A 54,869-nucleotide genomic window follows, 5' to 3' on the forward strand; every position below is an offset into this window, starting at 1 on the left:
GTGCCAAAAATCTGTTGTTTGAGTACTGTGCTGATCTGCTGAATTAAAAAATCTTAGAAAAATCAGAGAAAGGTACAGAAATAAGAAGCAAAGCGCAGAGCAGTAAGCTAGAATGGCCAAACGGTACACTGTAAAAAATTGTCCTGTAAATTAACGGTAATATACTGGCAGCAGGGTTTCCAGCAGTGTACCGTAATTTTACAGTTTTATTACCGTTTTCTGAATTACGGCTTTTTTGTAAATTAACGGTAATATACTGGCAGCAGGGTTTCCAGCAGTGTACTGTAATTTTACAGTTTTCTGAATTACAGCTTTTCTGTAAATTAACGGTAATATACTGGCAGCAGGGTTTCCAGCAGTGTACTGTAATTTTACAGTTTTCTGAATTACAGCTTTTCTGTAAATTAACGGTTATATACTGGCAGCAGGGTTTCCAGCAGTGTACCGTAATTTTACAGTTTTCTGAATTACGTTTTTTTTTGTAAATTAACAGTAATATACTGGCAACAGGGTTTCCAGCAGTGTACCGTAATTTTACAGTATCATTACTGTATTCTAGTTTTGTTTTTTTTTACCGTAGAACTGCCATTTTTGCCAATCATTAACTTTATTAAAAATATCTGTATTTTAACAAATTCACAAACTGGCATTTCATTTATACAGAAAAGTGGCAGCAAATACACAGAAAAGAGAAGACCAAGGGGGTATTTCTTATAGCACACTATTTATTTAAGTGCCCAACCAATAATTCAAATGCTTTCTCAAAAAAAAAGCAATCTAAAATGGAAGAATCAGTCTTTGTATGTGTTAGAGAAAGATGAGATGAAGAGAAAAGAAAATTAACCATAGCATTACAAAACAGACAATGTGAAAAATGAACCCTGCTAAAGTCTGTAGACATATTTAAACTAATTTAAGTTCACCATATAAAACACACAACAAGCAGCCATTTAAGGTGTAGCTGTGTGCTATGAGTATGACAATGCATGGGCATGGGCTTGGAGTGTACGTTCCCCTAAAAACAGCCTTTAAGAAATGGCAAACAACTTCTGAACAAGAATCTTATTTTGGTGTAATAAAAGTCAAAACCTGGCAAGGATTTGTAGAACAGTCCAAGAACGTTTCAAAAACATAAAACTGTCACCAACTCTGATGCAAGTGTAGCCAGGGAGGGGTGTAGTCTGAAACATAAACATTGAGAAAAATCATTTTTAAGTCAAAATAACATCAGCAGAATTTCAAAAGAACATGACAAAAAACATATATATATAATAGTACACAAACATTTCAGAAACTTAGGACCCTACGATTTCAACGATGTGAAAAACATGGAGGCAATCACGGAATCCGGTCATGAAAACGGAATTAGGCAAATAATGTGGATTGTCACAGAATTTGTCACATTTTTGATGAATACAATAAAATAGTGTTGTACACTAACTGAAATCGCGATGTGGATTAGTGTATAATTAATAAAAGTTGAAATATTATGTTAGAAGTTGTACTTATAATTTTTTGTAAAGTTATCCAAAGGATTAATTAACTAATTAAAAAAAGGAACACTAGATTAATAAAAAAAAAGAATAAATCAATAATAATCGTTAAAGTAGTCGTCTAATCAAAAAAATAATCACTAGATTAGTCTACAGAAAAGATAATCATTAGTTGCAGCTCTATCTCACATACACAAAAAAAAAAAAAAAAAAATCAAGTGTCTTCACATCAACCCTTCAAAATAAAGGTTTGGTCTAATGTGATGTGATTGTGGCGGAAATATATCACTTTTGTACAGTAGAATGTGTCATTTTCAAAGTAATATATTAATACAAATAAGAATTGTAGTAATAAAAATTATAATCATTAAAAATTGTTTAAGGAATAATTACACAATTGTTCTTCCATGTTTGAATAGAAATGGAATTTGAGAAAAAAACGTATTTCCTAAAAATAAATTGTTAAATTGAATCAGTTTCAGGATTTCAGTTAATTGGACATGCTATTTGATTTCTAAAATGTATTTTAACAATTAAGATGTAATTTGAAAAAATTAAAACAAAACAAAAAAAACATATTTACTTAATTTCTTCATGAGTGTTAAGTTAAATATTAAGTAGATTTAACCTGAGAATGACAGGTGAGTTGTACTGTATATTAGAGCAGTCAAATTTACTTAAAATATATTTGTGCAAATTCTTTACTTTTAGCAAAGTAAATCTTATTACATTTTTTTCTGTGTAGAGCACTCGCATACAATTTTTAATATAAGTGGAAAATGCTTCTTTTCTCTTTTTAATTGTTAATTGTATAATTTCTTCTTATCAGTTCAACATTTATTGTAAATAGGCCTGTCACAATTGCATGTACTCTAAAAAAAAAAATAAAGTTTTTGTGTAACCCAGGACCCGGGACGTGACAGTCGCAACAACATAGGGGTTTTAATGAGTGCGGACTGTTTCCTCTTCAGAGTAGTTCTCAGTGCCGCTGACGACTTGCATTTTATTTTTGGGCAAATATAGGTTTGTGGATATTTTATCTATAAAACCGTTTCTTTGCTGTAAATTATTTCATTTTATGCAATACAAACTACAGGGACGCGACGTTAGTAACCAAAATGAGTCCCATTAGTCTTTTTCGACTGACTACTTTTAAATGTTGATTTTTTTTTTGTTAAACAAGTTTAAATGTAAGAAATATTTTAACGGTGAAATAAGTTGTATTAAGAACTGTATTTAATGAAAATGTATGTGTAACTTCACTTGCCTAGATGAAATCCCATTTGAAGTCCATTAGATTTTTTAGTAGAGAGGCAACCTTTGGATTGACTGTAGTAGATTTCTTATTCACCACCTTCCCCGTCTTCTTGGAGACTACCTTGCCTCTGCAGGTCTTTGAGCCTCTTTCTGGGTTTATTCCATAGAAACATCTAAGGAAAGTTGCATTACACATTACCGAAGTGTATAATAACCATTTTTCAAAATTCTGATTAATTAATTTGGTTTAGAATTTAGATTAATTCGGTAAAATTTTATAATAAGTATAAAGTAATAAAGCACTTATAAATCATTTGCAAACTATCTATATATATATTCTGATTTGTTTGGATTTAATGTGGATCTACATGCCTTTCTCCTATTTTCTCCGTGCCTGGCATGCGAATAAAACCACATTTGACAGTGTATCAGATGATGATATACTGAAAAAACTGAAATGGAAGAACACAAGGAGAACACAGGAGAAAGGTTGAGGTAACTAGTTTGCAAATAATTTATTACTTTACTACTGTATACTTATTATAAAGTGTTACAATAGATTCTAAGAGAGTGTTAAAAACATACGCAAAAAGGAAAAAAAAGCAATTTTAACAATCGTGCACAACAGCAATGTTACAATTTTATATCTTAAACATCAGTAAATGTCTCTTCATCATGTGTAATGACACACTAACCCAGCAAAATCAGATGAGGATTGGCAGGTAGATTGAGTGTCTTCTCAATATCAGATGCAGATGCTGCAACCTGTAGAGAACACACAATACACAAATAAGAATATTACATAATATAATGTGGTGAAGTGGAAAGAAGAAAATTAAATACTTACATCTGCATGTGAAACCAGTCCGTCTTCATGTTCCTGGAAGTGGGACATTAACGTTAGAATCTTGACAAGCAGGTGTATACCAGGTGCACCATATATATGTTCTCAGCCTGGGACATCCTTCAACTTTTCATTCAAAACACTAAAAAATATTCTGTCTACTGCTCTCTCCTCTTCCTCTCTCTCTCTCTCTCTCTCTCTCTCTCTCTCTCACACACACACAAACACACACACACACTCTCTCTCTCTCTCTCTCTCACACACAGACACACACACTCTCTCTCTCTCTCTCTCTCTCTCTCTCTCTCTCTCTCTCACACACACACACACCAGGGTTCCCACTCTTTTTCAGAGATCATTTTCCAGGACTTTTCAAATTTCATGATGATGGGAAAAAAATATAAGGATCACATTCACAGCCTAAAGTAATATATTCCTCTCTCCTCTCTTAAAAAAAGCATACAATTTATGGCTATAACCCAACTATAAAATCAGAAATGCACCAAATACACACACACACACGTCTGGTTCACTATCCTGCTAGAGAATCTCCTTCGACATAATGGTTTTTATACTGTACAAACTGTATATTCTATCCCCCTACACTATCACAGAAAACTTTTGACATTTTCAAAAAAAACATTTAGTATGTTTAATGATCCTGGGTACATTAGGGGACTTCTCTCCATTATTTTCTTGCAAGTCATGGAAAGGAAGGAGACACATTCTTTTTTGAACAGCTGAATTTTTACAGGATGTTCCTTGTGTTAATGTTCCTTATTTAATAAAAAAAACACTAGTAATAATCTAGTGTTTTAATAAAATATCAACGAACAGTATATCACAATTGTATAAATAACGCAACAAATGTAATGTTTTAAAAATAAATACAATTTAGAATAGAAAGAGGAAAGGTAAGATGCTTTTAAAAAACTATTAACACCAGCAGATGGCAGCAAATAACATTCTTAATGAGTGAATCACTGGAGTCACTCTATCAAACGATTCATTCAAAACGCTTATTTAGGAATGAAGAAAATGACGGTCTTCATGAATGGGTCATGAATCGTTTCTCAAAGATTCAGTCGGCAAAGAAACGTCGCTGTACTGTTTGTTGCTAAGAGAAACATCTCGGTTACGTATGTAACCTTGGTTCCCTGAATAGGGAACGAGATGCTGCGGTGACGTCACCACGTATGGGAACACCTTCGGTGTGACGAATGTCTGAAGCCCTATACCATCCCGCCAATCTTATTGGCCAAATAGCGCGTGGCACCGCCCAGCATGCGTAAGCATATATATACCTGGTGCCGCGTGCCATTTACCTCAGATTTCATGACGAAGAAGAAAGCTATCAAGGTACGGCACGGCCAGAACCGCAGCATCTCGTTCCCTATTCAGGGAACCAAGGTTACATACGTAACCGAGATGTTCCCTTTCATAGGTCACTTCGATGCTGCGGTGACGTCACCACGTATGGGAACGCTATACCATCACGCCTGACGTACCTGATAGCTTGGATCCAAGGAAGCATCTGGTCAAGCGGAGAGAACCCGGGAGCCAGGAGCCATCCTCACATCCAGACTGTAAGACCTGATAAAAGTGCTCGGTGAGGACCAGCCTGCCGCAGCACAGATATCATCCATAGAAGATCCACTGAGAAAGGCTTGAGAAGAAGCCACTGCTCTCGTGGAATGACCTTTTACTCCTAAGGGCGAAGCGAGCCCGCGCGCCTCATAGGCCAAGGAAATAGCCTGCACCAGCCAATGGGACATGCGCTGTTTCGTAACTGCATGGCCTTATTCTTATGTCCAAAACAGACAAACAGCTGGTCAGACTCACGCCATGGGGCAGTACGATCCACATAAGTCTTTAACGCTCTCACAGGGCAAAGACTTAGATCCCCAGACTCCGCCGCAGCAGGAGAAAAAGCCTCCAGGACCACCTGCTGAAAGCGAAAAGGGATAGATGCGACCTAGGGACATAATTAGGCCTTGGTCGCAACAACACTTCCACAGAGTCTGTGCTATAAAAGTCAGGATTTATCCGGAACAATTCCAAGGGCTCAAACAGATGCCCTGATAAACCATGCAACACAATGGAAAAACCCATGAAGGGACCCGCACGGGGCGGAAAGGCCTCAGCCGTCGCGCACCCTGTATGAACGAGAAACAGTGGATGACGGCCCACTGAGGCACCATTTATATATTCGTGGTAAGCTGAATGGCTGCCACGTAAACCTTAGGGTAGCTGGTGTCACTCCATCCGAAAAACGTTCCTGAAGGAACTCCAGTACTGACGCCACTGGGCAGTAAACTGGATCCATATTATGAGTTTCACACCAGGCCGTAAACAGTCTCCACTTGAAAGCATATAAGCGTCTCGTAGAAGCTGCTCTAGAATTCAGTATAGTCTCGGTAGTTTCAGCAGAAAGACCGGGACATATGAACTCACTCTGCTCAGAGGCCACGCCCACAGATTCCATAGATCTGGCCTCGGGTGCCAAATCAGTCCCTGTGCTTGTGATAATAAATCCTGTCTGAGGGGAATCTCCCATGGAGAGCCCGCTAACAGATTGATCAGATCCACAAACCACGGCTGTGTGTGTGCCACCGCGGAGCCACCAGCAGCAGCTGTCGCCGAAATCAGACAGATTGGGGGAAAACGCATACAAACTGGTCCTGGGCCAGTTGTGGGCTAATGCATCCAAGCCCAGGGGTGCTGGAGGGCATAGGGAGAAACCAAAGCGGGTAATGCGCAGTCGTGTTTGACGCAAACAATTCCACTTCGCTTCCCCGAAAATCTGCCATAGGAGACTCACCGTTTGGGGGTGCAATCCCCACTCCGCTTGTTCCAGAGTCTGCCTGGATAGCAAATTCGCTCCAAAGTCCAACGTCCGGGGACATGAACAGCTCGGATCGATAGAATTTAGTTCTGAAAACAAAGAACATGTTTCGCCAGCCTGCACAGGGGGCGAGAGAATAATCCTCTCTGATGATTCAGGTATGACACAACCGCTGTGTTGTCTGATCTGAGCAGCACATGACGGCCGATCAGCATCCGGTCAGGAGAATTCAGTCAGGAGAATTCGGTTGACATACATATTTTTAAGCGACATCACACATCGCCGTGTCACCGGAATCGTCCAATGCGGAGACAACGGGGTGAAACATTCCATACGTAAGCCCAGGCTGTTAAATGATTCAGCACAAGATCCCCATGAGAGTGTGCTTGAGTCTGCGATTGCGCTAAACACCAGCTAATCGCCTAAAATAGTTCAAACACGAACGCCCTGGTGCCGCAACGGGGCCAGAGATCCATCCATGCATTTTGAGAAATACTGATACGCTTTGCTCTCTAAAGCGAATCTGAGGAACTTCCTGAATGCAAGATTCAGATGGTGTAAACCCAGAATGGGTCGTAATCCGTCAGTGTTTTTTTTTTTTTTTCACAAAATGACGGCTGTAAAAAACCCCGCCTCCATCTGAGAGGGGTGTACTTCCTCTATAGCCCCTTTGCTCAGCAGAGTTGACATCTCCTGTCGCAGCACCGCTATTTCCATCGGCTTCGCCACCGTGGAAAGAATTCTGCGGAAAGGAGGCGGGCCTTATTGAAACTGAATGGTGTATCCATGACAAATCGTGCGTAACACCCATAGAGAAATGTCGGGCAAGCGTTCACACACGGACGAGACCATACTAGCGGTCTCAAAATTTCCGCTTCCTGCAACGCTGTCATACATGTTAAAATATCCGGGCACGAAAAGCTCGTGGCGTTCGTGCACAGAGAAGTGTATGTATAAGAGCCGTTGCGTCTCGTTGTGTATAATCCTGAAACGTGTCCACGGCAGGAATTAGGCCAACAGATTGAACATCGGGCTTTGCCGCTAGCGAAAAACGGCGGCTGTGCGAGCCGTCATAAATGGGTCGTCTGTGCAGGACCCTTGAATCGCCCCTTGAATTCTGAAAGCTGGATTGCGCAGAGTGTCTGAGGGAACGTTTGGCATTACAGCTCAATCCAATGCTGCTCGAAGCACAGTTTGCTGCGAGGCAAGCAATGTAGAATGTGGGGACTGCAGTGAGAGGGTTAGATGTGCATAGCAATCCAACAGCACTCTCTGGTGGAGGGCACAGTCCCTGGCAAGCATTAAGGAAAACGCATGCGTCAAACTCGCTGCGTTTCGTTGTGTATAATCCTGAAGCGTATCCACGGCAGGATTTAATCCAACAAGATAAACATTGGGCCACGCTGCTAGCGAGAACGCGGCAGCTGTGTGAGCCGTCATACACTGGCCATCTTTGCCAGCCTCCGCGCCGTCCCTCAAACTCTGAAGGCTGGATTGTGCAGAGTGTCTCAGGGGGCGCGCGAATGAGAGCTCAGTTCAATGACGCTCGAGGTGCCCTTGCTGCGAGACAGTCAATGTTAGAGAACATGAAGGAAAACGCATGCATCAAACTCGCTGCGTTTCGTTGTGTATAATCCTGAAGTGTATCCACGGCAGGATTTAATCCAACAAGATAAACATTGGGCCACGCTGCTAGCGAGAACGCGGCAGCTGTGCGAGCCGTCATACACTGGCCATCTTTGCCAGCCTCCGCGCCGTCCCTCAAACTCTGAAGGCTGGATTGTGCAGAGTGTCTGAGGGGGCGCGCGAATGATAGCTCAGTTCAATGACGCTCGAGGTGCCCTTGCTGCGAGACAGTCAAAGTTAGAGTATGGGGACTGCAGTGAGAGGGTAGATGTGCATTAGCAGTCTAACAGCGCTCTCAGTGAAGGGCATAGTCCCTGGCATATTAACATGAAGAAAAGCGTGTGCGTCAAACTCGCTGCGTTTCGTTGTATATAATCCTGAAGCGTATCCACGGCAGGATTCAATCCAACAAGATAACATCGGGCCAAGCCGCTAGCGAAAACGCGGCGGCTGTGTGAGCCGTAATCCACCATTTGAAGAGCAAAACTGTTGATTAACGCGCTCGAGTGGGGGAGAGCGAGCACATGGAACTCCAGTGCATCACTGTATTCATATTCAAGCCGCACATATCGCCCCTAACCAACACCTCGTGCGGGGCCTCGGCGACCGCAGAAGCGAAACGGTTGGGGTTAGACGCAAGGCGACTTAAGAAATACACTCCAGAGCGCGGATACTTCCTAATGCCGTAAGTGCACAGGGGAAGTGTATGCATATTTTACTGTAGCCATAGGCTATCAAGGAGAGAACCTGTAGAGAGGCTGCAACGAACCTCTCATAAGTGCCTCCTCGTGATAACCCATCATACGGCTCCTACCTTTCGTTGACTCATCGCGTCCGCGGAGAGTAGTATACTGCTCATAGATGATCGCTGAGAACGCGAGATAATAGGGCACAGAAGATTCGCTTCGTACTGAAGGAATGAAATCTGAGGTAAATGGCACGCGGCACCAGGTATATATATGCTTACGCATGCTGGGCGGTGCCACGCGCTATTTGGCCAATAAGATTGGCGGGATGGTATAGGGCTTCAGACATTCGTCACACCGAAGGTGTTCCCATACGTGGTGACGTCACCGCAGCATCGAAGTGACCTATGAAAGGGAACGTCTGTTTGGAACTACTAGGTTGGTGAAACAGAGCAAACAGACAATAGTACAATAGCAAACGTGCCTTTATATATACGTTTATATAATTACTATTATATACTACCGGCCTCCGCCTCATGTTCACAAGTCTGTGCTGCACTATGAACATGCAATTATCGCTGTGCATCGCGTCAGCATTTCATTTTCACTTCCTATATCGTTCATAAAACAGGTTTTGGAAATTTGGGTCTGATTTGTCATGGGGATGCAAGACGTTCCAACGATTCTAAATAAAATAGACTTAACAAATCGATAACCTTTTCTTAGGCAAATGCCGTCACTCATGCTGTAATTCGCCGTGCAGATCCCTTGCACATGCGTATCAAAATAATTACTTTATAATAATATTAACATGTAATTAAATATTACCTCCATACCAGTGAACATTTCCTGCAAACATTCGAGCACTTAATTTCTAGCACCTGAAAACCGGCAACACGAGACCGCGTCATACGTCACAGGGAGCTTAAACCATAGACATGTATAAAAAGGCTAGATTCTCTTGGTCGGCGTTACGTCACAAATCATGTGACCTGCATAGCAACTGCATAGTTATCTATTCACAGAAGTTTTGTTGTGAATTATGTCAGTTATGGATACTAACGGACTACTTTTTATTAATGATGAATGATATCTGTGTATGCGAATGTATGTCTGTGGTGAGAAGTGAAGTGAATGTAATAATAAAACACTCATGTAAAGCTCTTTGTGACTAACGTTACATGTATGTGAAAGGCGCTAGCAGCTATACAAATACAGATCTTCTTTCTTCTATTACAGAATGTCTTATCAATATATAGAAAGTCTACTTGCGCCTGCATTGACCAGGTACCACAGAAAGCTGTCGCTTGTAGGTTTAACGTTACAATCTTGTCCCTATCGACATCCAGCTGAGTCCTGGGAGAACAACCCAAAGGCATGGCCCAGGCTCGAGTATCCAGACATATACAATTACCTCATCAAATCCCCTGGTATGAACACCATGTGTACATACCATGTGTCCTACACTTGCAGTCATGTTTAAATACCCATCAAGCATCGATTACATTAACTATGTTCATTTAGAAAAAAAAAGAAAAAAAAGATGTTTATTCAAAAGCACTGTGTTACACAATGGCTGTAATGAGCTCAGTCTGTACAGCTTGTACAGTGTCAGTGAGGGACACAGTTTTTTCAAAAAAGCAAAAATAGACTAACTGCAGAAACGTATCTTATACCCCACACAACTAGTGCATTTCATTGTTGCTTATCAGTCTGGCTCAGTTGCCTTGCTAGGTATCATATAAAATGAGAGGTCACTCCTCTTTACGCTGTTGTTTGTGCAACTAACAACACAACAGTTTTTAGGCATGATTCTCTGCAGTTTTCTCGACAGCTCTGCGCTCGTTTGTCTTCCGCTTCGTGTTGCTTAATGGCGAGCGCTTGTTTGTTTTACCCTTCGCCGCGGTTGCTATGCGCGCGCAGTGCATTATGGGAGTAAAAGTCCCGGATGTCCGACCTCGAGAATGGCTCAAGGCGGAGTCAGCTGTGTCGTCACTTGGCGGCCATCTTAGGTCAGGAGACTGCGCTGCTGTTCCCTGCTGCTGTGGACGCAAGGTGAGTGACATACGCCAACTAAAATGCTCGTAACTTGCTGAATTCTTGACGGATTTACAAACGGTTTGGTTTATTACAAACCTTATTAACGTGGCTATGATTTGTGCTGATGCCGATGTTTAAATTGTAGCTTCACGTTTTGAGAAACGCTTAACATTGCAGCGTAGCTGTGTGTTTCATGGCTGCCTTCTACTCTAAAATGATACCACAGTCGACATTTTCAATTATTAACAGGTTTCCTGAGACCAACAACGTTTCTTGACAACCTAATCTTTTGTCTAAATGTCATTTTGTGGATGTGGTTGTATTTATTTGCTGGCTAGCAGTGAAGAGGTCGTAAGTGAGTCACCAAGCAATTGTAAATTGGTGGGAGAGGCAGGGTTAGTCTTTCGTTTCAACATAGCTTTGAGTTACACATGATTTCCAAGTGGTTTGGTTTCTTAAAAACATCTTTACATTTGGATTACTTTGTTGGTTTTTTGTTTACAGAACTTCTGATTACGCTTGTGGAAAATGAGAGGAGGAGAGGGAGGGAGCTGTATTGATTATATTGTATTGATGGAAAGAGTTTTGTGTCCAATTGTGTCTTAATGTTTTTTTTTTTTTTGTATATTTTGTATATTTTTTTTGTAAGTTTTTTCTAATTGTGTGCCTTTGGACCTAAGTAAAAAAACAAAAAACAAAGACCCATCTCTTTTCTCTTTATTTTACAGAATGGCAACTTGAGACAGATTTATATTATACATAAATTTACACATGTATTTAATAATGTAAATATTAGTAATAAACTAAATTGTACTATTTCATGTTTCATGTACCTTATAAATATTGACATCATTACTGTGTGTGTGTATGGGTATACCTAGTACTTTACCTGTCTAGTCTACTTAATATACTATTTTCTTAAACTCCGTGGCTATAATTTTTCACAAGTATGCAGTTAAATAGCCGCATCCCTGAAGTTTATGACACACCAAGCCGTTTGAAAATCGGTTGAAAATTGAGCAAAATATAGTTATTTCAGCACTACATGCACAATAGACTTTAATGTTATAACTGGACGAGCGGTCCTGTCCTAAGATGGCCGCCGTGTGACGTCGTCGGGTCCCATTGGCTCTCAGCGCCGGTAAGCTATCTAGCCTTTCTATACATGTCTATGGCTTAAACAGCGTGAGCTCACGTGTCAAAACTCAGCATCCCTGAACAGAGCGCTTTCTGTTACGTTAATTGTTTCAACCAGTTGTCGGCCAATTCTTTAATGATCAAGAAATTTTAAAAAATAATAATTTTCCAGGACAATCTATGTTTTCTCTCATTTTCCATGTGTTTTCCAGGACTGGAAAATTGGTCATTAATATTCCAGGTTTTCCAGGACGCGTGGGAACCCTGACACACACACACACACACACACACACACAAAACTGTATTTGAGGCTGAGGAAAAAGTTAGACTGTAAGTTAAGTGAATGAAGTAACGTTTCCTCTGTGATATATAGATTTGTGCCAATAAATCCAGTGCAAAATCTGTGATTAAAATGTGCTCACATACAAAGCCCACTTAATAAACAATAAGTTAGAATATATTTAGATTACACTCTAAATTGATTTAGATACGACTTAAATTGAAATTCGCGCAAATATTCCACTAATCTGTCACTCCCAAAAAACAAACGTCTCTCACCATAACGTTACTCCATCCATCGATCAAGTCAAGTGCTCATGCAAAAGGCGGTGAGTTTATGCTACCTAAGTAAAATTAAGTTTACAGGCCTATTTTCGATTTCCCTATAATGTATATAAGGTTAATATATAAGTTACCAACTTTAAACACACCTAACTTAGCAACAAGAATGCAAATAAAGCAAATCCTCCATTTTAAACCACACTGGGTTGGCGCCAATGCAAAATGTAAATATAATTGTGCAAATAAGTGTTTCAGAAAATCAAGCAAACACACTTACTTCCGATTCTCGTTATTTGCTATCTGTAATCGAGATTAAAATTGAGAGAAAATCCGTTTACTATGTTATATTCACTGAGACTGATGATGCTTTTCTCTGGTATCAGACGCTAACCGTTGCTCCCCTCCCCCACCGATCACGTGCTCATCTTCTACTGTTGCCGAATATATTAAACTCATATTCAATTAAATAGTCAGCGAACGCAAGTATTTTATATTTAACTCTTTACAAGTTTAACATTTACGGGATTTTACACCAGGAAAGAAAAAAAAACGATGCAATTAGCTGCAAGAATCTCTCCTTCACAAACACACACATACACACACTTAACTTTCAGGAGAAATTTGTAAATTATGCTAGTTCACCGTCTTGGCAAGATTTGTCAAATGTAAATTAAAATATTGTGCCCACATTAAAAAACGCTACAATTTAAGATAAACATTTATTCAGACTTTGATCTGCTTACCTGTAAATGAGCGTCAACTTGAGATGAAATCCATAAAACTTTGACTGAAACCATGCTCCTCTATGCGTCAGCTACCCTTTGGTTCCCCCTCTCCCACCGATCACGTGTGCATTTACGGTAAGACACCGTAATTTTAGAAAACAGTTCAGTACTGTATATTTACGCTTTTAATAATTTTTTTACAGTGTAGCGAAGCCGGAAGTGAAGCCAAGCTCTAGAAAGCTGTGCAGGGATGCACTCTCCTCTCACACATAAATCCTTTGATCTGTATCAACATCAGCTATGGTGATGTCACAGTCATGATTTTCGTCATCCTGAGGCACAACCAGAAGAATTCAGAAGAATGTGAACTGATACACATATATATTTACTGATTTTAAATAATACAATTCCTAGTGGGAAAAAGCTCATTAAATATTTCAATGTTATATTTTATTATATTTTATTCAATTTTACAGTACAGAGTTACAGTATATTATATTCAATATCTTTTCTACATGTAATTCTTTTTTTATTATTTCTCAAACTCTTTTTACATTTAAACACAATCTATGGGCTGAAATTTGTGCCACCAGAAACTGAATTTGAATTGCTAAACTTGAATAATTGCATTGAATAACTGAATTTGAATAACCTAATTTGAAAGTGTATTGTTTAATTTGAATCATTGCATTGAAAATCTGAATCTGAATTGTATAATTTCAAATTGTATTTATTCAAAAACTGAATCTGAATTGTAGCCGAATAAAATTTGATCCTCACTTAAAAATAAACTCTCTATATATCTTCACATTCACTTCTCACAATTCAGATTCAGTTCTCAAATTCAATTTCAACTTATTGAGACAGACATCCGGGTAGTTGGAGGATGAAGGAAGAGCAATCGAGCACAGATCGATAGATCGCGTTCATTGGCGCACAGGAGCCAATCAGAACCTACGTTTTGAAGCATAGTACGTACCCACCATGAAACAAGGAAGAAGTGCTTGCCTTGCCGACTGACTTGACCACCATGGATCCGGTGTGATAAGAGATCACGAGGTCATTCCACCAGCTGGGCACAGTCTAGGAAAAGGTCAGTGAGAGTGATTTTGAACTTCTTTGGGATGGCACCACGAGGTGTCGTTCACTTGCAAAGCGCAAACTTCTGGAGGGCACATAAGATTTAACCAGTGAGTTTTGGTATGTTGGTGCCATGCCAGTGGTCGTAATAAGTGTAATAATTAATTACGTTGTTATATATGGTTTTGCTTACAGGCAGTTAATGTACTGTAATTACTGATTGTCTATTATTTAAGAAACTATCATACAGTAATTATCACACTATTTAAATTATGATGACAGAAATTACAATTGTAATTGAGTTTAACACATATAACACAGTACATAAAAAGGACATTATAATAATTCTACTGATTTTTTTTTTTACATATAAATGTTCAAGCAATATGCACACTATCAATGTAAGCCATTTATACAGTTTTCGAAATACATAACATTTCAAAGAATCTTTACAGAAAGACATACTGTTGTGTCTATATGGTCAAAAACACCCTCACTATTTTAATAGTTGGTGCTAAATGCTTTAGTCTTCATACATACAGCAAGCAAGCCATAGGCAACAGTGGTTAATAAAGAAAAATCTGCAAGATGTAGATAATGGAGTAAAAAACCTTTGGAGAAACCAGACTAATCAAAAACACTGGGGACCAGTTCTCCTCTGTATATTCAGTTTGAACATTTGGTACAATGTCAATAGTAGTTAACAGTGTTACTGCATTGATTCAGCTGTAAGGTTAAAGGTTAATTGTGCTATGTACAGGCAGTAACATTGTTTTCTCTGTGGCCCAGGTGATGCAGGCAGTGTTAGTGAAGAGTTCTAAGGTGCAGTCATCCATCAATGAATTCTTGCTGTTTTGCTGAAACTGGAAACAGTTCATCCTATGTGAAGTCCATTGTGGAAGATTGGGGAATCATCAGTCTCAACTAGCTCCAGAGTGTCTCGGGACAGAGCTTCTGTGGTAAAGAAAAATATAAAAATGTAATGTAATATAATAACAATAATTATTTCCTCTCTGCCTGTGTAATATACAGTACAGTATGCTGGAAGACTTTCTTGACATCATGCAGAACGGGGTCAGAAGACATCAGAAGCAGGAATCATCAAAAATCATTGTTAACCGTAGAGCATCGGTTTACAAATCTTTCAAAATCAAGTTATGATTTATGTGTATGTTGTTATAAAAACAATTAAACAGACATAAATGTAATCTGTTCAAGATTCTGTCTCAGAAACTGTGGTGTATGTACGTGAATTATTCTTTCTCTTGTGTGTTAGTATTTGCATATTTTTGCCATTTACTTTTTTGTTGCTTCTGTAGGGTCATCGCTTACAGGTGATCCCTGGATTCTTTGACATGATATGAGGTACTTGGCCCCAAAAGTTTAAGAGTCTTAGGTTATATAAATTTGAAGGAGAATATAGAAGCGTACAAACCTAGAAATGCTCACTTTTGTTTTGAAGTTGAAGGAATGAAGTCAGCTTTGCTGAAATGACAAAACACAAGAATGAAATATAATGTAAAATTAAAATGTAAAAATGTGTACAATAAACTCAGTACAGAAGCCACATATAAAAGTTTAAGTTAAAAGGTGGACTTTTGAGAGAAAGTAATTTTGCTATGGTCAGGACAAACTGATCAATAATAATCATATGGGAACACTGACAACCAAAAAAAAACCTTTGTACTGTTGAAAATAAATGTACATCACACAGCACAGTGAGCCTTTATGGTAACAGCTCAGTCAATTTAAAAAGCATTAAATCTAACTGGTCAATGCATTAATCCACTGGTGGGGAGACGGATGCTTGGAGGGCATAGATCTAACTAAAATGCGACAATATATTGACTTTTTTTATTGACTAAAAAAATATACTAAAGTTTGATGTTGGGCACTGGGCCCAACAGGACCATGGGAAGGTTTTGCATCTGTGAGCAAATATGTTGAATTGACTACTTCTGAGTTGTCTCCTTGTCAAAACATAGTGAGACATACAGGCTTACTACTCTCTCTCTCCCTCTTAGTAAGCAGTACCCTGACAATGACAATCACGAGGAGTAGTTATCGTAAATAATCACGCTGAAGACATGACCAGTCTACTTGGCGGCAACAACATTTTCACCGGAGGAAGAGGCAAATGCTTAGAAATAATAAACGCCAAGCAAAGATGTTGTTACCAGAGCTAGTACATAACCACAAAAACGTGGGATAATAGCTACTGTGTTTGCAACACATCGAGAAAGATGTAATTTCCCCCGTTTCTACAAAACAGCTACACCATTAAACTAAAGATCGTTAGATCGTGAAAAAAAAAATTGTCATTACCATATTTGTCCCAGGCGGATCCATGGTGGTCAAGTCAGTCGGCAAGGCAAGCACTTCTTTCTTGTTTCATGGTGGGTACGTACTTTGCTTCAAAACGTAGGTTCTGATTGGCTCCTGTGCGCCAATGAACGCGATCTATCGATCTGGGCTGGATTGCTCTTCCTTCATCCTCCAACTACCCGGATGTCTGTCTCAGTAACTTGAAATTGAATTTGAGAACTGAATCTGAATTGTGAGAAGTGAATGTGAAGATATATAGAGAGTTTAACTTTAAGTGAGGATCAAATTTTGTTGGACAAATTTTATTCGACCACAATTCAGATTCTGTTTTTGAATAAATACAATTTCAAATTATACAATTCAGATTCAGATTTTCAATGCAATGATTCAAATTAAACAATACACTTTCAAATTATGTTATTCAAATTCAGTTATTCAATGCAATTATTCAAGTTTAGCAATTCAAATTCAGTTTCTAGTGGCACATATTTCAGCCCATAACTATGGAATCACACAACCAAACTGCTCGACCACACTTCCTGTTTCCACATGCATGTCTATTCTCCCTCAACCACACTTCCTGTTCCCACATGCATGTATCTTTACTGTCCCCTGCTGTTTTGTGCTAAACAGAATCCAGAGTAGATCTGTTGTTATTCCTCACCATTACACACACACACACACACACACAGTATATATATATAGATTTTAAATCTAATTTAACTCATTTAAATGCAAATAAATTAAATTACATTTTAACCAAAAATCTATATAGTAAACTTTATGTCCAAATTACTTTGAAAATGAAAATAATTACCAAAGTCAAAAAGTCGAAGATGTGACATTTGCCACGTATGGTAACCCATACTCGCAATTGGTGCTCTGCATTTAACCCATCCAAGTGCACACACACAGCAGTGAGAAGTGAACACACCGTGAACACACACCTGGAGCAGTGAGCAGCTATATATCCAGCACCCGGGGAGCAACTGTCTGGGGGTTCAGTGCCTTGCTCAAGGGCACTTCAGGGTATTGAGGGTGGAAGAGAGCACTGTACATTCACTCTCCCCCACCTACAACTCCTGCCAAGCACCGAGACTCGAACTGGCGACCTTCTGGTAACTAGTCCGGCTCTCTAACCATTAGGCCACATCTGCCCTTATCTACCAATATATGAGGTCAAAATTACCCCACATCCAATATATGAACCAGTTAATTAAATGTACAACACAGTCCCATAATCATCTTCATAAATAATGTAATTATTCGTTTATATGATTAGTTTAATCTCACACACAGTAATAGTTTTGGCACAGTGCTTACTTTATTATTGCATGTTAAAGTTTTAAATATTATTTATATAAAAATCTTTGAAAATATTTTATTTATTATTCCTGTGTACTGTTGTTGTTTTTTCAATGTTTGTGTATCAGTTCCTAATTTTACTTCTAAATGAACACAGTTAAACAATGCTTATGCAGAAAAAGAGAGGAAAGTGAATGAATAGCTGCTGCGCCTTGGTATGCTCAGTTAAAACGGCCAGACTAGCGTTTCTCTCAGAACGGAAGCTCTCAGCAGCGCAGCAATCACTGTGGTGACTCCAGAACAAATAAAACACATTGTCACGGAGAAGCCACATTTCTGAAAGATAAGGAATAAATATAAAATAGTTTTTAGTTTGTGGTTTGAAGAAATTATAAATATTTTAATAATCTAGAAACCATTAAAATAGCTTTGTATTAATAATCATTTTGTAGGACTGTTTCTGAGGAAAACCACAACAGACCCATTTGAACACTTCTGTTTTGTGGTTTAGCTTAAAAGACAGTGCTTACTTTACTTTTAAGATACAGTAATATAACAAATTGTTGACATACAGTTTATCCAGCTTTTCAATGTTTCACACAGTCTGAAAAATAGTTAACAAAATAAGTTTCTTCCCAACAGTATAAATAAATAAATAAATAAATAAATAAATAAAATTAACCTTTTTCTGGTTGGTTTTGTTTCTTTGTTGTGAAAATCTGGGGGGGGAGGATGATATTCATACAGTGGCCGAGAATGCTCAACATGTTGCAACTTAAGAAAACACATGCAAATTGGAAAAACATCAGCAAATGAAGAAAACATCTTCATCAGTTTGACAATACAAGTGTTGCAAATCATCACAACACATGCATATAGCGAAACGCGCTGCAAATACTTCACAACACATGCAATTTAAGAATCAATTAATGAAGCATTGCAAATTTATTTTCATTAACCTTGAAATTATATTTAGCTGAGGATGATATTCATACGGTGGCCGAGAATGCTCAACACGCTGCAACTTAAGAAAACACATGCTAATTGAAAAAAACATCAGCAAATGAAGAAAACATCATCAGTTTGACAATACAAGTGTTGCAAATCATCACAACACATGCATATAACAAAACGCGCTGCAATCGTCACAACACATGTGTTTACGTCCCCAGAGTTCTGGGTTCGTTTTATAATTATTTTGTTCTGGTATTTTGTGGTTTGTGTATTTGTTTTTGTTTTTTTTATCAGGTAAGATGACTTCTGTGATTGTTCCGGCAGCTGATTGGTGGTTCAATGGCTGATTGGGACTTGGAACTCCGCCCACTCATCAGTGGCTGCAGCTGGCTGGGCTCTTTAAAAAGCTCAGTCTTGGATCAGTTTGGTCTCTCTGTTCCTGTTTTAGGTTTGGGTTGTACCCTGTGTGTGTGTGTTTTGGTTTTCTGACTTGATTTTTGATTGAAATATTTGAGAATTTAAACTATTTCTGTGTGTTAGTGAATCTAACTTGTGTTCCTTTATTGGAACTTGTAGTAGCAGGACAGAGCACTTGTGTTCGTGGGTTCTTGTAATTTGTATTAACTTGTTTTTCTTTTCTTTTGTTAATAGGGAGTTTGGGAGTAGATTTAGAGCTACCCTGGGGTATACATGTATCACCCGTAGGAATATTTCTTTGTCTATAAACACCAGCTAGACCTGGGTGGACCACCAGCTGTCAGTTTGGTTAGGGCGCCTTAATCATGTGCCAGATAGGGATTGTATTTGTGTGATTTAGTATAGGTTAGGATTGTGGTACTTTTTATTTCTTTCCTTTGTTCCGTCCAGTCCTCCCCTTTTCCCAGAATATTGTTTATTTACAATATATGGTTTATTTACAATATTACCATGGTTGAATAAAAGCTTTGTTTTTATTCGGTGTTCGTGTCCTTTTCTCACACCGCAACTCCATACCTCCTTTGTTGGCATCGGTGGGCCCGAGCAGTGGGTTGTCAGGCTCCCCTCCCTTTGGGGAGCTAGAACGTAACAACATGCATATAGAGAAACGCGCTACAAATCATCACAACACATGCATATAACGAAACGCGCTGCAAAACATCACAACACCTGCATATAGCGAAACGCGCTGCAAATCATCACAACACATGCAATTTAAGAATCAATTAATGTAGCATTGCGAATTTATTTTCATTAACCCAATTATATTTAGCTGAGGATCTTAAAGCTGAGGAAGTTAGCCATCTTAAGTAAAGTTTTACATTTAATCATATAATTATTCAGCTTATTCTGGCCAATAATATCCAAAAGATAAAGGAATTTAAAAAATGTTTTACAACATGAAAAAAAAACCTCACCTTTCAGTTCACCAACAACTCCACTGACCAGTAGCCACTGCACGATAAGCAAATCCTAGCCGGGTCCGACACTTTTTGAGGTTTCCTCGAAACATTTCCATTGTGGTCAGTGCTATTTGCAGCGCTTTTGTTAATTGTATGTGTTGTGAGGATTTGCAGTGCATTTCGTTATATGCATGTGCTGTGAGGATTTGCAGCAAACTGATGAAGATGTTTTATTTTATTTGCTGGTGTTTTTTCAATTTGCATGTGTTTTCTTGAATTGCAGCGCGTCGAGCCATCTCGGCCACCATATATTCATGAATAGTGAAACTACATATTTAGATTATCTAGTGTGTAGTTTAAAATGTTGCTGTGCCATGATGCTTACAATTTAGTTCCACAAGGATGATGGCTGAGATAAGAATGTTGGCAAACAGTAAATATACATACTACCTTTCACTCTGCTCTGTTAAAAAAAGAGTAATAGAGATTAATACAATACTTTTTATTACAAACTATATACAAGTTAATTCCATTAATTGATTCCATCCATTCTTCTCAATTTGTCATTCTTGAGAGCAGTGTTGTACTGTTTATAGTTGGTTGGACTTTAGGAGGTCTGTACTGAAGACACTGATAAACATTTTCTGTTTGAGAAGCCCCTCTCATCTGCGTTGTCTCACGCTCTTCATATTAATGAAAACATAAGAAAAATCTGCTGCAGCTCCATCACACTCACAAGCACTGAAGTAAGGGCACACATGCACAGAATCACAAATCACATGATCTGTGGCTGGAAAATTAGTTTTGATGCTCAGTAGCTCACTTGTGGTTGTGTTGACTAAAAATAAGTGCCACCACTGCTAAGATATTTTGAGTAGCCTACTAAAACATTGGCTCAGTTCTCATGATCTATACTCTCATTGAAACGGTTTTCTACTCACCACCATCATCAAGTTATTCATATAGTGGCTACAGAAAAAAAACAATATAGGCTATGTTCTTGAAACAGGGATGCAAACTAATCCCATCCCTTGGAAAGATTAAAAGAGGTTATTGCATGTAAACATAATCAGGCCAATAAAGTACTTGGAACTCATAATAGGTTTCTACCAACTTGGCTATGTTTGGGATAAGCTCTTCAGATTGGAACAAAGACATGGTTCTCGTGAATCCTTGCAAACATTGCGCTTTTTTCAATCTTAAACGCCAGATATTTTGGAGAATAAACCCAAAGCATTTGTTCTGTTTCTATTATAGGCTAGCCTACATGTTACTCTCCTGAGCTTTCTATATTATGACCTAAGTGTAGGTCTCTGAAGACTGCTAAGGGGCATTATTGCTGCTCATTTGCATAAAATTGTGTCGCCTATCCACCTTTTTCTTCCCATAGAATTGGGCTTGGCCATTTGTAAATTCTATGGGTCTAAGGTTCAATTCTCATCCCTGCAGGACTATTTTTAGCTGTACAAAACAGTTTGTTTAGCTGCTTGATATTGAAAATTGATGTGTCTTACTATATTATCTTAATTATGAACCCATTGGTTTGTACAGTTTTACGGTTTAATGCACGTTGTTATTCTTCTTGTTATTTCCCTATAGAGGCTAATGAACCAAAAGTCTTGCCCATAGGCTTACAATTATAATTTGTGAATAACCTTAATCATGATGATACACTATCATACAATGATAGTGTATGCATTGATAATCAGTTAAATCCTTCAACTAAATGTAACTGTATACATTTTACAGGCTCCTTTGGTCACGTTAAAGGGATAGTTCAACCAAAAATGAAAATTATGTAATTAATGACTCACCCTCATGTCGTTCCAAAGCCCTAAGACCTCCATTCATCTTCGGAACACAGTTTAAGATATATGTTCGCATCTCCAATAAGCATTAATCCACAAATGACTTAAGCTGTTAACTTTTTTAATGTGGCTGACACTCCCTCTGAGTTAAAATAAACCAATATCCCGGAGTAATTCATTTACTGCTGTGAAGAGAGAACTGAAGATGAACACCGAGCCGAGCCAGATAACGAACGAAAGATTGACTCGTTCTCGAGTCAAGAACCATTTCTGTCGGACGCGTCCGATTCGAGAACCGAGGAGCTGATGTTACTACGCATGTGTGATCTTTTGGTGATTGATTCTGAACTGATTCTGTGCTAATGTTATGAGCGCAGGTAAACCAAAGACTTCAATCAAGGGCAATCATTGCCAATGACGTCATTACGTCGAGTGCAAAAGAACCGGTGAACCGTTTTCTTTAACTGGTTTATTGAATCGAACTTTCCGAAAGAATCGGTTCGTGGAAAAGAACCGAACTTTATATCACTACTGGTGATCCGAAAACCGATGCAACTGGTTCTTGACTCGAGAACGAGTCAATCTTTCGTTCGTTATCTGGCTCGGCTTGGTGTTCATCTTAAAAAAGTCAACAGCTTAAGTCATTTGTTGATTAATGCTTATTGAAGACGAGAACCATTTCAAAGGATTCAGTTCAATTTGGTGAAGTGGTTCAAGAAGATCCGGTTACATCATGTGATTCGTTCGCGAACCGGATATCACTAAACTGCAGTGTTTTGAACTCGCTCACAACAGACACCGAAGAGAAGACAATGCTGCATAAAGTCATAGTTTTTGCTATTTTTGGACCAAAATGTATTTTTGATGCTTCAAAAAAGGGACAGAAAAGGGACAGAGAGCTCTCGGACTAAATCTAAAATAACTTAAACTGTGTTCCGAAGATAAACGGAGGTCTTATGGGTTTGGAACGACATGAGGGTGAGTCATTAATGACATAATTTTCATTTTTGGGTGAACTATCCCTTTAAGTTTACAGATACTCGGCAGATGCTCAGTAGAACCTTTCCCAGGAATCTCAATGGCAAAAGTATCCCAGTTTATATGGATTCACCCTACCTATGTATGAAGCTTTTAGACTGAGTAGATTTATTGTCATTCTCCAGACTGCTTGTTCTATATATTCAGGGTTGTGGGGATGTTGGAGCCTGAAACAATTCAAATTATTATAATTAGAAACTTATCTACACAAAGATTTATATATTCTTAAATGCATCTTTGTAATATAGATCATTGTCATTATCTTCTGTAAAAGAACAGATGGAGGGGTTACTCTCTCTCTTAGACTGTAAATTGGAATACTTTTTTACCATTGATGTGTCTGGAGAAAAAAAATCCCAATTATCTTGAATTAATGCTATAAAAGTTTGTTATTCGACAGTCAAGAAAGATAACTCTTCTCCCAGCTCAGAGGCAGAATTAGGGGAAAAGCAAAAGAAGGAAAACTAAAAGAGTTGGCAGTTTCCACTTCAGTAGAAATTAGCAAATCACCCCCCCCCCCACCGCCCCCCCCACACACACACACACACATACATTCCCCACCGTAAGAAATGGTCATAATAAATGAGCTTAATTTACTTACATTTATTTATTGAATAACCTTAGACATAGCAAAATACCTCCCTGATTCCATTTGCATAGAAAATCATCAAGTGTTTTTAAAACAAGAAAAAGAGAATTATATAAGAGAAAATTAATTTCTTTTTAAAAATGTAATTGAAATCCTTGAAGGAAGACAACCTCTTATCTGGAACTTCTCAAGACAATACAGCTATTCTGTCAAGTGTTTATAGAGAAGAGTTTTAATAAAATAAAAAGATAAATGAAGTACAACACATGCATGCTGTCTGGAAGCTGAACTTTGGGCCAAGGAGCTGTCCAGTATATCCATTACAGCTTCAAAAGAGGTCAAATCTGCACAATTTCTGACTGGGATTCACACTCCTTTCACACACAAATCCTTCTCCATGGTAGGTGTCAACATCTTCGGTCATGATGCCACACTCAAAATTTTCATCATCCTGAGGCACAACCAGAACAGAAAAACATTTTTAAGAAATGTACTAAAATTATGTTCTTAGAATGTGAATTAAAACACCTATAATTCATATTAGATTAATGTAAGACAATTATACCTTTTTGCTTTTAATAAGTCAAAACATTAATTTTTTTTATTATTATTATTCACTTTTCCCCACTGTCTCACACACAAACTATAGATCACACACTTGCTAACACTTTCTCACTGTTCTCACAGTTTTGTGTAAAACGGACATCAGTTGGTACTGTAGTCATTCATATATAAAGTAAAAAAACAACAACAAAAAAACTATGTTTTTCAAGCTGTTTAACAAACTTCCAACAGCTTTGAAAACTTTTTCAATTTTGATAATTGTTCAGAAATTATTTCACAAATATGAAAAATTTCAAATGCATTACCACTGAGGGAGAAGCAGTGTTTCCAGATCCATCTGATGAGGCTCTTGAGACCAAAAATTGCTTTCCATTGGTCCTAGACATCAACCAGACCTGCCCATGTACACACAAACATTCAACAATGTGTTCACATTTAAAAATAAATAAATAAAAGGAGAAAGAGAGGAAAGTGAATGAATAGCTGCTGCACCTTGTTACGCTCAGTTAAAACGGCCAGACTGGCGTTTCTCTCAGAGCAGAAGCGCTCAGCAGCACGACAATCAATTTGGTCACTCCAGAACAAATAAAACACATCGTCACGGAGAAGCCACATTTCTGAAAGATATCAAATAATAGTTTGTATGAAATATAGAATAGATAATTAGTTGAAAGAAATATAAAACACGCATAGACAAACAAGAAACCCATTTTAAATGTTGTACAACACTGCCAAAGTGAAGAACAATGTATGAACATTTAAGATGTAACACACTGGAGTTAATCTAATAATAAAGTATGTGTGAATCAGTTTATATCTAAGTACAATTTTTACACCAGTAAGTGCAAATTAAAATGAACCTTTTTGTCCTTTTATTGGTTGTGTTTCTCTGTTGTGAGAGTCTGGGGGGAAAAATGATATTCAGAAATGTGAAATATTTAACTGTCACATTTTTTTCTAGATTATTATTTAGTGCCTCAATAAATTTCAAATACTGTGTCATGATACTTACAATTTAGACCCACAATGACAAGGATGATGGCTGAGATAAGAATGTTCACAGCAAACAGTAAAAACACACACTTTCTTTCATAGTGTTCTGTTAAACAGAGATTATTAGAGATTAATAAGAGAGCACTAACTGTAAATTACTTTAAAAGTTTGTTCCATCCATGTATCCATCCTCTGTTGGCTTACCTGAGAGCAGTGTTGTGCTGTTTATAGTTCCATGGTGTGCAGTAGGTGAAAGCTGAAGACTTTGATAAATATCTTCTGTTTTAGCATCACAATTTTTATGCATAACCCTCTTCTCTGCATTTCCTTCACTTTCTTCGTAAATATTGACGGACGCAGAAAAACGCTGCTGCAGCTCCATCACACTCGCAAGCACTTTAGTATTTGCACATGCACATAGTTGTCAGAATCATATATCACCCTCTGAGGCTGAAAAAGGCTGGTTTTCTTTTCTCTTCTGTACTTCCTTTTCGGTGAATAGTCAGAGCACGCTTCCCCATGTTCCATGGTGATGGTGTGCTTGGATATAAAAACTGCAGTGCAGTCTCTGACTAACAGGAAGTAGTGGGAAGCATTAACTCAAAAAAGGTAACTATAACTTGATGATCATGATAAAATGAATGTTTCTCAAACTGCAAAAAGTCAGATAAAGCAGAAGCAAAATGTGTCATTGGTTTCTAGAATGTGTTCCTTCTCTTGCTATCTTTCATACCCTTATGAAAAATAAGTTTCTCCAAGTGTGCAATTAGTATACATCTTTTAAAATATAAATAGGAAAGTGCTTTTAGTTTACTTTTTATGTGCTTCTCAGAAATGGGCTTCACTCCTCAGAAAATGACATTTAAGTATACTTGTACTTACAAAAAGTCTAAATATATTTGAGCTATACTCCTAGAATCCGTTTTTTTCATTTCATTTTCATTTCATTAAATTTTTTCAATTTTATTATACGGTAGAGGGCGCTAGTACACATCTCCTGCACAGAATTTCCAAAAACAAAACACAAGTGAAGAAGAAAAAAAGAAACAACAGATACTGACACTATCTTACACAATCGTCTGACATGAAACAGCATTAAAAATGTAACTCTATGGAATAAAATGTTGACTGATAAAGGGGTAATAATATCAGTCAAATGTTGGGGTGTTGATCGACTCCATCTATGTTTTGATTTTCATTCTGAATCCAATTCAGTTTTTTTTTCAGTTTTTTGTTCACAATGTTATTTCTTTATTTTTTATGAAACTTACACACATTAAAGTGTTTAAAAAAATAATGCATGAAGCTAGAATAAAATATTTTGTTTACAAGCACATACCTTGTTGTTTTTTTTATATATTTTGTATGTTCAGATATTCATATAACAAAATATATACAAATTAAAACTTAAAGGGACATAGTAGTATAGTTAAAGTATGATGTAAAGTTCACTTAAATAAAACTTATGTGTATACTTGCAGTATAAAACTACTAAACTAGTTTACTGAGACTATACTTCAAAGTGTACAAAGTATTTATTAGTAAACTATCAGTACAAGTTCATTTTAGTATAATTGCAGTACAAACTACAAACATAGAGGTAAACTAGTTGTGTACTCAAAGTTTGCTACTGTTATACTTAAAGTATACTTAAAAGTATACTTTTTTATACTAGAAATTGGGCCAATTTAGTCCAAAGGAGTATTGAAACAGTACACTTACAAGTATACTACTAGAACACTGATATTTGTATACTTGTTACATAAAGTATACTTAAAAATATACTCTAACATTACTGAAGTATACTTAATAAAATAAACTTGAAGTATACTTCTTTTTGGTAAGGGGACTGTATCAGGCAGATCTCTATCTGCACTCCCATTGGCAGTCCCATGGACATGCGTTTGAGCAAACAGTTTTCAGTCAGTTTTCCTGACAGCGGCTGGTGTGAAAAACAAAACAAATCTAAGTCAACTCATGCAGATTTGCAGTCTACAAGTATAACTATTTAGAAAAGTCAAATCCATCCTATGGGAACATACGGCTTATTTGGCCTCTCACCTAAAATTGATTTCTTAAAATTATTGGTAAATCTTCTTATTTGCAGGAATTGTAGTAAGTCATGTAGAACTGCTTATGAAAGGGAAATGGTTCACAACTGTTGGAAAAATGAATAGAAATAGGAAATCTTACACTTAAAACACTAGCCTAATATATAATGAACTGAATCATGTTCCACACTCCAGCCCTGTAGGTGAAACCTACATACCGCCATAAAACGCCAGAAGAAGAACGTGCGACGTCACGTGACGTCTCGGAAGTAAAACAGGTTTAGATGATGTCATGAACGTTGCGACAATTGTCTGTTCTTTTCGTTTAAAAAAAAGATAATTATTAATTTTATTTATTTAAATTACATTCTTTATACACTGAGTGTAGTGCATGTCATTTGGCCATCAAAAACAACTCTGTTGGTGTTTAGTGTAAGATTTGATTAATATCTATGCGCTTTTGTTAAGTCTGCTTTTGGCGCTCATATTTCAATGTGAAAATGCTTTTAAACCAGCGAATCGTCGGTATATATTAAGACGCGTTAATGAAAATACTGCGGCTTAGGTTTTAAATCTCAATATTGTATCTCAGATCCGGAGTTTTGTGTCGCTGAGTTTGTCAATGGAAAGTGAAAAACACACCGAGTGGAGCTCTGCTTTAGATAAAGACTTCATTCAGTAAGTTAAGCACAAAACGTCTTCAGGTACAATTTTGAATGGTTTCTAACGTCAATTAAAATGACTCCGCAACACGACTGTCCCTTTTCTCTTGACAGGGATCCCGTTTCTGCTGTGATTCCTCCGGGTCGTTCTCTGTGGAGCCTCTCGGCCGGGCCTTGGTCCTCTGAGAGCCAAGGCCCGTCAGGATTACATCAATATGCTGAAGCGCAACATTACAGCAGTTTTATCCCCAGCAATGAAACACAAAGCCAAACCTTACAGGTCTTTAGAACCTCCTAATGACACAAAATTTAACAAGACTCCTAATTTCACAAAAGTGATAATTTAAATGTAGTTTTATGTACTTTGTTGTCTCCAACTTTAGAGGGGGGACTGGACTGAGGAAAGATCTACAAATACAAACGAGAACTGGGAATCAGACATGGTAAGTTTTGGTTTTGTGTGTTTGCAGGTGTGTGCTTGTTCTGTTGATTATCACAGTGTGGGGATAAATAATCTGTTTATGGTTACATCACGGGGACCAAAAATCAGGTCCTCATAAGGGAAAACCATTTAAATGAATAGAAGAGCTATTCTGAAGTTGTTGACGTTTTTTTTTTCTTTTACATTGGTCTATTACACATTTATCAGTATAGGTGTGTGTGTAAGGGGTAATCACTTGCACCCAAAATAATTCTGGCTCATAATGCACTCACTTCTTCACACACACAAATATTCCAAATATGTTTGGGTACAACCCACTTCCTAGTCCTTGTTAGCAAGAATTTCAGTAGAAAAATGAAAATGTAAGTGTTAAATTGACACTACATATGGAGAATAAGGAAGAAGATTATTTGCAGGAGATGCCACAAGAACTTTTGCAGAGGATAAAAAGTGAAACACAAGGTAAGCATATATGTATCCAACAAATGAGGTTAATTAGATATAAATAGGTAGCTAGTTAGCACTAATTAACTGTTGTGAGACATGAAATGTTTCTGTTTTTCCAACTCGCGATCTCAGAATCATAATTTTAATTTAAGATTCTTGTCAAATAACTGAATGGATGCTAATGGAGTGATTCTGTTCATATTAGTCTTTTTGATTCTGTTAATAATAGTTTTTTTTGTCTAGTTAGTGCTGGAAGAGTGTAGAGGTGGGTTATTTTATAAAAATAAATGTTAACATTTAAAATGTTATGTTGTTTAATATAATACATTAAATATAAAAATTACAATGAATTGGTGAGTAGCTTTGAATGTAAAAATGATTAAAGTGGTCATATGATGCGATTTAAAAATTTTTCCATTCTCTTTTGAGTGTTACATGCTCTTGGTGCATAAAGAAGATCTGTAAAGTAGCAAAGACTAAAGTTTCAAATCCAAAGAGATACTCTTTATGAAATTTAAGACTTGTCTACACCCTCCTAAAATGCCTAGTTTATACACGCCCCCATGTTTACGTCACTGTGTTGGAAGATTTGCATAATACTGCCTTGTTTGAAAGGTGGGGCATAGAGTTGCAACAATGATGTACAATATGTGGAAGATAATGTGTTTTTTGAACATCAAAATGCATAAACACATTATGCATTACACCAAATACACAACATAATGTTCTTTTTAGCAATGTCATATGACCCCTTTAAAGTTTTAAAATTATGAATGATTAAATGTTATGACAGTAGTTCAAATAAACATGGGGTTGTGTGGTGAGAATAGATTAGTTGGGATAAGGTTCAAGTCATTAGAGAAATAATTGCCCACGGCTACCTGGGATTATATGAAAATAATGAGTTGTGTTGATGCCTTCAAGGCTAGCATTGTGTCAGATATTTAACTGAACCTTAGTTCTGATTCCTTGTTTCATAAATACATTATGATAACATTGTAATGAATGTTACATAACTATAATACAGGACAGTGTTAAATTACAACAGCATTCTTATCTGCTTATTGAACATTCTAGTTTTATTCTTCATGTCCCCCTATTTTCACAGTATTTCACAGTTTCACACTTTTATTTTCTTTCAGTCATCACAAATCAGCTCCCTTAAGGATGCCATGCATCATATTGTTTCAAAGACTGAAAAAACATTCAAATTAGAGGTGAAGTATATCAATGCAATGAAAGGTAAGGTGGTGTCTGGTGTGATTTATTGGTTAATTACTGTCATATGTGCATTAAATAGGCACCTGGTTGCAACATTTTTTAAATCAGCCACCAACTGTTGATGGTTTTTAGTGTGTGTAATTGGTATACTTTCTCCAAGATGCTTTTTTATTTTATTTTGTAGAATTTATTTTCATAGACTAGTTAATTAAATATATAGGTTTTACACACACACACATGTGTGTATATATCTATATATATATATATATATATATATATATATATACATATATATATATATATGTTTTTGATGTATTTTGCAGGGCGTGGTCTATTTGCAAAGGATTCCATTTGCAAAGGTGAATTTGTTGTTGAATATAGGGGAGATATAATAAATGATGGAGAGTTGCAGGACAGAAGAAAACGTTACCACACATCCAGTGCTGCATTTATGTTTGAGTTTAAGTGGAGAGGGAAAACATGGTGGTAAGAAGTCAAGTTGCACCAAAGCTATATTTTTATGCTGTATTATAGTAAATGAGACACTGACATGTGATGATGTATTATAATACATGTATTTATCCTTTTCTTGTTTTAATATTTTTAAGTATTGATGCCTCTAGAGAAGATGGATCGTTTGGGCGAATAGTTAATGACGACCAAAAACATCCAAACTGTGAGATGAGGAAAATTTATGTGAATGGAAAGATACACCTTTGTTTGTTTGCCCTGAATGACATTAAAGAAGGAGAAGAAATTACATATGATTATGGAGGAGTAGACTACCCATGGAGAACACAAGTATGTTGCACAGCACACACTGTGTTCAGAATAGCTTGTATTGTTGCAACAATTTAGTGGTAGTCTTATATTTAGGGCCAGTTTTATCCTTCACAGGTTTTTTTTTCTTGGTTAATTGTTTCTTTTATAATGGATACTCATGACTTCCCCACAGCACACTTTTTAGTCATTGAGTACAAACTTGTGTTTTGAGTTTGACGAAACTGGTCGCCACAAGGAACTATATCTTTGTGTGTGAAAGGTCCTTGTGAAGCCTGTTTTATTCAACATGTGTGAGTACAGACAGAGATCAACTGGACAGGAACAAATGTTCTAAGATTAAGTTGATTTTATTCAGACGTCATTCAGCATCTACTGTACATCATATTTATCTCCTGTGTTTTCCTATTTTCTTTTACAGACGACCAGCATTGCTGCTAATACCAAGGCAGAATATGACTCTGATCCTTCCCCCAGGTCAGAAACTCCGATGAATGATGCTCCTGGTCAAAATAACTCTCCTCAAGTATGTTCACATTTATCACTAAAGATTCAGAAGTTCACTCTCTCTCATTGTCATGTTTAAGTGGTGTTTTAAGCATATTTAACCTTGTAATGTATATTTTTAAATGTCAAATACTATAATAATGTAAAGGGTTGTTTATACGTTTGCTTTTTGTTTTCAGATTGTGACACCGCTCCGAAATGAAAACGAGATTTTTGTACCAAGACTGAGACGGACTAAAAGTATAAGAGTAAGTTGACATTTTGTATTGAACAGTGTTTTTGCTTAGAGCTGAAATTTCAAATTGATTCTCATCATAAATTACTAAATGATGTATTATCTAATATTATATAATGTAATTATTATTATGTATTCTACTATAAAATATTAATATATTCTTAGGTGATAAATCATTTGGACTACAATAGATCAAAACATTTCAAGAATTTTGAATCGCCTTTATTTTATTTGTTTTTTAATTAATGTTCCCAAACAATTAATTATCACAGCAGTTACCAATTGATGTCTGTTAAATTACTGATCAATTAATTAACTGTGACATATCTAATCATCCTTTTAGATGAAAGACAAAGATCTTGAAGATTCCGATGAACTCTTTGATTCTACACCAGAGAGTTCAGATTATTACTTTACAGATACCACTTCTGAAAGTGACTTTGACAGTGATGCTAATCCTATACCAAACCAGACAAAACTTCAGCTTCTTTATGATCAACTGGATGTTGATGATTCAGGCTCACTGAGCTCCCTTGACTGTGACACAGCAACAACAGAAAAAACGCATCAGCAACAGAAAAAAGCATCTGGAACAGAAGAACCAGGTTCAAGTCAAAAAGCAATAGAAGGCGTAGTTGTTAGTGCGTTCCAAAAAAGAGGTGTTAGTAGAGTGTACAACAAGAGACATTACTGCCTGTATTGCTGTAAGCCTTATGCCAAGGTGGCAAGGCATCTTGAAGGTTCACATGCAAATGAATCTGATGTGGCTAAAGCGCTAAGCTTTCCAAAGAGTTCCAAGGAGAGAAGAAAACAGCTAGATTATATTCGCAAAAGAGGAAACTATGTTCACAATGCTGCTGTAATGGAATCAGGAAAGGGGGAGCTAGTGCCATGTAAACGACCCTCCAAAGAAGCACAGGGAAAAGATTTCATGCATTGTGCATACTGTCAAGGACTTTTTGCAAGAAAGGTCCTGTGGCGACATATGCGCACTTGTATGCTTCAACCTCAATCGGTCCCCCTCAAACCAGGAAAAAAACGTGTTCAGTCGATGTGTATATACACAGGGCCTGTGCCTTCAAACATGACTAAACAACTATGGGAAGTAATTAGTGTCATGAATCTTGACCCAACCACAGATATAATAAAAAAAGACAAACTAATTATTGATGTTGGTCAGCATTTGTTAAACACAGGTGGGCTATCAGCCAAGAATAAACAGTGTGTGCGAGAGAAGATGCGAGAATTGGGAAGGTTAGTTCACAATGCTAGAAGAGTCACCTCCTTAAAAACAATGGAAGATTGTGTAAATCCAAAGAAGTACATGGAGACTGTCAAAGCTGTCAAGTATACATGTGGGTATGAATCTGACAAATTCATGATTCCATCACTTGCAAAGAAGCTTGGGAATTCTCTGCTTCAAGTAAGCAAATTCTTAAAAGCTCAGGGCTTAATGTCAAACAACAAACAACGAGTAAAGAATGCCAGTGAGTTTCAAGACATCCATCAGGAAAAGTGGAACGAAATGATCTTAGACACAGCATTGAGGAATATTAGGGAAGCAAAGTGGAATGTGCCCGCTCTCATACCCTTTTCTGAAGATGTCCAAAAAATGCACACATATCTCAGTCAAGTGCAAGATGAGTGGTACAAATCACTTTCTGAAAGTTCCTCTACTAAAGCCTGGATGGAGCTGGCAAAGGTTTGTCTAGCCCAGATAATTCTCTTTAACCGGCGCAGGGGGGGAGAGGTGGCGAGCATGCCGTTGTCTGCGTTTTTTTCAAGAGACACTTTTGATCCACATGAGGGTGTGGACTGGGCACTGTCCGAAGTAGAAAAACAACTCTGCAGACACATCTCAAGGATTATCACCATGGGAAAGTGTGGTCAACCAGTTCCAATTCTTCTGACTCCAAAGATGCTGTGCTCCTTAGAACTCCTTGTTAAGCAGAGAGAGCCTTGTGGGGTACTAAAAGACAATTGTTACATGTTTGCAAAACCAGAGGCCATGACACATTTCCGAGGGTCAGACTGCCTCCGTGGCTTTGCAAAGGCATGTGGTGCAAAGTTTCCCAAATCACTGACATCTACCAGACTGCGAAAGCATGCTGCAATCCTTTCAACAGTGCTGAACATGACAGAAACTGAGATGGACCAGCTTGCAAACTTTCTTGGACATGATATAAAAATGAATCGTGAACTCCCTGAGAAGACCCTGCAACTCGCCAAGATCTGCAAAGTTCTAATGGCTCTTGAGCAAGGAAGATTAGCTGAGTTCCATGGCAAGAACTTGGATGACATTGTGATAGGTCCTGATGGTGTGTTTTAGTTGATTTTTTTTGTTTGCTTGCTTGTTCTGTGTTTACTATATATATTCCTATCTGCTAAATCACATTAAGTTGTACTTTGTTTGGCCTCAACAGAAAAAGTTCTGGAAAGTGATGAAGACAGGATAATACAAGAGGGACTCTGTTCATCTACTGTTTTTGGTTTGTATTACTATCAAACACTACCTGAGCAGGCTAAACAGTTGAGTAAATTTCATGAACAATATCAGGCAATAGAAAATAAAAATAACATGAGAGATTCCCCATTCCAAAAGATTCATGAGCAATATCAGTCAATAGAAAATAAAAGAACATAAAAAAATTCCCCATTCATTAGTTGAATATTATGTGGTTCAGTTATACTTGCAATAATGAACAGATGCACACTTAATGGTATATTGCATTTTCTGCCTTGTATAGTACATGTAAAGTATATCTTTCTGAAAATATTGAATTGATGATATTTTTTATAATTTTGCATAGAACCAATAGCAGAGAAGGCACTTCCTCCTGCCGAGAGGAATGACATGCCACCACCACCACCCAAAAGACAAAAAATACCATCACCATCTTTAGGAGCCAGTGCTGTGAGGCCTCGTTTCCAAGGTGAACTTTCTACACATTTTTTTTTTCATGTCAGTAATGTTTATGTCTGCTGCTTTTTTGAAGATGCACTGTCAATCTACAAATTAAACTAGAAAGGGACAAATTTGGCAGTAGCAGGAATAGCCCATTCCAAGAATTTTCCCAATTTCCATCCATCTAGAGGAGCACATTCTGATAATCTACCCAATTAGCATGAGAGGAGACCTATTATATATAGCCAGCTCGCCTCTGTCCCTACAGCAGTTTTCCAGTATCCCTCGACCACCCCAAGTCCTCACTCTTGACTATTTCTGTCCCAGTCTGGGATATGGGGGAGTACTCTAGGTTTGGGCCATATTCTCAGCTCAGAGACTTCTCCTTGGACAGCACATCAAATTTGTGAAATGGGCATTGAAATATGCAAAGAGTCAATATGTACATCCCTAAATCACTAAATGATTTTAATCAAGATTACAATGCTCAGAAACCCATCTGTAGTTGTCAAGGTTACTTCGTTTTTCCTAAAATCTGTTAAGTAATTTAAATGGGACTAGTAAATATGGCTGTTTTAATAATTAAATCATCAATGAATAGATGCATAGTAAAAACTTACATTACTAGTACTGTAGAAGCAGCTCAACTTTACTGTCATTTAAAATAATATGCTGATCATATATATATCTATATATATATCTCTCTCTATATATATATTCAGGGATGGAAATTAACTTTTTTGTCCACCGGCCACTGTGGCTGGTGGATTTCAAAATCTACCAGCCACTCAATGTTTTTACCAGCCACTTTCTTGTTTTTAACCAACAATGTGTAACTGCATGTGATGCTCAAAAATGCTGCCTATCTAGGCAGCTTACTAGGTTTTGAAACAGCCAAATCTTGCTGAAGTAGCTCATTCTCTCAACTCCGTAGCCCAACCGGATGATACTGCACTGTTTTCGTACGCATTAATAATGTTGTATTTAATTCCAAAGGAAAGGATTCACCAGTATTCGTCTGTGTAACTGTTTTTTTTTTTTTGTGGTTGAGGGAACACGTGGGGAAAAGTCCCTTGTTCAACACTGTATCACTGAAATAAATGTGGAAACTTGTGCGCGATAACAAATTCAACTCTTCACGCGATCTTGTGTATCATGAGCCAAGGGCGTAACTTTGAGTCTACCATTGGGGGGGTTAAACTCGCGGCATATTAATTAATTTATTTGTTGAATGATTTTCTTGTGTAAAATATAACATGCTAATTTGCATAATTTAATAATGCAATCCCCCCCCAAAACGGGTGACTGTATTGGAGCAAACAGCAACTTAAAGGGTCATGAAACCCCCCCATTTCAGCACAGGTTAGTTCTCACCACGGTTTTAAAAAATGCTAAAAAAGTGGGCGTGGTCAGACATTCTCTGGCGTGGTGTGCAGCGGACCGGGGGAGGGGGAAGAAAGAGGGGAGACAGACAGCACACAAAGCTTTGCGTTCAGAAAGTTTCATTTCGTTCCCATCGAGCTAAAAGCACAAATAAATGCACAGCCATTTGCACTCTGCATCGAAAACATATTACACATTCAGTCATTTAGCAGACACTTTTATTCAAAGCGACTCACAAATGAGACATATATATTATTCTGTGGCGTTTATATAAGCCTTCTGACAGGTTGTCACAGAGCTATAAAAACGGTTACACTCACCAAGTGAATGAATCGCGTTTGTGACGAACTCTTATTACAAAGAAAAAACAAACACTCTTCTGCAATCCATGAATGTTTCTCTGTTAATGTGTGCAATGCCATTTCACAGTCTGATGAGTCTTTCATAGCAAATGAACACATGCTGTTGTGAATAATTAAGCGAAGCGTCTTCTCATAGGATAAACACGCAATCTCATGACTATAGTCCATTGCCACGTCAAAAATCGTGACATCAACACAATGTAGATTCTAAATCCGGAAGATTAAAATGGAGCAAAAAAGCTTAAAATTAACCAATTTTCTCCAACAGTTAAAATTAGCGGATGCTAACATTGTCTTCTATGATGTGCAACACAAACACCTCTGCTAAAATCTTAGAATAAGTAGTCTAGGGTTTCATGACCCTTTAAGTTACAATTCAGTGACATTGGTTCTACACAGTCCCTGGCACCCTCTGGCTTTACCTCATAGGACACTGGCAAACGAACATCTAGCCAGCCAACTCCAGTCAACAAAACAAATCATCAGCTAACTTAGTGTTTCTCAAACTTTTTCTGCCATTCCCCACTTCGGAGGTAGGAAAAGGGTTCCGAGCCCCACCTGTCCCCAATCACCCCAACAAAATGTTAATAAACTAGGCTTAAAGTTTAACTGTTAAAATGTGTTTTTATCAACATCACATTTTAAAAACTGAACATCAAATAACAGCATTAAATACTTTCAAATAGAGAAAATTAAAGTGGAATTATATTATCACTTTGCATGAAATAAGACTCAAAAGTAGATTAAAAAAAATTGTGTTTGCATTTAGCCTCTGATAACATCAAATTCAGAAACTGAGAAAATATGGACTAACGTTAGTTTTGCTTTGATTCATTTTGTCACTTTGCAAACTCCATGCAAAAAGAAAAAAAAAACAAATAAAAATCTCAAATTGAGCCGGAGGTGGTAAATTCCTAATAATGTACGTTTTTTTTTTTAGGTATTTTAATAAGATAGATACGTTGCGCATACAGCTCAACTAACGCAATCGTTATAAAGGTGTTTGAACAACAAAACACATCCACTTGCACATATTTCACAATCGGAATATCAGATATATCCTGCTATAGCTAACAAATTAGTGAAATTTTTAATAAAAAAGGAAATAAAAGCAGATCAACAGTCATTCAGCGCCATTGTGGCTGCGATGTGACAAGCAATGAATGACACGTCTCCATGGGAACCATAGTGATACTACGATCGATAACGGTCGCCTTGAAAAACTTTTAAACTTACTGTGAAAAGGTTAAGTAAGGCTTACATTTAAATTTGTCTTTGTTTTCTTTTGAGTGTATGGTCAATAAATAAAGGAATTACAAAGATGGGCACAAAACCTGTTTGTCATGTCTCTATTCCTCACACTTTAAGAAACGATGAGCTAACTTAACAGGTACCTCCGCTTGGTCAGGATTTTTTTTTTTTGGCTGGTGTCAACAAACAATGAAAAATCGTTATCTGGCTGCCTTTCAGTGTCCTTTTCATCTTTCCGTCAGCTTTCTACAACCATTCATCCCAGCGACTGTGCAAAATAGTGAACAAACTTGGTAGAGAATGCTGGTTGGGTAACACCAAGTAATCGGTGCGGTGGCCGGGGGGTACATTACAGATTATTTAAAATATGATACTATCTTTCTTGCTGGCAAATGAAATTGATAAAGAAAACGAACAAAAGTATTCATTCTGAATATTTCATATTTATTTTAATCTGAATGATGTGATGATATTGGGGGGGGGGTTATGTTAGCTGCATCTGATTTTGGGGGGGGGGGGGGGGGTCATGACCCCCGTAACCCCCCTGCAAATTACGCGCGTGTCATGAGCGCATGCTATAAAACGTACTGTAAATAACCAACAAATATATCACTCCGCCAGCGGCACTAACTTCAGTTTCAAACACTGTACTGGGAACAAGGCCGCAGTTTCAAGCTCGGTTTACACCGCCTTTCTCCACGGAGCTGCTCCAGATGGAAATTAACTTTTTTTTTTGTCCACCGGCTGGGTGAAACAGTATGCTATTTTTATTTACCCACCACAGTGGCCGGTAGGTGAAGCGAGTTTACCCGCCACAACACAAAATTGTATATATATATATATATATATATATATATATATATATATATATATATATATATATATATATTGATATAAGATTCATAACTTTGGATCAGAATTTCAGTACACGCCCTTATTTATCTTATAATGATTTTTTTTTTTTACCACTTTAAGGTCAAACTACCCATAAGAAAAATCCCTGGCAGCAGACAGAGGTGCAGGCGGTGGAAAGGCACATGATGCGATTCATCACATCTTTTACTGTACCAGGAAAGACTGACTGTGAGAAGTGTTTAAAGGCTGAACCAGAAGCTCTAAAGAACCGGGACTGGAAGAACGTGAAATTCTTCATATATAACCGTATTACAGCCTATAAAAAGAGTTTCCAGTGCAAATAATATGAAGATTACCAACTCTCTGGTATGCCAATTTTAAACAATAGCCTTTTTTCTCTCTTCCATTGAATTTTGAGGTAGGTGAAGTTGTTCCAGAAATACCTACACTGTATCCAAAGAGGTCAAAACTCCAGCATAACTTGTAGGATATTAAACAGCTTTTATGTTAGACCAGTGCTTTTTAGCTTGTAGCTTTCGTCAGAAACCTATACTGCAAATAACATTTCAATTAAAGTGTGAAGCAAAACATACTTTTTTATTATTATTATTTATTTATTATTTTAAAATAAGAATTTATTTATTCAACAATAATTTACTTCCACACATATTGGTCAGTGGGACACCTAAAATGATATTTGTCACAGGTTAAAAAGAAGCAATGGGAGTGTCCAGCAGAGGACATGGGTGACATATTAAACAAGACTGCTGTATGATTTAAGATGTCAGATGAAGGCCACAAGCTGGAATGCAATAGTAAAACTTGTTAAACAATTTTACAGTTTTGATCTTTTTTTTTTGTTTACGTTCTCTGTCTCAGTATTTTTTTTTTTATACATTTTAATATTAATATAATTTATTTGCAGGGTTTATTTGACTTTGTAAACGTTTGTAAAGTTGAACTCATTAAAAGTTACATTCAGCAAATTAAATGATTTGATGTCTTGAGGTTCATTTAGTAGTTATTAATAGATTTATTATCATGGTAAAGCCCTGTTCACAAGGACGTTAACAATAAAGATATAGTTATAGTATCGTTCTGAATATTAAAGAATGATACAGTCCATACCACTGCTAAAACAATCAAGGCACAGAGAGACAATATCTTTGGGATCCCTTTTTTTCCAGTGGAACACACAATCCGAATCAATCCTGCTGTAACAAGCTCGAGAATTTAAAGTGACAGACGAGAGTTAGAATTAACAGACAATATTGTTCACTGGTTTGGATGCTGATAGAGTTTTCTTTATAGTTACCATTCTTGGTGTGAATGGGCCTAAAGAATTATCAGGGGAACTAGTAGCTGATGGTTGGCTGTGGACATACACTTAAATAATTACAATTAAAGAAAATCGTTTGAAGAGGAAATGTATAAAGGTTTCACTTGTAGTTTTAACGTGGGTTGGAAAATATCCAGCCAGTAGTTCATTACAATTTCAAGCCTTAATATGTGAATAGAGAAGTTTTTCACTTCTTTATCTGTACACTTCACTCACACTGCTTTTCATGTGAAACCTAGGATCATCAATCAATCAAACCAACAATTCTGCATGTGTGACGATGACTATATACAGAACACTAGGTGTTCTATGCAAGAGTGAATCTATGCATCACTATCACCAATTGCAGGACTCATTCCATCTCAACCACTACTTAGGAACACTTAATCTTAGCTAAATTTTAAAATGTAAGCTTATTTTCTACTGTATCTTTTCATTTTACTTAATTGTAGAAGTGCAAATGGACAAATGCAATCTTATTTACTTGTTATAAATGCTTTTGTCATTACTAATAGACATGTTGTTGCAAGGTCCCCACAAATCAATTAGGAAAGTGTGTATTATGCAAATAATATACAAATAAGGTCCCTATCAGTTATGTTCACAAATATTTTTTTGGAGGTTCCCATTAAGCATGGTCAAGTCATTACCTCCTCAGTTCAGAAACTTGAAGTCATGCATAGGCAATGGTTTTCCATATTTTTTCAGACCTCTAAAACCTTTAGAAAGAGTGCCCCCCCCCCCCCCCCCACAGGTTATGATCGTAAAGTTGGTCAAAATACAACAGGGAAGTGTGTGTGTGTGTGTGTACAAGCTATGCTAGTGAAGAACACATTTGAAAATATCCTCACAAATATAGTGAAACATGATGAACGGGTTACTTGTAAGGACATTTGAAGTGGTCCTTGAAATGTTCAGAAATGGGCCAAAACCTGTTTTGCTTTAAATTTGTTATGGGTTTGCATGACAGTGTAACCAGTATTTGTGTGTGTGTGTGTGTGTGTGAGTGCGTGTGTGTGTGTGTGCGCGTGAGAGAGACTTCAGCCTTGTACTGCTGGACAGAACAACCTTGGTATTGTTCTTTTGCAAGGTTTGTAGCAAAAATGTCCAACTTGTTTTCTAAATTTGAATTTGGAAAGAAAAAAAAAAAACCTGCCTTGGAACCCTGCGCTTTTTTGTTTAACTATTTGTGGAGTTTATAAATGTTTCACAGAAGTTTTTGGAAATGTGAATTTGTGTGTAACTGGGTTCAAAGTAAAATAATTATTTTTGCTGTTTTCTTTCTCTGTATTCTCTTTTATTTCCTGGAATAATAATCTTCTGTTCTGAATATTCTCAGACTTTCAGACCCTAATGCATATCTTTGTTTCTCTGTAGCGTACTTTAGAAGACTGCAGTATTGAGCTGAGTGAGCAGTATGAGACTCTTATGAAGCAGCACGCAGCGGATCAGGAAGAGCACAACCTCCATGTCCACAGTCTGGAAAAGACAAAAGATGTCAGAAATCATCAGTACCAGGTTCAGCATCACATCTTTACATAAAGAAACTACCACTATATCCAATCTGTAGAGGTTCTGACATTTACACATGGTTATTTCAATAGCAGTGCTTAATCTCCTTTGAACTCACTAGGGGATGCTACTTGTGCTGAAGCATCTTAGTCAAAATCCTCTGGTATTACCTCATTTTTATTGTTGAAATGTCTTTTTTATTTTATTTTTTTATTTTTTTGTCTAGGGTTTTATTGAAAAAATTGAGTCTTTGCAAGTTAAATTGGAGCTGAATAGTAGCAAGACCACATGGAAAAACTTCATGGTAAAGCGGCAAGAGCTTACTGTGGAGAAAGAACGGATGGAAGACGAGAAAACAAGGTAATGTTTCAAATCCACCTGTGTGCTTGAGACAGAATATGCACTACTGATCAAAAGTAGTTTTTTGTTTTTAAAATGAGCCTTTTATTCTCATCAAGGTTGCTTTTATTTGATCAAAACTACTGTGAAACTGTAACATTATCACAATTGAACCATTTTCTATTTTAATATATTTTAAGATGAATTTTACTTATTCAGTCTTCAGCATCACATGATACGTCTGAAATCATTTTATTTGCTGATTTGGTGCTCTGGAAACATTTATTATTTTCAATGTTGAAAACAGTTGGGCTGCTTTATATTTTTGAGGAAACCGATACATTTATTTCATGACTCTGATGAATATAAACTTTTTTTTTTTTTTTTTTTTAAAGCAGCATTTTTTTTAAATAACTGATAAATTGGAAATATCTTTTGGTCACTATTAATCAATTTTATGCATCCTTATTAAAAGCATATAATATTGGATGAGTCATTAAATTTAAATAAGAGTTGTGTCTGTTTTAGACTGGTTCAGGAGCTGGAGGACACAGAAAAGAAGCTCAAGATGCTGATTGAAGAACAGAGTCAAGAGAAGTAAAAAATGTAAAACATAGAAGAAATGCCTACAATGTCTCTATATCTGTGTTTATCTGTTTTTTGTGTGTGTGTGTGCTTGTGTATGTGACAGGCTGTCCTGGGAGCAGGAAATAGCGGACCTGAGACTGGAAATGGAGACACTCTGCGGACAGGCAGAGCAGGACAATCAGACCATTCTTCAAGATGAGGTAAATGCTGCACCTTCACAGCAAACATCTTCTAGAAATCTCACAGACAGTGTAGTGAATCATGGATATTACTGTCTGACTGTGTACTTTTGTCCGTGTCTGTGTGGGCAGATAGCTGCGTTAGTGATGCAGAAAGAGCTTGCACTTTCTCAAGTGGAGGACTGGATTGCAGACGCTGAAAAATATCTGATTTTTCTCAGGTATTGTGTGTAAATTAATGTGTGTAGAGTGGTATGCATGTTTATTATGTTTGTATGTGTAAAGGTAATATGATTCATTCTGGATTTGTGCTTTTACTGGACAGATTAAATCCATCCCAGAACCACCTGCTCCAGCAGCAGAAGTGGGAGCAGAATGTAGCGATCATCCACGGCAATCTGGTGGGAGTAAAGGTGAGGGAGAAGCTAATATTGGTGGATCATAGGTGAAGGGAGTTAGCAGCTTCTCTCACTCTGTCCTTCTGTTTTTCATTCACAGAATAAGTTTAATGAAAACCATCAACTCCTGGAGAGAGGTGAACAGCTGGACAGTTTGCCTTCAGTCGCGCTCCCTTATCTTCCACCAGTGCCTATAGTAAGTGTCCTTTTATTCATATACTGTATGGCCTAGAGTTGGAGGTACATTGCATTTCACAAGTTTATTTTATTTATTTTTGTTTTTGGAGGTGTTTTATGTTCACCAAGGCGGCATTTATTTGATCTAAAATTCAGTAAAAACAATAATATTGTAAAATATTATTATAAGTGAAAATAATATTTCAAAATACTTTTTTTTCCTGTGATGGCACAGCTGAATTTTGTAGCAGCTATAACTCCAGTCTTCAGTGTCAACTTGGTACTCAAGGATAATTTCTTATCAATGTAAAAAAAAAAAAAAAGGTTTTGAGGAAACCATGTTACCATTCCTTGATTAATGGTAAGTTCAAAAGAACAGCAATGATTTAAAATAGAAATCTTTTGCAACATTGTAAATGTTCTTAATGTCACTTTTGATCAAATTAATGTTTGCTTGCTGAATATAAGTATTCATTTCTTTCAAAACAATTCTCACTGCACCCACCATATGATGGCATATGACATGCTGTTGTTGAACTGATAATCTGGTAGAGAGTTGATGAACTAGACATTTTAATGTAGCTGGTTTTCCAGTTCAAAACATGATATTTATGTTTTGTGAATTTAACGTGACTGTATTTAAATAAATAAAAATGTATCATTATTTTTGCATAGTTTTAGTTTTGAAGTAATTGTAAAAGTAATGTATATTTTCTGTGTGTGTACCATTTATTTTTGTCTTTCCAAAGTTGGAGATGATAACGAGTCCACTTCAGAATCCTGCATCCAATCCTGTGTTCAACAGTGGTCTGCCGACTACCACAACTTCTCCTCCTATAGTTCACTCACAACTCCCCTCCTCAATCACACCACCCCAAAGGGCCACACCACCACTTTCTGCCCCATCTCCTCTAAACACACCATACCTACCCGTCACGATAGGTCCACAATCTGCACACATTCCAAACATTTATGTCCCCATGACAGCTCATGCACCTGCCCCTCAAATAGCCATGCAAAAAATCTCCCTGCCTCAAACCTCATCCCATGCGCCTGTCACACCAGCCCCACAAATCCTATCACAGACACATGTAGGTGTTCCAGCTGCTTCAGCAGGCGCCTTTGTTTTATTGCCAAATAATCACGGAGCCGGTTTTCAACCCCAAGCTGCAGTGCACCTTCCCAAGACATTCATGTCATCCACGTCTGCTCGTAACTCCTCCCCCCAACCCCTTCCCTCCAATCCCGCGCCAGCAGGAAAACTGGACAAGCTGCTGGAGAGACTGGGCTCACATTTCCCACAATGTACAAGGTACTGAAATCACAGTTTTTTGATAATATTGTTTCCTTCCAAGTACATTTTTAGGAGCCAGTGTAATTTTATTAGATTTTTTTTGTCTTCCTTTGACACAGTTTGTTGATTGCTTTTTGTAACTGATCTCTGTTTTGCCTGCATTAGAGATCAGTTGACACGTGTTCTACAGCTGATCAAGAATGAGCGTGGTACTATGGCTGGCATGTCAATTGATGATCTTACTCAGCAGGTTGCACTGAGACTTGCGCAGAACCAAAGACCGGTGTGTAATAAAAAAGTTCTTATTTCACTCGTACATAATGTGTTTTTATTGTTCGTTTCGTTCTGTGTATTGCCCGTATCATTTTGAACTTTATCGCTGTTATAGCCTCCAGGGCCTATAGCACCTCCATCTGGAGCAAGAGCCTTTCCTGCTTCATTTGGGCCGATTCAGCGTCCCGTAGCCCAGCCGTCGCATCCCATGAGGCCTCATTTCCAACCCCCAGTTGCTCAGGTCTTCCACACAAGACCTCCGCAGGTAGAATTCAACTTGAAACCCCTATTCTTGAATCACATTAAACAAAATCCTCTGAACTAAAGGAGAGTGTAGGGTAAGCTGTGCTACTTTTATTTTTATTTTGATGTTGTTCTCTTGGTAAGGAGAAATGTATTAAAGGTAAAACTAATATGCCATTCAGGATGTATGCTATTAGCTTAAATAAGACAAAAGGTGTTACGTATTACAGGATATTAAATCTTTTGGGAATATTGTAACAAAATTAACACACATTAACAGAAATTATAACTGATTTATAATCTAGTTACTAAACCCTACTATATTTTACAGTAGGGTAATACTATAATACTGCATATTATTTCCTGCGGTATATCCAGAATCCAGTCAGGAAAACCAGTATTCAGATTTTTTTGGATGTATTAGAGTACCTTTGAATACTTTGGTCATTTGTTTTTTGAACCATATAAATATACCCCCTTTTCTCTGTCTCTGTCAGTCCTCTATCCGGAAGTTTTGTTTGATGTGTCAGAATCCTGTGGATGCAGGAAGCCAGTACAACATCAAGTGCTCCCATACCATGCACAAAAAAGTGAGTGTGTAACCTTCATAAAATACATTTAAGAAGCATTATTTGCCTTGTTTGTGTTCTAATAACAGTTTTTTCTCTCCTTTTCTTTAGTGTGTTAGTGTTTGGCTCTTGACCAGCAAGAATAACTCCTGTCCTTTCTGCCCATCCAAGTGAGGTCTGACTTCAAGAGAAAACACACACTCATAGCTGAGACTATACCTGCAAAATAATAAGTGGAATGATCATATAAATAGTTATCAAGACACTTGTGAATTAAGTTTTTGTAATTCTATGGTAATTCTGGTTAATATAAAAACAGTGTTCCATTACTGGTCTGTTAATTATTATAATAAGGACAGTATGTTTTTATACAAATTTATGCTACTTTGCAGATCAATGGAAATCCTCACAAAATGAATAGTATTTTTTTCAGTATTCAGTGTTAATCCAAAGATTTTCAAACAAACCCTGAAGTATAATCCTCAGTATGTATGCTTTTATACATAAGGTCATATACCATACATACAAACATCAAAACAAAATCAAATGTTTCTTTCAGAACTTTTCCAAGTGATACAAAACTGTACTTAACTGGAAAGTGCTGCAGTTAGATTATTTCTGTATTTTATTAAATTAAAATGTTTTGTAATCACTGATAGTTACCCTTTTTAAAATAAAATATAATATTGTTCAATATAAAAACTATCGAGACATACATTTTTTTTTTGCATTTTATTTGTTTGCATTATTACATCAAAGATTATTTAACTTGAACATAATAAACATTCAAAACACATCCCTTGCATCTATACTCCTTCCATCACCAAACACAAGAATATCTGTTCTTTGCTGTTGTCTGAGGATCTGAGTGTGCAAATTTTTATGCCTGGATGGCTTTGGAGATGGTTTCATACACCTGTGCAAACCTTGCCCTGGCATTCTCCATGTAGGGCTCCATGCGTGTCTGGAGGTCCTGGGTGTGTGGGGCAAGCTTCTCTCTGGCCTCCTCGACAGCCTTCATCAGCTGTTCCTTGTATTCCTCAGCATATGGGGTGGCCATGGCCTTCAGTTCCTCCAGACTTGCGGTCAGCTTAGTGCGTACGGCCTCGACCATCGGCATGAGTTTAGACTTGGTCTCCTCAACGTTGGTCTCAAACTTCTGCCTCATCTCATCCAACAGGGGCTGCAGCTTGGCACGAAGCTGATCAGCATTTTCACGGTTCAGGTTGGCGTACTCCTGGAAGACGGGCTCCAGCTTTTCACGGTACTCATCAAAGTGCTTCTGCAGCACCTCGTACAGCTCCGCGCGGTGGGGCTCCAGCTTGGAACGGAGGTTCTCGACATCAGTCATGACACGCTCGCGCAGCTGCTTGGTGTTCTCCAGGAGCTGGTTGGAGATGGTCTCAGCATAGGGAGTCAGAGTCTGGGAGCTGGACTGGGCATAATCTTGGAGCTTAGTCAGGCTCTCTGAAAGTTGCACCCTGAAGAGAAAAGAACATCAATTTGGGAAACACAAACCATTTCAGATGAAAGTCTGGAATCATAAATCAAACTTTGCTTGTTCATTAAGGTCAGGCCAGATCCGGCCACCAAACTGAGTCCCGTTTCTCCCAAGGTTTTTTCCCCCCTCCCTCCACTAGAGATTTGGTTCCTTGCTGTTGCCTTTTGCTTGCTCAGGAGCTTAATTAATATTAATACAGTAATATCAGTGATTTAACTGCACTGCTAATATAGGATGATGATAAAATTTTAAATGAATTGAGCTGGTTAATGACACCAACTTTACAACATTGACTGTTATAAATCTGAATTAAATCAACGTTGGCTGCACTGACTTGAGCTGAATAATGATATTGCTTTCTGTGGAGCTGCTTATAGCTGAATTAAACTAGTTTAAGATTTTGTATAATTTGCAGCATTGACAGTTATCGAATGAAATTTAAACAACACTGAACTAAATTGAGCTAAATAATGACACCATTTTCTTCTGTAGATCTCGCACTGCTCTAGGTGTATGTTCACGGTGTGTGTGTTCACTGCTGTGTGTATGTGCACTGTTGACGAATTCTGAGTGTGGGTCACCATACTTGGCTGTATATCACGTCACTTTGTCGCTTCAGCTGACATTATATTAGTTTATGATTCATTTATAACATTAACTATTTCATTTTTAAATGTGAAGCTACTTTGAAGCAATCTGTATTATATAAATATCTGAGACTTGACTTGAAATGATGAGATACTGAAGGGTGACATGATACTCTTATTTTGAGAATGACTGAACTGTGAAGGGGGAAAAACCAGTAAAACCACAAACAGCAGATTAAGACTCAAAGGAGAATATAGTGAGAGACATGACAATGTAGAGGTCATCATGATGAGATATGGCTCTTACTTGTATTGCTCAAAGTCGGTTCCGTCCAAATTGTCGAGGGCCTTCTGAGTCTGCTCCTTGACCTGGGTCAGGTACACCAAGGCTGCTGCCTTGTAGTGCTCCAGCTGAGAAGGAGCATCAGCCTGCAGGAAATGGGCCTGGGAACCTGAGAAGACACGAGAAAAGATTCAGACACCAAAAGGGAGGACAGCGAAGACTTTAAACTATGTCAAGAAACAGGTGGGCAAAAAGTCACCATTAAAAAACAAAGCAGTAACAAAATAATTTATTCAGCTGACATTAAATTAATTAGTAAAGCATGAAGTAAATTTAAAATGCTAAAGAAAAATCATTACATTACTTACCCACAGCCAAGAGGATTGTCAGTGCAAGAGCCACGAATTTCATGGTTAAGCTCTGAAACAGAAAGCATTTATTATAATGCTGTTCAACCAAGATTTACTCTGATATTCCCTTGACCCATTCCTCCTCTCCTGCTGGTTTCAGCTCTTACCTGAGTGGTGTTGCTCTGAATGTGCGAGGACAGACAGCAGAGGCAAAGGTCTTATATAGGGCAGAAACAGTGCATGTGGAGTTGGAACCCTGTCCTCTTACACATCAGAGGTTCAAAGGTAAAGAGATAAGTGATGCCTTTTAGATATTTGCAGATACATCAATGCACATTCTCTGTCAGTCTCACAAAGTGGAATTATTTGTAAACATTCAGTGACATTATTTTTGCCAGAGAAAATATTTTAACTGGCATTTTTCAGATATTATTTCAATTACATTAGTTAAATCTCGAAATGCAACAGCATATCAACTTTATGAAATGCTTAACTGCACCTAAACAGTGTTTCTTGGGACAAATATTTATTTAGTAAATCAAAATTCAGACACAATTCAGCATTCGAAGCCAGAAACTCTAAATTGTCTAATGTAAATCTAAGTGCTGAAATTAAGAAATTAAAGCAAGACGGAACAAAAAAAACCTATATTTTGGTGCTCTGTAGTTTCCATTTATTGGTTTGTGATTAAGCAGTTCGTTATTGAATACAATGCATTCATGTGATTACATCTCGCTGTCATAAACCGGTTATCGTGAAACTATGACAGGACTGTGAAGTTATCTCAATACATTTAGCAACGTGTAGCAAACCTTGATCTCCACCTCATTCTGCTCGAAATCCTACTTTATCAACTGCTAACCAAACAAAGTCATAACTAGTCAGAGGTCATTGATCAACTAGTTATCTTTGTCCCTTGAGTTCAACTGTTCCCATTCTCAAGCAAAAGTCTCTTGATTGGCTTATGCTGAGTAGCATTTTGATTTCCAATGAGCCTCTGTTGTGAAACAACGTAACATTTTTTTTTAACTTGCCAATAAACTTTACAGTCGTCATCTCAAATGTGCAGTCAAACAGATGCACAGTGGCTTCTGAGCACTACATGCTAATATACAGAGGACGAGATTATCTATCTACTCATGCAGCCAGGATGGTGGTGATTATAGGCCCACTCGATGTTTTCAAATCAGTACAAGGTTTATTTTCTTGTGTTATCAACTAACAGAGGAAAATCATCTTTTTTGGGGTAGGGAACCCAGTCAGTACATGTTGTAGGCCTACCCTACATAATAGTGGCGGTTTGTTCACCTCTTAGAAGTTTCCATGTTGGTGGCGTATTACATTTCTTAATGAATAATTTCAAAACATCTGCATGATTCTGCAGTAGGTCATTTAAACAGTGTTATGTCTCCCTCTACAGGCTTAATGAGTTTTACTATTTATTTTCTGAAGCAGACTCGGAGTACTAGTCTCAAAAATCATGAATGGTACAAAATATATTAGCCTCCAGCAAGATGATACTCCCATGTCTTTTCTTGTTTTACAATGCATTACTATCTAATATTCTTGCATTTGAAAAAAGACTGATCAATGAATATTCAAGCAGACTGTTTTAAAATAACTGACTGTAGATATAAGCTCTTGGTCATTTTTGAAAGAATTATGTAAGCATAGTACAAATGCTGTACAAAGAACCCGATATAAACACTGCATATTAACAGCATGTGAAAAAAAAAAAAAAAAACACATATGAGGTTCGATCCCTGCTGATTTATTGGAATGCTTGGATCTGAAGCAAATGGCAGTTGTGCCGCAGTAATTGTGCACGCTTTGAGGGCCATACAAATAGTTACAGATGGTTGATCTCTTACACTCGAACACAAAAACATTAACATACACCAGCACCAGCTATGTAAGCACTTTGCACAGAGTTCTGTACATTAATATTAACAGATTATATTTATATATACTTAGACGCACATACACAACTTTATCACTTTTTGCCCACTAGCTCTCACACTTGACTCTTTACATAATTCTTTATAGAGCACATGGACACATACACAAAAACGGATGCAAGTGAGATAAATATTAACACTGAAAACCTCATGGTCGTGCATTAGGTGCTTAAGAAGAGGAGCTTTCTCAAACTCAAACTCTCACACACAAGGTATGACATGGTTTGATGGTTTTCACTCCAGACTTCCTCTATCATATTTGTGTTATTGGGAATATGAAAGGGCAAAAGAGAACGATGAGGTTTCAGATACCTCTGTGCCAAAGAACTTGAAATGGGTGGGGGGGGGAGCAAGACATACTTTCAAAGGCATGATTTCTCTTGTGTGTCTGAATCATTTTGCTGTCATCATAACACTGTGAGTGTGACTGAGTGCATATATGAAGGCACAGAGAAGCTGGCAGAGAAAGTGCTACTATTAAAGGTTGACAATGGGATTTTGAAGAGACTCTTGTCCCACCGCAAAGCAACATGTCCTAAGAAAAATTATTTCTTGTCACAAATATTTCTCATCTAGTCTTCATTCTCTTACTGTTGTCTATTATGCATCTTAGATACATGTACACATTTTATACTGGTTATATAAAATTGACAACTGTCCTACATCCACTTTTGTTAGTTGTTCTTTTTGTACTTTTCTTTGTCTTGCTAAATAAAGTATTTTAGGTACATTTTGAATAGCCAACATGTCTTAACCATGCCTCTTCAGTGATTGACTAATATGGTGCCCCTTCCTAGACCAGTGAGGCTCGCCTCTCCTGAGGCGTTTCCTCCAACAGTTGAAGCAGCAGCTCATGAAGAGTTGTTGACATGGTCCTGTATGCACCGGCGGACAGATGCAGGAAGTCAAACATGTCTCGAGAAGAAATAGTCCCATCTGAGTGGACAAAATTACCTCCCACATCAATAAACTGAACAGGGCCGAGTCGAGGAAGAGATGCACGAAGTAGATTATTCACTGCTGCATTTTTCTCTCTCAGAGGGTTAGGAAACTCTCCCCTTGGCAACAGGCCCTAAATGACAGGAATTACAACTAATCAGCTTAGGAAAAAAAACTGAACCACTTAGAGCTGATATTCTGTTTACGCATTAATTCGAACACTACAAATCTCACATGATCAATATTTAGACATATTGATTTAGGTAACTCACCAAAACAATAATTTTGGACTTGGGGAGGCGAGACAGAAGTAACTGTGCAATGGCCAATATTCCTCCTGCAACTTGATCCGCAGTGTGCTCATGATTATTTGTCCCTACCCATAAAACCACTACCTGTGGAAAAACAAACAAGAATGCTTTTCCAGCGTTGAACACACATTTTATTTCATAACAAATATTGTTAAAGCTGTGTGAAGAAATAAAGAAGAAACGCTTCCTCACTTTGGGTCTGATGTTATCCAGTTCTCCATTCTGTAGTCTCCACAGCACATTACAGGTTGTGTCTCCACCAACTCCAAAGTTCAGAGCATGGAGAGGTGAAAACAGTTCCCTCCACACCTGAGACCAGCACCAGTAAGAATTGTAAACCAACTGGAACTAATGTAAACCAAATATTTACATTTATAGAAAAGCAAATTAAATGCTGATTATTATTAATAATAACCTACAACAGACATAAAGCATATCAGGTGCACATTTACCAAAATGTAAGTAAAAAGAGTCATTGCTTTTTCATTTTGGAACGATAAAACTTGCTTAAAGTGTCATTACTGCAATTCTATATATTCGATTTACATTTACATTATTTAAAAGTATTTGACCACTGAAAGCCATGAAAGACTGATGAGAATAAAGTATTCCTGAGAGCTGGGTAATAAGTCATTAAAATGAAATAAAAATCTAAATTATTGGGTCAAAGTTTTGTTAGTATTATTTAAAATGTAATATGTTGGCTATAAAAAAATACATGTACAATACTTATAAATACATTCAAATACGTTTTAAAATATACCAATTTCATATGATACACTAAATGTATAATTAATTTTTACTACAAAAACTTTGTGCTTAGCTTGCAAACCACTGACTGACAGTTTTTATTAGTTCACCTGTGGAGTGCATTTCAACATTTTGCACACACTTCTGCTCTATTCCTTTTGTATTTATGGAAGCTTAGTATGGGAGCACCTTAGAATCACCTTAGAGAGCACTTATGGGAGCACCTTAGAATTTCACCTTAGAATTCACTGCTTCCCTTAGAATTATTCTGATATATATTTGGATAAAAGTGTCTTCTTACTAAATAAATAAAAGGAATTGTAATCGAATGTTATGGACATACATGGCTCTCCTTACATGGGCTGACTCATTAACGAGATAAAAATTACCTCATGCTGCTGCATTAGCTGCACCATAGAGTCCCCCACAAACAGAACATCAGGCTCTGCATCCTTGCACTCCTGCACAAACCGGTTATGCTGCAAAATATAGGACAAATCAAGCATGTTACACTCTAATCCTTAATCAGAGCGAGGTGTTATAAAATAGGAAAAGATTTGCACAACTCTGAGCTGTTTGAAGCACATGCTTCTACAGTGTTCCTCAATGGTGCACACCTGTGACATCCAGCGTCCGTCTCCCTGCACGTCGATGACAGGCGCAGGTTCAGCAGCGGGATTCTCCTCAGCGCTCATTCTGAGTCTGCACACAAACACAACACTACTGATGAGCGGACGCGTTGACGTAATGGAAGTGAACAGCAATGGTTGACTAGTTAAGACTATAGTGAGTGGAAATTTAGTAATTCAACTTTCAATAGGAAAATATAATTAATTGAAAGGGCGCACATATAATTCCGGATACATAAACGCTAGTTACGCCGCACAAAGAGCGCCTGTGTTTTGCTTTTAGTATTGTGAGGATGAGGAGGAGTAGGAGGATGGTGATGATGGACCCCGGATGAAGCCTACACAGAGCAGAGGCTGTGCAGTAAAGATTAACGCTTCATATTGTTCTTTAATGACTGTTCTTCTCAGGGACGGTTACAGTATTGTTTATCGGATGGCATAACAAAGAAGAATGAATCAACAGCCGGGGGACAAAAGGAGACCACATTCCCGCACATCACATCCATCTCTAAGCATGTTTCCTTTTGACTAACCTGGCTACAGTGTTTGCAAATCCAGTCTGCAGTGAGTGAATTGCTGGTGTGCAGCAGAGTAGGGCAGGGCTCCCTCAGTCACGTACAGCAGCACCGCAGTCGACTGACTGTCCGGTGGATGATGCAGATGAGTGTTTCTGCAGCCGCGCACCTCGACTTTGCTTTTTATAGCTCTCCCGTAGAAAGCAATGCAACCTTAGCCGACTCAGGCTACACAGTAACAATAACGTTGGAGGTTTCAATTATGATGGTATATAGTTCGAGGTATTTTCAAGAAATCACGGTAAATGTTTGGGTTATGTAAACCGAATAGCATCCAGCCTTCCACCTCCCCAGTTCCCTGCGCAACCGCCCTCGCACTTTCTGGAAGCCTCACTTCCGCCTCCAGCTATCGTCATCGGCCGCCTCGTGAAGGCAAAACAGTTATAATTGAAGCGGTATCACAGAGTGTCATGCTTATATTTCATTCAGCTTGTTTAGAATAGTTCGACATACAAGAACTTAACTGTGCTAAACATATAAAGCCGTATATCATATTTGATACGTGGATTTCTAAGGCCTTTTAATTGTGAATATAATAAAATGGATATAATTAAAACGTGGGCTACACAATTTTGTACACAACACATGCCTGCAGTCTGACCGACTGTTTATCATTCAGTTCATACTTTTAGTAGCCCAAGTAAAAGTTCTTCTAGTCCAGTTTAAAAAATGACCACCTTGAGGTATGGTTGTACACAGTGACGTCCCCAGAAATTTTTTTACAGGGGTGGCCAATTGAGGCCAGAGAAAAAATTAAGGGTTTGCATGCAATAATGACAAAAAGTTATATCTCTGGGATTTCTGGGATTAGACTATTTTGCTGAGTGTTATTGTGCTGATTGACAGCTGACTCTTATTTTTAACTTTACACAATTGTTTTCTAAAAGTGTGAACCATCTTTTAGGTCAAATACTTGCATTTGGGCTGTTACCAAGCAAATGCAATCAGTATCCACAAAACTGATCTTTGCAATGCAGAGAAAACAGAAGCTGCATCTGAAGTGTTATTTAGATGTTTTTACATCTAATGATGTTTTTACACACTATTTTTAAATAGTGTGTAAAAACATTTGAATTATAATGCAGCTCTGTGGGACATGGAATACTTTAACGTGCAGTTACAAATTAATAAATAATGTTTTGATATTTTACAGATAAAACATTGAAAACTGATGTTTGAAATTATTTTAAAAATTAAAAGGTACCTTAAAGAGTAACTAATATGGAAGCACATGGGTAGCGATATTCAATTTGCAATGTAATATGCAAAATGACAATGCAATATGTAAAATGGCTATGCATTTCTGTATATACATTTACATTTTCCAATACATTTGTGCAACGTTTGGTGCAAAATGAAAATGAAAATTTAATTACATAATTTTCATTTGCCATTTCATACACCAGTTTTAATATGTAAAATGAATACTAATTTTAACGCTTTATAAGTTGCAAAATTAAAATGAAAATGTATTACAGAAATTATTAGATATGTATAACATGTTCAAGCAAAAACTGTGGCAAAATTATCATTTAAATGCTATTTTTCTTAAATGCATTAACACTCACAGTCAAGACACTTATGATTGCATTTTCATTCAATGTCCCGCAATGAATGTAGCAAAATTCAATGTGCACATTGAAAATGCATTCCGAGCCGATCACGTGTCCGCCCCCTCCCGCCATGTCAATCACTGCGTGAACAAGGCGGGGCTTGCAGAAGATC

At 37.4% G+C, this 54,869-nt stretch overlaps 4 protein-coding genes and 1 long non-coding RNA gene across 9 annotated transcripts; 1 reads left to right on the forward strand and 4 right to left on the reverse strand.

Annotated features, from left to right (window-relative positions):
- Nucleotides 1-3,366: 3,366 nt before the first annotated feature.
- Nucleotides 3,367-13,364, reverse strand: LOC132140388 (uncharacterized). The gene is made up of 3 exons (XR_009433789.1): nt 13,233-13,364; nt 3,598-3,630; nt 3,367-3,515 (listed from the first exon to the last, which is right to left on the reverse strand). It is a non-coding gene; the product is annotated as an uncharacterized LOC132140388 (long non-coding RNA).
- Nucleotides 13,365-23,700: 10,336 nt separating this feature from the next.
- Nucleotides 23,701-25,988, reverse strand: LOC132140389 (uncharacterized). The gene is made up of 6 exons (XM_059549177.1): nt 25,454-25,988; nt 25,269-25,355; nt 25,117-25,158; nt 24,749-24,873; nt 24,562-24,651; nt 23,701-24,143 (listed from the first exon to the last, which is right to left on the reverse strand). Exons 1-6 carry the CDS (start codon nt 25,629-25,631, stop codon nt 24,021-24,023), a joined length of 645 nt encoding a protein of 214 aa, XP_059405160.1. The 5' UTR covers nt 25,632-25,988; the 3' UTR covers nt 23,701-24,020.
- A 1,555-nt stretch (nt 25,989-27,543) lies between these two features.
- LOC132141148 (RING finger protein 214-like) lies at nt 27,544-46,391 on the forward strand. Of its 5 annotated transcripts, XM_059550427.1 has the most exons (15): nt 27,544-27,978; nt 28,077-28,242; nt 28,346-28,405; nt 41,067-41,207; nt 41,428-41,561; nt 42,069-42,137; nt 42,232-42,328; nt 42,440-42,528; nt 42,633-42,720; nt 42,806-42,901; nt 43,632-44,194; nt 44,342-44,459; nt 44,565-44,714; nt 45,190-45,282; nt 45,373-46,391. In XM_059550427.1, exons 1-15 carry the CDS (start codon nt 27,923-27,925, stop codon nt 45,433-45,435), a joined length of 1,983 nt encoding a protein of 660 aa, XP_059406410.1. In that variant the 5' UTR covers nt 27,544-27,922; the 3' UTR covers nt 45,436-46,391. The 5 variants fall into 5 exon arrangements, with proteins under 5 accessions (XP_059406410.1, XP_059406405.1, XP_059406407.1 ...); XM_059550422.1 differs by lacking the exons at nt 41,067-41,207; nt 41,428-41,561; nt 42,069-42,137; ... (7 more) ...; nt 45,190-45,282; nt 45,373-46,391 and adding exons at nt 29,994-30,093; nt 30,396-30,558; nt 30,681-30,873; ... (4 more) ...; nt 34,405-34,527; nt 38,471-39,542 and having other exon boundaries at nt 27,554-27,978; XM_059550423.1 differs by lacking the exons at nt 27,544-27,978; nt 41,067-41,207; nt 41,428-41,561; ... (8 more) ...; nt 45,190-45,282; nt 45,373-46,391 and adding exons at nt 28,821-28,866; nt 29,994-30,093; nt 30,396-30,558; ... (5 more) ...; nt 34,405-34,527; nt 38,471-39,542 and having other exon boundaries at nt 28,162-28,242.
- apoa1a (apolipoprotein A-Ia) lies at nt 46,013-48,159 on the reverse strand. The gene is made up of 3 exons (XM_059550428.1): nt 48,001-48,159; nt 47,657-47,801; nt 46,013-46,742 (listed from the first exon to the last, which is right to left on the reverse strand). Exons 1-3 carry the CDS (start codon nt 48,041-48,043, stop codon nt 46,142-46,144), a joined length of 789 nt encoding a protein of 262 aa, XP_059406411.1. The 5' UTR covers nt 48,044-48,159; the 3' UTR covers nt 46,013-46,141.
- A 1,578-nt stretch (nt 48,160-49,737) lies between these two features.
- On the reverse strand, nt 49,738-53,477 carry pafah1b2 (platelet-activating factor acetylhydrolase 1b, catalytic subunit 2). The gene is made up of 6 exons (XM_059550429.1): nt 53,103-53,477; nt 52,558-52,642; nt 52,330-52,419; nt 51,383-51,499; nt 51,152-51,274; nt 49,738-51,012 (listed from the first exon to the last, which is right to left on the reverse strand). The coding sequence occupies exons 2-6, from the start codon at nt 52,633-52,635 to the stop codon at nt 50,734-50,736; spliced, it is 687 nt and encodes a 228-aa protein (XP_059406412.1). The 5' UTR covers nt 52,636-52,642; nt 53,103-53,477; the 3' UTR covers nt 49,738-50,733.
- Nucleotides 53,478-54,869: the final 1,392 nt, after the last annotated feature.

This window comes from Carassius carassius, chromosome 5, assembly GCF_963082965.1.
Source record: "Carassius carassius chromosome 5, fCarCar2.1, whole genome shotgun sequence".
Classification (NCBI taxonomy): Eukaryota; Metazoa; Chordata; class Actinopteri; order Cypriniformes; family Cyprinidae; genus Carassius; species Carassius carassius.

Excerpts from the sequence above, each read along its gene's own strand:
- LOC132140389 (XM_059549177.1), bottom strand. The coding sequence starts at position 25,631 with ATGGAGCTGCAGCAGCGTTTTTCTGCGTCCGTCAATATTTACGAAGAA. Across the intron at positions 25,356-25,453 it reads CAGCACAACACTGCTCTCAG|AACACTATGAAAGAAAGTGT; the intron begins GTAAGCCAACAG and ends TCTGTTTAACAG. Across the intron at positions 24,652-24,748 it reads TTTTAACTGAGCGTAACAAG|GTCTGGTTGATGTCTAGGAC; the intron begins GTGCAGCAGCTA and ends GTACATGGGCAG.
- LOC132141148 (XM_059550422.1), top strand. The coding sequence starts at position 27,923 with ATGGAAAGTGAAAAACACACCGAGTGGAGCTCTGCTTTAGATAAAGAC. Across the intron at positions 30,094-30,395 it reads GTATATCAATGCAATGAAAG|GGCGTGGTCTATTTGCAAAG; the intron begins GTAAGGTGGTGT and ends TGTATTTTGCAG. Across the intron at positions 34,084-34,404 it reads CTGTTCATCTACTGTTTTTG|AACCAATAGCAGAGAAGGCA; the intron begins GTTTGTATTACT and ends AATTTTGCATAG.
- apoa1a (XM_059550428.1), bottom strand. The coding sequence starts at position 48,043 with ATGAAATTCGTGGCTCTTGCACTGACAATCCTCTTGGCTGTGG. Across the intron at positions 47,802-48,000 it reads GACAATCCTCTTGGCTGTGG|GTTCCCAGGCCCATTTCCTG; the intron begins GTAAGTAATGTA and ends GTGTCTTCTCAG. Across the intron at positions 46,743-47,656 it reads ACCGACTTTGAGCAATACAA|GGTGCAACTTTCAGAGAGCC; the intron begins GTAAGAGCCATA and ends TTTTCTCTTCAG.
- pafah1b2 (XM_059550429.1), bottom strand. The coding sequence starts at position 52,635 with ATGAGCGCTGAGGAGAATCCCGCTGCTGAACCTGCGCCTGTCATCGAC. Across the intron at positions 51,275-51,382 it reads TGGATAACATCAGACCCAAA|GTAGTGGTTTTATGGGTAGG; the intron begins GTGAGGAAGCGT and ends GTTTTTCCACAG. Across the intron at positions 51,013-51,151 it reads AGTCCAAAATTATTGTTTTG|GGCCTGTTGCCAAGGGGAGA; the intron begins GTGAGTTACCTA and ends CCTGTCATTTAG.